General features: G+C 36.0%; 2 protein-coding genes across 3 annotated transcripts; one reads left to right on the top strand and one right to left on the bottom strand.

The window, feature by feature from the left end:
• Positions 1–6,338: 6,338 nt before the first annotated feature.
• Positions 6,339–9,983, bottom strand: LOC142984790 (uncharacterized). Its single transcript, XM_076132607.1, has 4 exons — positions 9,654–9,983; positions 8,772–8,908; positions 7,928–8,027; positions 6,339–7,298 (listed from the first exon to the last, which is right to left on the bottom strand). Exons 1-4 carry the CDS (start codon positions 9,862–9,864, stop codon positions 6,904–6,906), a joined length of 843 nt encoding a protein of 280 aa, XP_075988722.1. The 5' UTR covers positions 9,865–9,983; the 3' UTR covers positions 6,339–6,903.
• A 653-nt stretch (positions 9,984–10,636) lies between these two features.
• On the top strand, positions 10,637–54,451 carry LOC142984813 (uncharacterized). Of its 2 annotated transcripts, none has more exons than XM_076132648.1 (9): positions 10,637–11,111; positions 43,481–43,613; positions 43,876–43,975; positions 44,834–45,401; positions 46,093–46,188; positions 46,649–46,717; positions 47,307–47,393; positions 48,082–48,161; positions 48,883–54,451. In XM_076132648.1, exons 1-9 carry the CDS (start codon positions 10,913–10,915, stop codon positions 48,904–48,906), a joined length of 1,356 nt encoding a protein of 451 aa, XP_075988763.1. In that variant the 5' UTR covers positions 10,637–10,912; the 3' UTR covers positions 48,907–54,451. The 2 variants fall into 2 exon arrangements, with proteins under 2 accessions (XP_075988763.1, XP_075988762.1); XM_076132647.1 differs by having other exon boundaries at positions 10,637–11,123.
• Positions 54,452–56,947: the final 2,496 nt, after the last annotated feature.

Raw genomic sequence — 56,947 nt, 5'->3', positions numbered from 1 at the left:
GGATAGTCTATCTAGGAGATAAAGAAGAGCTTTGTTGTAAATGTATCTATATAAGTATGTATTTAGAAGTATATAAGTATGTTTATCAGTTATTTGGTTATAGTACAAGCTCTGCTTAGTTTGGAATCAAATGAACGTGTGTGAGTTGTACAATGATATTTATTTATTTATTTTTTTGTAGTTAACAATTCTTTATGGAATATAAAGTACTAACTTTTTCCCGCGACTTCGTCCGCCACCTGAATTTTCCCGGGAAATGCGTCATTTTCCCGGGGTAAAAAGTAGCCTATGTCTTTTCTCGGGTATCAAAATATATCCATACCAAATTTCATGCAAATTGGTTCAGTAGTTTAGGCGTGAGTGAGTAGCAGACACACAGACAGACAGAGTTACTTTCGCATTTATAATATTAGTATGGATTATTTGGCCAGCGTGGTGGACTCAAGACCTCTCTCTCGTTACGAGAGGAGACCTTTGCCCAGCAGTGGGAAAATAATGGGTAAATTTATTTATAACTTTATCTCCCAGATAACTTATTTGTAAGTCGCGAAAAGTCTTTTTATACAAAACGTGTTTTTAATTATTAATTAATATCTAAGGCACTAATATTATATTCTAATTCTTGTATAAACCATCCCCTAAATTTAGGGTTTAAGAAGTCTTATAGAATAGTAATTTAAAGGACACATTACTTTTGTTGCTAGTAAAAAAAAATATCCAAATTTACTTTCGTCCTCTAAATCGTTACATAGTAAGGGGGCCCCTAAGAGACAAAATTTAACTTTATACAAAGTTGTTTTGTAAAATACACCTTATTGGTGATATAAAAACCATCCACTAAGTAAAAAAACAGTCCCCTAACTTAGGGGTCGATGGTTAAATTGGATATTTGACACGGGAATGGAACTTATGACACTTCAGACACAATGGTTATAGAAAAAATATATGATCAAGTAAAGTTGTCATATTTTTTGGTTACTAAAAGAAAATATTAATTTCACAGTTATAGATAAGTCTTAGATAACCTACCTGCTGGATAAAGTAACATTAATTTTCTGTTATTTTAGCAATCAGCAATTTACTGTGAACAAATGTATGAAAAACCACTTTATTTGATAAGTGATCTGGTAGTTATCCAGATGTTGTAAAATCTTTTGTCAATTTTACAAACATACAAATAATTGACAAAAATCTTTTGATAAATCTATCTGAGAGTTATTTAGGACATTAAGGCTCATTTCTAAAGTTTTAATTTCATCAGATAATTCTGATAGTAAATTAGAGATTTCCTAGTTATACTCGGGTTATTACAATCCTGCTCACTACGTCATAATCAAAAGAATCATAGTAATGTGTCTATCTATCGTATGGTTAGTGGTCAACCTAGTGTCAAAGTTGTTCAAGCCCGAAAGGCCTTTGACGTGGCTTAACGACTATTATTTTAATTGACAACAACCGGGACCGACTTTTTACGTGCCCTCCGAAGCACGGAGACGCTCAGTTCAGATACCACTATGCGGTCACCCATCTATTAAATGACCGCGGCAAGGTTTGCTTAACCCACTGTTTACCGACCGGTGAGCGCAATTGGTTAAAATTGTCAATGTGTAGTGAGTGAGAGACACAGATATAATGACATCACGTAGTGAACACGTTTGTTATCACACGAGTATATTTTTTAATTAATATTGTTTTCTGTATAAAGCTTATCTAAAAAGAGTAATACAAAAGTCTAGAATTAAATTCAGTCTATAAAAATTAGGCAGATTTTTTTCTAAATACTAAGATGTCCTATATGCTATGCAATGCAATACGCTGATTAACTCTGTATATAATATCACGCCTGTTACACTCTAAAGTGTGAGCAGAGGTTTGTTCGTCGTATGGTTAGTGGTCAACTTAGTGTCAAAGTTGTGCAAGCCCGAAGGCCTTTGTCGTGGCTTAACGACTGTTATCTTAGTTGACAACAGCCGGGACCGACTTTTTACGCGCCCTCCAAAGCACAGAGAAGCTCAGTTCAGATACCACTATGCGATCACCCATCTATAAAATGACCGCGCCAAGGGTTGCTTAACCCACAGAATGTTTACCGACCGCTGAGCGTGTCCGTGCTGCGGAGGGCAGGTAAAAAGTCGATCCCGGTAGTTGTCAATTAAGGTAACAGTCGTTAAGCCATGTCAAAGGCTCTCCGGCGGCTTGAACAACTTTGACACTAGGTTGATCACAAACCATACGATGAGCGAGAGATTGAAAAACATTCTCTCATTAATTAGACAAAAACACTTTTTTTCGTATTCTGAAGCTTGCAACACACATATTCGGTTGGGCAATATTGATCGAACAACAAAACCGACTCGACTCACTTGTTCGGCTTGTGCCGATCGGGTCAACACATATTCGGTTTTGCCCGGCTAGGCCGATTAATGCCGAACCAAATGTATATAGCAAGCATCGCGTAGCATTGCATAGCATATAAGAAACGATTTAGGACGTAACAGAAATAACTGTTTTTATTCTAAGGCACACAGCGAAGCGAAGGCGAAATTATTTCGCTTAATTTATCGTATTGGTCTTACCCCCGGTTTCTGAGGTACATTTAGCGGTAGTTTATCTATTCAATAGTGTTTAAACTCATATAAAAAAACGCTATTGAATATATAAACTACCGATAAATGTACTCCGAAACCGGGGGTTAATCATAGTAGTTGGTACGTTTGACGTGAACTGTAGTTATGTTAAACAACAAGCGTGACTTGTATCACGGAGACGCTCAGCTCAAATACTGCACCTACATCTATGTAATGTACAAGTTACTTAACTCACTGATCGTTTACCGACCGGAGAGCGATACTTGAAAATCATTTAAAACTGGTCGAATAAAATACATAGTAGTAATTATTCTTCGCTTTCGCCTCGCCTTCGCTTCGCTAAAGTCTTTTAAATGGCCATTTCGGAGGGTTTAGGCAAAGGCCTTATTCATAATTTAGTTTTTTTGAGAATCATTGAAAATAGGAACTTATTAGTAAAAAAATGTGTCTTTTTCGTTAAGAGATAAGTCTATTTTTGGAGATTTTAGGCTAATTTGACTTTTTGGGGTATTCTGACAATACGGTATTTAACGATTTTAAACTTTCGCGATTATTACACATAATATTATAATGCATTCTAACCTTAAATTTTCAATCGCGTTTAAGACCCGTTGCATTATAATAATACGGTATTTGACCCTTAGTTAAATCAGGTACTCTTTATAAAATGTATTAATGCTAATTGTATGAAAAGACTTGAATAAAAAAAGCTAGTGTAATCGATATGTTATTTCTGTCTGTAATCAATTCAAAATTGAATAGATAAACTACCGCTAAATGTACCTCAGAAACCGGGCATTAGACTTTTACAAACAACAGTTGCAAAAATGTATGAAATACCCCCACGTTTCGCCATTAACAATGTTAGTCTCATGTAATAGGGGGCGAGTCTGTCATATACCGGACACGTTACCAAACTCCGGACTACTACAGTCATTATTTTGTCAGAATACCCTCAAATAAGTCAAATTAACCCTCTACGAAAATCCTTAGTTAAGTTAAATCCGGTTTTTATCATATTCTACTTAATAGTAAGAAAAAAAACCTAAATATTTCGGAAATATTCTTACAAAAAAATATACAATCCTTAGTTACTAACTAAATAAACACATTACCCTCCTTTGCGTAAAGTCGGGTAATAAGGTGGGTTTAGCTTAATTATTATCTACATATAAATAGACAGACGGACAACATATTATGATTAGTCAACCTAGTGTCAAAGTAGTTGGTACGTTTGTCGTGAACTGTTGTTATGTTAAACAACAAGCGTGACTTGTATCACGGAGACGCTCAGCTCAAACACTGCACCTACATCTATGTAATGTACAAGTTACTTAACTCACTGATCGTTTACCGGTGAACGAAATTAAGTATCATAGTAGATTTCTGTTTAATATTTTTAATTAGTATATTGGGCTAGGTAGATGTTATAAACAGTCTAGCCTTTCTTCCAACTATGTTGGAGTCGGCTTCTAGTCTCACCGGATGCACCTGAATACCAGTATTTTACATGGAGCGACTGCCTATCGGACCTCCACAACACAGTTACCTGGGTTATAACACGATACTAAGTAAGACTGGTTGTCAGACTTTCAAGCTTCTGACTACTGTTAACGACTGTCAAAGATCTTTGAAAATGACAGCCGGGACCCACAATTAAACGTGCCGAAACACGGAGGAACTCGGTATATATAATATGGTCACCCATCCACAGAACAACCTCCGAAATCCATCCAAGAACTGTTCTAAACAACTCTCAGGCATGCAAGGTTGCATCACGATGTTTTCCTTCAACGTTGGAACAAGTGATAATTATTTCTAATACACACATAACTTGGAAAAGTCATTGGTGTGTTGCCTCGGGTTCAAACTATCGACCACTTGCGTGGGAGGTACTAACTTATACCACTCGGCTATCACTATATACTTTTTATTAATCTACTAACCAACTTATACAAGTACTTAATTAATAATACTAAACAGAAAACTACTAGTTTTTAAGTATGTTTTACTATACCAGAGTAAGCGCCGAAACGTCCAGAAAAGGTAAAATGTTTGCGTTAATTCCTGTATTCTATTATATAATGAACATGCCAAGCGAAAGTTTAAAGTTATTTTGTAAAAGTTCACTTTAATTTATAAATATATGTTTGTCTGTCTGTCTATAGATAGAAATGTGATTTTCAGTACATATTACAGTCTTATTTGTATTCTGCTGAAATATATAAAAAGTTCTATGCTAATATTTTGACTAAATAAATAAAACATAAGTTCGAAAAATAGTTATTAAGAATGAACAACCTATGAGAGTGATAATCACCACAGATATATGAAAAATTACAAATGTGTTAAATCGGAAATCGAATTCGAGAATTCATGATCAGCAGTCATATACACTACTGCTTAGACCATAAGAGCATGTGGCAGAGATTTTAATAATAATTTTGGTGGTTGAAATCGTTAGTACCATTATTTTTTATTTATTTAGTAAAATATTAGGTATTATTTTGAACTAAACATTTGATAGTAAATAAATATCATGTAAGGTCTAATAAATCATCATATTCGTTATAGCAAGATCGTTTCATTCAAACATTTAAAAGTCTATGTAAAGAATTTTACTCGATCGAAACGCCACTTCGAGTAAAACTCGCCACTCGATCGAGTTAAACTATGTGTAAGTAAAATTGAATATGTGTACATAAGACACAATTAAAGTCTATGCCATCAAAAACATCCTGTAAAAAACCTCAAGTCTCGCAGCGTAAAAAGTGGTGAGATCTATGTAATACCAAGTCGATTAATCTGTTTAGTCTCTACTGAAAGGACCTTCTGTCTTAAGTTATTACATAAGTTATTATCATGCCAATATTAAAAATATTTCACGTTTAAAACAAATAAATCGACCTGGCCATCGCATGATTTGATTATTAGTATGTACCACACTGCACAGCACGACGGGCCAGCAACCGAAATCCTCACTAGGGTCCTTCCGAATATAATGAGTGAGATGAGTATCTTAAAGAAATTAATGCTCCTGAAATTTTAATGGCGAATTTGTGTTTTCATGCGATGACCAAGTCGATTTATTTGTTTTAAACGTGAAATATTTTTAATATTGGCATTATAATAACTTATGTAATAACTTAAGACAGAAGGTCCTTTCAGTAGAGACTAAACAGATTAATCGACTTGGTATTACATAGATCTCACCACTTTTTACGCTGCGAGACTTGAGGTTTTTTACAGGATGTTTTTGATGGCATCTCACTTCTTTTTGTAAAGCGAACTTAAGTCCAATTTGTATGGAAAGACGGTTATTTTTTTCATAATTCAACATATTTTCCTATTGAAATGTTGTTCAGTTTTATGGGCTAAACACCTTTAAGTTATGCCTCATACAGTAGGTACCTATGTACACCTATTATTTTCTATTATACTACAGTAATAATTAATTCATTAACTGCAAATGTAACCTTGTAATCCTATATAAATGTATAAGATTACAAAGTTATTCTTGCAGTTAATGTATTTAGAAAACTGGACTGAAATTAGAAAATATTGAAATTTTCCCATGATTAAAATACTAAATTCTATTTGTATTCTAAATTTGAAGCTTCTAAGTCTGCTAGAAATGCCTTAGACTTTTGATGATCGGTGAGTCAGTGAGTCAGTGAATCAGTGAGTGACAAAATTCAAAACTTTAACAAGTTGTCATTCTTAAAGTACTGGTTCAAATTGACTGAAATTTTCAATATACCGTGTTCATACAATGACTGATAAGTCGCTAAAAATTCAGGCTTCTTGTTTTATCCACAACGAAATTATAGGGGGTCGAAAATGGCCTGAATTGCTTCGAGAAAAGATGGTACGGCCGTGCCGCTTTTTTTTGCTCGACTTGCGGGGGCACTGCCGTGCCCCCAGACATAAAGATTTTAACTTGAGTCATCATTTCTAGTAAAACTCGTGACTCGATCGAGTAAAATACGAGTAAAACTCTATATGTGTGGAAAAACCACAATTTAAAAGTCTAAACAAAGAATTTTAAATGTCACGACTCAATCGAGTAAAACTGTGTGCGTAACCTAACGTGTACCACAATTACGACTTTAACTACGTAAATACTACGTAAAGAATTTTACTCAATCGAGTCATCACTTCGAGTAAAACTGAATTTTTAACCCACTACACGAAAAAACAAAATATTACACCAAAACCTCAAAAATATCTACCACCTTCACATTTAAATCCAAAATATAGTTACAAAAAATTTTCAGCAGAATATTAACTTAAAAAATTACTTCTAATTTCTATTCTACGCTACATTTTCATCAATAACCAGACTTTCATCTATATCACTTAAACTACTATCACAAATTTCACTCGTACCTCTCAGAAAGCTCTCCATTTTTGAAAAACTCACCATAAGTTGTTTTTCAAACAAATTCGTATGAAATATATTCTTTTCCACTGTATCTTTTAGTAAATTTGCTAGTATCGGGTTAGATTTCAGCATTTCTTGTTTTATATTCAGATCGTAGTTTTCTTTACCATTTTTGTGAGTTCGCTTGTGTAAGATGAAGACGTCAGGGTCTTTGAAACATTTTGAACAGTCGTCGCATTTGTATGATGACTGTGTTTCGTTGTCTGCTTGGGTCTCTTGCTCTGAGCTTGATGATGTTTGCGGCTCTTCTACAGGTGGGGGTAGTCCTGAAAATGTGAAAAAATAATTAAGTAATTTCTATAATAATAATTTCAGGTAGTAATAGCCGAGTGTTATAGGCAGCTCCTACGCAATTGGTCGACTGTTCAAACTTGAGGCAAAACCAATGACTTTTCCAAGTTGTGTGTATTAGATGTAATAATCACTTGTTCCAACGGTGAAGGAAAACTTTGTGATGCAACTTTACATGCCTGAGAGTTTTTAGAACGGTTCTTGATGGAATGTGAAGTCCCCAACCTCCAATTCGCCAGCGTGGTGGCCTATCCCTTCCTTCATTAAGGGAGAAGACCCTTGCCCAGTAGTGAGGCATATAACGGGTTAAATTTATTTTATTACCATTACATTACATTCGTGGCATCCATAGCCAGTTGCACTCACCGGTCAGTAAAAGATCTGTGGGTTATGCAACCCTTCGCGCGGTCATTCCATAGATGGGTGACCGCATAGTGGTATCTGAACTGGGCGCCTCCGTGATTCGGAGGGCACGTAAAAAGTCGGTCCCGGCTGTTGTCAATTAAGATAACAGTCGTTAAGTCACGTCAAAGGCCTTTTGGGCTTGAACAACTTTGACACTAGGTTGACCACTAACCATACGATAAGAAGATAAGAACATTACCATTACAAATAGCGCTAAGGTTGAGCGGGTCGGTCACGCCAGCTGCCTGCATCGCCAACATCGTCTGCATGTAGATAGCTTGGGCTAACTGCTGCTGAATCTGAAATACATACATTTTGCATCAATACACATTTTCAAACAATCTGTTAACAATAAACTGAAGACATACCGATTGAATTATTTATACATAGAGTGATTATCGCCATTGACCAATATTAGAAAATGGTAACCACTTGTTTATGGTGTGAAATAGGATTAAATGCGGATCATAGGTTAAGAAACACTGCTTTATTATATAAATTACGACAACAAAGCAGAGCCTTCGCACGCACAATAATTAATCTAGATTATAATTAACAATTCTATACATCTTCAATATAAAGAAACTGTTTCGAACAGACCACTGTCAGCTATGTAAGTCTGTGTAATACATAAATTCTAAACTCTAAGTCTCTTATACCACCACCAGCCGTAAACTTTGCATACAACAATATCTGTTGTTGGTCTGCTCAATCAATCAGCCTAATCTTACTTCCAACTATGTAATAGTTGACTTCCAGTCTTACCCGGCTGAATACCAGTATTTTAAACTGCACGTTTGGCGCATTAGTTTAAGCGTAGTGGCGTAGCGCCGCGTGTGGTGGGTTCGAATCCCACCCGGAACAAATCTTTGTGTGATCAGCAAGAGTATTTGTTCTGAGCCTGGCTGTTAATTTATCTATATAAGTATACATTTAAAAGTACATATTCATAAGTATGTTTAACAGTTATCTGGTTGCAGTACAAGCTTTACTTAGTTTGGATTCTGATGACCAGTTGTGTTGTACAAATATTTTATTATTACCTGTGGATCTATAGCAGGTACATTGTTAGGTATATTACTCATCCAGGCGCCAGATTGCCTTCTCTGATACGGAGCTGGTGCATCTGTGGGCAGATTCTGTGAAGGTATCGCATCTTTACGTAGTGTTCGCCATTGACCTGCAAGTTTAAAATATGATAAATTAGTTAATTAATAAAATATAGTTTATGTTCAAGATCTTTTATCAGCAATGTTGTATTACAAAGGATAGGTTAAAATTATTAATTTTATTGATACTTTGGCCAAATTGGCTTCTCTTTAAACAATAAAGAATTAGATAAATTTAATTTTGATAAACAGATCACTAGGTATGGAATAAAACCTTTAAAAAAAAACAGAAATTAAATGATCATTGTACCCATTTTAGTATTTAGCGCCTTATTTACATATATACAAAATATCACATCTATTACTGACAGTGTAGGCGAAGGTGTATGTTTGTGTCATATCATTTAGAAGTAAATCACTGTGCTTATTCACTTATGTCGCTCTAAAGGCATAAACTCAAAAGTGGGTAGACATAAATAAAAAACCAAATTGTCTACATGTATGGAACACATTATGTACTAAAATAGATAGTAAACTAACTATATAACGTGTTTATAAAGTAGGTATGTAAGCGTTAATTACCAAAACACTATAGAAATCCATATACTACACAAAGTTTTACCAAATACCCAACAATAGAAAAATAACTTTTAAATAAATTCTAGAAATAGGCCATTATAAGCGGTAAAGCGTGTGTTTACTCACAGATTACAATGAAACAAAGTAAAGCGGACGAGAAAAGGCCACGATACCTAGCGTTTCCGTTATAATTAGAAGTTAATTACAGTGAAAAAACAACATGCTAAAACTACGTACCCTTATTTTTCCCCGCGCTTGTTATTGTGTAATCTTCCGGCTTGAAGTGTAAACTGCATACTTTAGAATACTTCGTATAAGGTTTCCCTCGTTTTAGTATATTATTCCACAGTTTTGCAAGCTCCTCATCTCTAGGAAATTGATGAAATGAAACGTTCTTCGCTTTGCCCGCCATTGACGTACATCTCGGCACAGTACAGTAATAAGGCATCTTGTTAACACAAAACTTGATGAAACACACAAATTAACATATCTAAATGATTATACTGTTAGCGATACAGTTGTATTTTTTTATAAAAACAAACAAAACTTCGCGCATAAACACCAAGCTCCGACATTTATCAAATTTGTGAAAAAGTTATAGTGCTGCCAGAGGTGAATTAAAAATAATGTTGTCTTTGATCGACTAAAGCCTTTAATTACTTTTTGTTTTACAATAAATTGTAAGCGTAACCTATTTTGCAATACTTATGTAAAAACTATAAATTACGGACAGTTATTGATATATTTCTTACTCGGGTCTCTTAAAATGGTAAGTAGCTCATATTTGAAAGTGTGAAACTACATTCGAATTGAATCACACAAGATCATTAAATAAAAATAATATTAATATATAAACTATATAATAAATAACTATATTTATATTGATTTCTAACGCAATGAAAGCTTTAGTCTTCTACGTAAGCGTTTGACAATAATTACTGATTAACTACTTTACCGTAGTTGGGTTAAGAAAAAATTAATAATATGCACTTAACTGGATATCACGACTAGAAACAATTTATAGCAGAATTGGCTAATAGATATACTTTACTATTTAATTACTAAAATAGCAACGACAATTACTAATAGTGATAAAAGCCATCGCATCGCTATTGTTTTATCTTTTTCCTGTTCCTTACTTGACACATCTTGTCATAACATTAAATTCGGTTAGTCGATTATCAAGAGGAAGAATGCTCAGTCTGCTACTGTGCGTGTAATAAAACGAACGATGTCAAAAATTCGTCTATGGTGATCAAAAGTGGCCATTTTTTTTTCGAAAAAAAAAGTGGGAAGGGAAAAATAGATGTCAAATATTTCAAGGCTACAGTGTGATGATTCCATTTTTTTCCAAACCAACGTGATAACGTTTTCAACAAATAAAATAAATAACAAATTAGTGTCCGGGACTAGCGCTTACATTATTATTTGATGTGTTGTGTTTGTTTCGCCGACTGTAAACACAGTTAACGCCGAAAGATAGCTCCAAAACTAAGATGGGCTATTATTGTACGGTTCCGCAGTGCACATCGTTAGCCGGCAAGACGAAAAACGTGAAGTTCCACAGGTTTCCCCGCGATGTGACTATGGCAGACAAGTGGAATTTGATATTGAAACGGGGCAAACCTTATACGAAGTACTCTAAAGTGTGCAGTTTGCATTTCACTCAGGCCGACTATAACGTCACAACTATGGGTAAGAATAAAGGTATTTCGGGTTTTTCCACGTCTGGTTAAAACATTAATAATATTTCCTTCGCGATGACTCACTGGCGGGTCTCGTATCTTATTTATTTTGCTTCCAATAAGAATCTTAGATGTTTTTATTTTGCTAACCATACTTTCGCTTTATTTAGCGGCTGTTTGTAGCATGACCATTGTCATTTTTGTTTTTTTTTGCACGTATATCGGAAACAATGAAAAAAATAATGTTTTGTAATTTTTTGCATAAAAAGTTTGTGTTACGATTTTATGATGAAATTTATGAAAATTTTAAGTTATAACTCTTCTGGTTCTGTTGCTAAGGCAAGTATTTAACTTATTTAGTTATGTTTAACCTTCAAATACAGACAAATTTGCTGTTTTGCTACACAACAGACAGTTAAATGTGGAAAAAATTAATTTGCATTTTAAATTTACGAGTTGAACTTGCAGTTTCAGTTTGTATTTTTATTAGTTTCAGTTGAGATTTAACCAAATATAGGAACAGTCTCTATTGGTAAAAATTCATTGATAGTGAATTTTTACCAATAGGGAGGTAAAAATTCATGGTTAGGTGTGCATGGTCCTTAACATGTTACTAACAAAACTAACTTTTAAAACTGCTTACACATGTGTTTCTTGTACTTTACAACAAAACCTTTTAAAAATAAGCAAATTTTGTCACAAACAACTTGCATAATACTTAAATAGCAGTAGTAGCGGAATAGTTCAACCATTGGGCTTGAAATGCTTGTCTGTAGGGTAACAAATACATATCTTAGCACACACAAAATCTACCCAAATATCAATCTTAGCTATCAACTATTATATCAACCACATTGTAAATAGTCTAGCGATTGAAAAGAGTGTTTGAGTGTGTCGCTCTTCTCATAAGACTGTCTTTCTAAGCAAGTGATAGATTCAGTAATTGTAGCGACTATCATAAATCACAAAATTTGAGATTATAGATGAGATTTTCAATTTGATAAAACAATACACAGGATTACTCGTGCTATATGTTTAATTAATATTTGTGGGTCCTGGCTATCATTTACATATCTTTGACAGCAGCTATTACCAGTAGTTAAAACCTTAAAAGTCTGATGACCAGTCTTACCAAAGGGTATCATGTTATAACCCAGGTAACTGGGTTGTAAAGGCTGATAGGTAGTTGCTCCATGTAAAACACTGGTATTCAGCTGCATCCGGTGAGACTGGAAGCCGACTCCAACATAGTATGTAAAAAAGGCTAAGATTGATTGAAAAACAGGATTGCTAATATTGTGTAACTCAGTACGTGTAATCTTAAACGTGTATTTCGAAGATTATGATCTCCATTTGCTTTGAGATTAAATCAATACAATAATAAAGTTTTGAATATTCAATTTTATGTTATTTTTAGCATAGTTTCTTTATTTTGCTAAAATGGTAAGAACTTTTATATTAATAATAATGTATAACAAAGTTTTAAGGACTTAAAGACATGGCTAAACTTTACACAGTAACCCAATTATGTTCAAAGAGTTTGTAAGTTCAGGCAAGGAAAGAAAAAAAACGAATTATTCTATTCTTCTATATAAAGAAGGAAAGTAATTGCTTTTTTTCTTAAGTTACAGACCTACAGATCAGTACATAGCTTTATTTAAATCTAGCACTACACCCCTTGGTATAACATTGTCATATTTTCAAAGTTCTGACTACTGTTAACGACTGTCAAAGATCTTTGTAATGACAGCCGGGACCTACGAATTAACGTGTCTTCCGAAATATGGAGGATCTCGGCATGTATAAAATGGTCACCCATCCACAAAACAACCTCGGCAAGCTTAACATCAGAGATCGATCCGCGCGGCTGTTGTTAACTAAGCCACGTGCTCCTCACTAAGCCATGTAAAGGTTCATGATATACCTAAAAAATTCAAGTTCTGGATCTGCCATTTTATAATATACACAGTCCCTATTTACTGTATAAGCAAATACATCTAAGCAGATAGATCTTTTAAGGGAATCCCCTCTGTATAAAGGAAGTGATAAAGTGCCATATTCTTTCTGACTGAAACTATGCGGATTTTTTAGAAATTCGTACTACATGTTTGTAAGCTTACAGCAGCAGCCAGTGCAACCAGTGAAATGTCAAACATTTTTTGTCAGGTTCTTATCGTATGGTTAGTGGTCAACCTAGTGTCAAAGTTGTTCAAGCCAATAGCCCTTTGACGTGGGTTAACGACTGCTATCTTAATTGACAACAACCAGGACCGACTTGCTACTTCCCTTCCGAAGCACAGAAACCCCCAGTTCAAATACCACTAAGCGGTCACCCATCTATGGAATGACCGCGCCAAGGGTTGCTTACAGATCGTTTACCGACCGGTGAGCGCAACTGGCTAAGAACGCGTATTTTTTTCAGTTCAGGTTTTTTACTTTATTGCGCGTATTTTTCCTAATCTTTCTTAAACGTATTGATACAAGTCAAAGGTACTTACCCTAGATAATATTTCAATTAAATTGAATTTATTTCTACAAATGTGGGCACATTTAATACGTGAAAAATCTCTTATAATCTCTTTTTTGTGTAGAGAAAAGATTTTATTACAAGTTCATACATACTATAATGCGACAAGACTTTTTCCCCGACCATATAGAATTATAGATGCTTAAGTCGCTTTTGCCATATTTTACCTGTAGGTGTGCAAAATTGATGATGCAGTCCATTATAATGGTAAAGATTTACATACGTCATTATACGTCATTTGGTACGATCCTTACAAACTTCCCTTGCTTCATTCACATACATACATGTTGTCATACAGGACCGTTACGAGTACTACGCACTAAGAGAAAAATATTCACTGTGATAACCGAATTTTGTTAATTAATGTTAGCTTGTATTGTCCCACTGATGGGCAAAGACCTAATTTATATTAAAATATTTCTCGATAGTAGCCCGAAGCTTGGTAAAGTGCCCGGTATATGGTAGTAGACTCGCCCCCTATTAGATTGTTAATAACGAAATGTGAAAGTATTTCATACACCTTTTTTATACCTTCGGATATAATATCTTATAAAATATAAGTGTTATATTATTATTATGTACTAGCTGACCCGCGCAATTTCGTTTGCGTCACTTAAGAGAGAATGGGTCATAATTTTCCTACTCGTACCTTGCTCCTATTGGTCGTAGCGTGATGATATATAGCCTATAGCCTTCCTCGATAAATGATCTGTTCGACACAAAAATATTTTTTCAATTCGAACCAGTAGTTCCTGAGATTAGCGCGTTCAAACAACAAACTCTTCAGCTTTATAATATTAGTATAGATGTATGAATAATGACCCCACCATTCTAATTCCACATGGCTTAATAGGTACTTCCCCTAGATAAAACTAAGACCAGAAATTGTCTTTTTAAATGCATAATATCACGCCTGTTATACCCAAAGGTGTAGGCAGAGGTGTATAAAATATACCCACGTTTCGTCATTAACAATGTTAGTCCCATGTAATAGGGGGCGAGTCTGCTATATACTATATGCTAAATATATATTGAACCTTTTAAATTAAATTACTATAACCTTTAGTTAAAATTTGCGTAAATTGTTTTGCAGTTTTAGAGATAGCCTCTTAAAGATAAACTAAGTTTTATAATTCCCACGGAAGCTAGTTAAAATTAATAGCAATTATTATGCAGTTAAATTAACTATTTAGTTAAATTTAACTGTCTTTTTTCACGAGTAGTAAGGCTACTGGAGTTCACACGGTCTTAAGTGCGATTATTTTTCTTTTTTCTTCGCTTCTATGAGACATAGCGTGATGTTATAGCCTAGAACCTTCCTCAACAAATGGACTATTTACACAAAAATATTTATTCAATTCCAAGTAGTAGTTTTTGAGATAAGCGCGTTCAAATAAACAAACTCTGAAACTTCCCCGAAAAGATTCCCCGGGATAAAAAGTATTCTACTAAACTTTTTGTGTCCTACATTTTGTCCAAATGAAATCTAGTTCGTTAAAAAGTAACAAAGATACATCCATATAAACTTTAGCATCCTACTAATATTATAAAAGCGAAAGTTTGTGAGAATGTATGTATGTATGTTACTCTTTCACCCAAATACTACTGAACCTATTACGATGAAATTTGGTATATAGGTAGCTGAAGACCCAGAATAACACATAGGCTACATTTTATCCCGGAGTTCCCGAGGGATCGGGATTTACACGGGAAGGGTTTACACGCGGACGAAGTCGCGGGCGGCGTCTAGTTTATAATATTTATAGGATTTTTCATTTAACATTCAAATAGTAATATAACAATACGTAGTTTATTATTAAATTAATTATACAATATATTTTGGTTAAACTTTTAGTTAGTTTTTGTTTCAGTCTAGGATTTAACTGAGCGTAATAAATAGCATTTATTTCTAGAAAGACATTATTTAATTATTCGGTATGACGTCTAAATGTTATCTAGTTCTATTCATAGTAACAAACAATGTAGCCTTTCTTCCAACTATGTTGGAGTCGGCTTCCAGTCTCACCGGATGCAGCTGAATACCAGTATTTTACATGGAGCGACTGGCTATCTGACCTCCACAACATAGTTACCTGGGTTACAACTTACAACACGGTACCTCTCGGTTGTCAGACTTTCATGCTTCTGACTACTGGTAACGACTATCAACGATCTGTGATTTTAATTCAAATTCGCATCCCACGCAAGTAATCGAGGGCTCAAATCTAATACACCAATGGCTTTTAGAAGTGATGTGTGTATTAGAAATAAGTATCACTTGTTCCAACGGTGAAGGAAAACATCGTGATGCAACCTTGCATGCCTGAGAGTTCTTTAGAAAAGTTCTTGAAGGTATGCAAAGTCCCCAACCCGCACTTGGTCAGCGTGGTGGACTCTAGGCCTAGCTCCTCCCTCATTACGGGAGGAGACTCTTACGCAGCAGGTCAGTGGGTCAGTTATGTTAGTCCCTGCGACACAACAGCAATTCTTAGTGCGGGAGTAGTCTTTTTGAAGGATAAGAATCATAAAATTTTGTTTAAATCTGTTTAGCAGTTTTTGAGATTATCGCATAAAGACAGATGGATAGCGGGGATTTATAAATGTATTAATAAAATAATGGTAATTTCCCATATCCATTGGTTTCATGATGTCATATGTTTTATGAACCAGTTATAAACAATAATTGTTTAGATGACACTAATTGAAAAGGTTTTCCTTGAAATTATAGAAAAAAATATTTATTAAATCCAAGAGTCCCTCTGCTGGGCAATGGTCTCCTCCCGATTGAGGGAAGGGTTAGGCCAGTCGATTCTGACTTTTCACAAGTATTGAGACAAAAGGATAAATTAAAACGACTGAATTGAATGAAGCTAGGGAATTTTGTACGTTTGGCGCAGTGGTTTAAGCGGTCACCTCGCCGTAACAACCGAAGCGCCGCGTGTGGTGGGTTCGAATCCCATCCGGGACAAATCTTTGTGTGATGAGCACGAGTATTTGTTCTGAGCCTGGATGTCAATTTATCTATATAAGTATGTATTTAGAAATATATAAGTATGTTTATCAGTTATTTGGTTACCATAGTACAAGCTCTGCTTAGTTTGGAATCAAATGACCGTGTGTGAGTTGTCCAATGATATTTATTTATTTATTTATTTGTAAGGATCGTACCAAGTGGCGTTCTCCGGTCTCTGTCCACCGTTACGGAAAAAAGGCGTGATTTTATTAATGTATGTAAAACTACTGTTGCTCATGGGATTCCGAGTTCGATTCTCAGGTCGTACAAAGTGCTGCAGTAATAGAAGTGTAGAATTTGGTAACGTGCCCGGTATATGGCAATAGACTCGCCCACTAATACATGGGACTAACATTATTAATGGCGAAACGTGGGTGTGTTTCATATACCTTTTCCTACACTTTAAGCTATATCAGGCGTGATTTTTATGTATGTATGTTTGTATAAATTAAAAATATTGTCCTTTTAATAGCTTATGGTGTATTAATATGAACACCATGCGTCTGCTATTACTTTCGAAGTTCTAAGTTCGTGTCTTACTTGATACATATGTATATTTTCATATGTGCGTAGTACTCGTAACCGGCAGTCCTGTATGACAACATGTATGTATGTGAATGAAGCAAGGGAAGTTTGTAAGGATCGTACCAAGTGGCGTTCTTAGCCTACCCCTATAGCAAGACGGCGTAACTTTATGTATGTATCCATATATTAGGTCGGGTAAAAAGTCTTTTCGCATTATAGTATGTATGGACTTGTAATAAAATCTTTTCTCTACACAAAAAAGCTCGATATTTGGGTACCTCACGAGCTCACTGAAAGAAACCTAATGAACCGTGTACTCATTTGTGATTCTTGAAGCCAAAGAGATGTTATTACAAGTTCATACATACTATAATGCGTAAAGACTTTTTCCCCGACCTAATATGTATGTATTTGTATGATTCATTATGACTTGATTCTTTTTGTTATTTATGTCCATTCATTGTGTATGTAAAGTCCCTTGTGTTATGCTTAGTACGGAAGTCTGTCTTAAAAATGTTCTTTGTATATAAAAGAGGAAATTCGTTTCTTTGTCCGTGGCTATCTTGGAAACTACTGAACCGATTTTAAAGGAATTTTACTAATAGAAAGATATATTATCCCTTTTATTACTATGGTACCTATATCTTATTAGTGGTCAACCTAGTGACAATGTTGTTCAAGCCGTCTAAAGGCCTTTGACATGGCTTAACGACTGTTATATTTAATTGACATCAACCGGAACCGACTTTCTAACCTCCTAGACACGAAGACTCACTTAAAATATCACTAAGCGGCTAATCCATGTAATGTCCGCGCCAAGGTTTGCTTAACCCACAGATCGTTTACCGACCAGTGAATGCAATTGACTATGAGCACCTTAATTAGATATAAGGTCTTTTTTAAACAAAGTCAGATAAAGGGATATATTGGTTTTGAATTAAATTTTTCAAATTTGTTTCCTAAAATGTCAATAACTTTGTATGTCCTTCTAAAAGGTCATGTTTCTCGTGAATCAACAAATGCATGTATGACGGCATGCATTTTTATACGTCAAATTATTCTCCATGATACAGTTCTATACGCTTTCTCTACCTTAAAATTATTGTAGACTAGTTCATGTTTGTGGCTTTGTCTGCGGAAAAAGAAAACTATGTCGTTCTTAGGGAAGTTATTCTCCATGAGACGGATTTACACAGTCGCAGACTAGTTTATTCCTCGCGGCTCGGTCCTCAGAAAAAGGATGATCTCGTTCATAGAAATATTATTTCTCGTCTTGCAAAATTATATCAAAATCGGTTCAGCCGATTCGTAGTATGTGTTGGAATAATTCAAAAGTCTAAGTCACTTTTTTGACCCGTTTCTGTCCCACTGCTGGGCAATGTTCTTTTCTCATAATGAGTAAGGCCTTAATTAAACGCGATAAGTGCAGATTATGGATTGCACAACTTCAAGCACTCAACAGCAACCCTCAGGCATCAAAGGTTTCTTCACAATGTTTTGCTTCACCGTAAGAACAAGGGATTTTGCCCGCTACTAAAATATAGTCCGACAACACGACTTAGTAGAGCTTTGGCATGATAATAAGTATATGAATCGCCAAATGTGTTTCTAAGCGCAAAACTCAAGAACGGCTCAACCAAATTCCTTTCTTGTTTTTGTAAAAATATCTTTAAAACAACGGTTTTAAGGAGAGAATAAAATAAAAAGTGAGCGAGCTGCGCATGTCAGCTACGAATTAGGTAATTATTATGTATATTTCCAAAATAAAGTATGTGTATGAAACAGTTGACCGTCAGCTGTATAAGTCTGCGGGTCACTGATGTTCTACATTCTGTATGTTGTATACCTCCAGCCGCGAAACTTGCTTACAAGACTCTTCGAAATTTTATTATTATTATATTATAAGTTCTTCTCAGTCATAAAGTGTCGTCTTTACCTATCTGTCTTATAAATTATCTATGTGACAATTTTTTATCCAAATCCATCCGGTCGCTTTCCTTGAAATAGGTATAAACATCCATCCAATATAACAATCTTTGTGATTATGATATTATTAGGTTAGTAAAGCCTAATTCACACGAGCAGAGGCAACGACGATCATTTTATCTTAAATTAATATTAAATAAGTCTATAAATATCATTGGACAACTCACACGCGGTCATTTGATTCCAAACTAAGCAGAGCTTGTACTATGGTAACCAAATAACTGATAAACATACTTATACACTTGTAAATATATACTTATATAGATAAATTGAGAACCAGGCAAAAAATAAACTAACTATTCTTTATTTTATCAACGTTACTTACCCCCGGTTTCCGAGGCACATTTAGCGGTAGTTTATCTATTCAAGCTGTTTTTTTATATGAGTTTAAACTACCCCTAATTGTACCTCAGAAACCGAGGGTTATTCATTCATCGTATGGTTAGTGGTCAACCTAGTGTCAATGTTGTTGAAGCCGCCCGAAGGCCTTTGACATGGCTTAACTCTCTGTGCTCTCCGAAGCACGGAGACGCTCAGTTCAAATACCACTATGCGGTCACCCATAGGGGTAGGCAGATACCAAAGAACTCGACTTAGTACGATTCTTACAAACTTCCCTTGCCTCATTCACATACATACATGTTGTCATACAGGACCGCCGATTACGAGTAGCACCTGACCTTTTTAATGAAATTTTACATATAAATAATTGAAGACATGAAATTAATCCTTAATTTTTACAAAAATCAACCCCTAAGCTGTAATAGGGGATGAAATACGTTCTAAGTAAGTGCAGACGTGATGTTTTAATATAGTTTCTTGTTTTACTGTTATTTATCAGAATGGCTTTACCCAGCGACGAATGGGTTTAACCAATAATGACGAATATTATAATTAAATACTTATTAGTATCATACTTACATATTTCATTCAATTTCTTAGTATCCTTTAAATACTTTGCGGTTGAAATTACTTTGAAAATTTGTACAATAATGAAAGGTTCATTTGTTTTGTACTAAAAATTTGTTTAAAACATTTATTGAGGGCATGCAAAGTCCCCAACCCGCACTTGGTCAGCGTGGTGGACTCAAGGCCTAACCCCTCCCTCATTACGGGAGGAGACCCTTGCCCAGCAGTGGGACATTAATGGGTTAAATTTTATTTGTTTTGTAGGTAGGGTTTATTCCCTCCCAGTTGTCCCTCTACGCTGTCACCCCGGGGTGACAACTGGGAATTTTCTTCCTACTTTTATTCACAGTTGTCATCCCTAGAGACAGTGTTAAAGGTGACAACTGGGAATGTACCGTAGGAAGTGTCTTGAAAGCTGACATTTAGCTATGGCAAGTTTCATTGAAACTACAACTGTGTTGTAATTTGTTCATAGTGTCGTGTGTACAATACACAGATACACTCTCTATTACATTACTCACATAGCCCGAAAGAATGGTACTCTAACCAGTGAGTCAGGCGTAGGAACTTTTGCTTTACGTCCTCTTTAAAGCACGAAAGTTTGCAACTGCATTTTACATGGGTACATCCATGATCAGAAAGTAGGATTTTTTAAAAACAATATTGAGTTTCTTTTACTCAAATTTTTGGTGACCCTTTTGGTCAACTCCGGAATTTGAACCATTCGACACAGCAGTCGTATACACTACCGATACGCCTAACGCAAGATAGTTTATTAGCACCTAGAAATTATCTTACAAAAAGGATCTTATGTGTTAATCCAGGTTATAAACTACCCAAGTACAACATTTTATCAAAATCCATTCAGTATACTTGCGTGAAAGACTAACAAACATACAAACTTTCGTATGTATAACAAAAGGACTTTCCCTATATTGTTATCCTTATATCAAACCGTAGAAGGAAGGAAATGAATATAACAAGCATTTTCCTTATGGAGTAAGGCAGAGAAACATACAATTGAATTTAACCCATGATTTAAACTAAATTCCTGCATCAACTTTCCTAAAAACTTGAGTCCCCCTAAAGACTAACCCCCGGTTTCTGAGGTACCTACATTTAGCGGTAGTTTGTCAAAAATACAGTTTTAATAGAAAAACTATCGCTAAATGTACTTCAGAAACCGGGCATAAATAATGTTTTTTTATTAATAAATGCAATTTATCACGCTCAGTTAAGTCCTAAACTGAAATAAGTAACTGAAACTTTAAAAATATTTTAATATGATCGGAATAAGATGACGAATGATTTATATTATTTATTTATTAAAAATACTGACCAACGGTTCGCTCGACCGATGTCTTATCAACCACATTGTAAATCTTTTGGCGATTGAAAAGAGTGGCCGTTAGTTTGTTGCTAGCTCTTCTCATAAGGCTGTACACTTTCCGAGCTAGTGGTAGATTCAGTAATTGTAACGACTATCATAAGTGTCAATAATTGAATGAATGATTTGATTTCGATTTTCACGTTATCTTGGAAGGAAAGTATGCCTTAGTCATGTCGACTGTCTGACAACCTAATGAAATGTGCACATGACTTTGTTTCAAGGGTAGTCAGTCATTCATGATTTTTGTGTTATGAAAAGTTGGCGACATAATATAAATAAATATCGTTGGACAACTCACACACGGTCATTCGATTTCAAACTAAGCAGAGCTTGTACTATGGTAACCAAATAACTGATAAACATACTTATATACTTTTAAATACATACTTATATAAATTGACAACCAGGCTCAGAACAAATACTCGTGCTCATCACACAAAGATTTGTCCCGCGACAAACCGACTCGAAGCAACTACACTTGTTCGGCTTGTGCCGATCGGGTAGTTCCTTCGGGTCGTCACAATAGGGCACTTGACTATCAGTCAAATCAGCTACCTTTTTTTTACGTTCTACAAATGACCGTGTGTGAGTTGTCCAATGATATTTATTACTCGCTAGCGTCACATAAGAGAGAATGGGTCATAATTTCTCCCGTTTATCTAACATTTTTTACTGGTATTCTGCTCCTATCGGTCGTAGCGTGATGATATAACCTAAGGCTATAGGTTCTGCCTCAATAAATGGGCTATCTAACACTGAAATATTTTTTCAAATCGGACCAGTAGTTCCTGAGATTAGCGGGTTCAAACAAACAAACAAACTCTTCAGCTTTATAATAATATATTAGTGTAGATTTGTTCGATAAATACTGCCGGCAAGCCGACTAGAATGTGTATAGCAATCAGAATCACGCGTATGTACGCACCGTTATATCATTGTCATACGATTTCAACTATTGTGCAATATTAAAGTTTTTATCCCGCTAATCTTAGTGCAATGAGTGGCTAAATCACTGATAAATTAACTGCTATCAAATAATTACGAGTTGTATATGATTAGTCATGCTATATAAACAGAAGTTTATTTTGGAATATATTTCGGCAATTGGATGTTGCTGGAATGTTGCTTGTCAGACTTTATGAAAGGACAGAGCTACATATATGCATTGTGACGTCACGTACATAGCTGACGGTCTACTATACTACGATAGACGGCCATACAAATACATTATGGTTTATACAAGAGTCGCGTCGCTGACATCCGTCCCGGGACTGTATTTCTATGGCGGTAGTCGTTTGAAAACGAAAATCGTTAAGCATAGCATTTTTTCCGAAGCCTTACGAAAGACCTAAGGCTTAATTTTAAGGCAGATGGCCTTAAATCAGAGATTCATATTTAAATTGTAAACCCAATTACTAACCAATACCTAAACAGGGCCCTATTACTGTGACTTTGCTGTTTTCTGTCTGCCTGTCTGTTTTTTTGCTGTTTTTAACATAGTCAAGTGGTTTTAGTTGCGCCTCCCACGCCAGTGGTCGAGGGTTCGGAAAAGTGGCAACACACCAATGACTTTTCGAGTGTGTATTAGAAATAACTATCTCATGTTCTAACGGTGGAGGAAACCATCGTGATGCAACCTTGCATGCCTGAGAATTCTTTAGAACAGTTCTTGAAGGTATGCAAAGTCCCTAACCCTCATTCACCAGCGTGGTGGACTCAATAACCCCTCTCTCATTCCAGAAGACCCTTGCCTGGGACATTATCGTCTTTTTTGTACATAGGCACGTGTAGGTAGAGTTTGCGTAGTCATAGTAGATATACATATTTATGAATGAAAACAATAAACGTAATGTTTACTTTGAATTATCTAATCGATGTTATCACGATAAGTTAATATCCGGCTATTTGAATAGTATATTATGATTCATAGATTTTTATTTTAGATTTCTAAATACCTAAATCTGTGACTGAAAGATTCGGTCCATTCATTAAGTATTCTGAAAGTAAGTGTTCTCGCAAGCTGCGTATCTAGAGTGCAAATAGCGGAATGAAATTGGATGTTTCAGATACCTTTATCTTTTTAACATTTATTTTTTTTAAGTCTGACAACCAGTCTTACCGATGGATATCGTGTTATATCTCAGGTGACTGGGTTGTAGAGGTCAGATAGGCAGTCGCTCCATGTAAAATACTGGTATTCAGCTGCAACCGGTGAGACTGGAAGCCGACTCCAACATAGCTTGGAAGAAAGGCTAAGCATAATATACATTTATCTTTTATTTTTATCCAAAATCGCCTCCTAAAATCCAGACACTCGTCACCTTTTAGACTCCTAAAATGGCCAATTTAAGGTTTAAGCAGTTCACCTACCACTCTTCAAAAAATCGTTAAAGAAAAAAATATTTTCTCTGCGATTTCTTACGAGAAATATTCAATTAAGTTATAAAAAAACAAATAGCACTTTACCTGACTCGTTAATCAAACCCAATATCTCATAATCAGCCGTCGGATATACTACTCAAGGCGTCAGAGAGGCAGCTTCAAAAATATTATGCAATAGGAAGTTACCTTATCACGAAGAAACAAAAGCAGCGATAGCCGAATGATATCATTAGTCACCCAAGGCTACAATGACTTTTCCAAGTGATGTGTGTATTAGAAATAATGATCACTTGTTATAACGGTGAAGGAAAAAATTGTGATGAAAAATATGTTTGAGATTTGTTTAACACAGCTCTTGAAGGATGAAAAGTTTCACTTGATCAGCGTAGTGGACTTAAGGCATATACCCCTTTTTCAATCCGGGAGAAGACCCTTGGCCAGCAGTGGGACATTAATGAGTTCAATTTATTTATTACTAGCTGACTGTTTTTCTCTGTCCATAAAAGCCCCCTTATCATAAAGACAATTTTACAAAAACTTTTTGAGTTTAGCGCTTAGCGACATATTTGGTGAATCATTTTTATATATAAGACTATTTTTTAACGGTGATGGAGAGCTCGTGATAAATAATGCCTGTAAGATGTTTTTTGATTTCTTTAACAAGACACATCCCGCACTAAGAATTGCTCTTGTGTCGCGGGGACTTTTACAAACATACACACAACGGACACAAAGTACAACCAGACGCGAAACAATTATTTGTGGATCGCACAAATAAAGTGAAATCCCTATCTTTTATTCCGGGCGATTGAAAAGAGTGTGTGAGTTTGTTGCTAGCTCTTCTTATAAGGCTCTACCCCCTTTCCGAGCTAGTGGTAGATTCAGTAATTGTAACGACTATCATAAGTGTCAATATTTGACCTAAATGAATAAATGATTAGATTTAGATTTTGGAGGAGGCCCTTGCCCAGCAGTGGGGCAGTTATTGCCACTTTTTATTGTTCAAAGACCACGGGAAATCCTTGAATTTGTTTGTTATTTGTTCTATAGTTATTTTATATATAATAAATAATAATGATTGTACATAACAATACCTATTCTTTAACATGAATACCATATTCTTGGTCTATGACCATAAACAACAACAATAGTGTTATTGGTAGTGCGGTTATAGTGGTCACGTCCGGGTTTCGTTCCCGAGTCGGGGAAAAAGTAACTGGGTTATTTTTTTTTATTTATGAATGTTCTCTGTTTTATACAATTTTATCAAAATATATAGATGACCCGTGTAACTTCGCTTGCGTATAATAGAGAATGGGTCATAAATTTCCCCGTTTTTGTAACACTTTAAGTTGCTACTCCGCTTCTAGTGGTCGTAGCCTAGTGTTATATCTAGCCTATAGCCTTCCTAAGAAATAGGCTATCCAACAGTAAAATATTTTTCAATCCAACAGCCACAGTGGCGTATTATTTTTTTAGATAATGTACATATAAAAAAGAGTTTAAAATATAATTCCATTTCCGTTCTCTCAGGCGCCCCCATCGATAACACGTCCGCGCTAAAGTAGGCTTAACTTACTGATAGTTTATCTATTGGCGCAAATGGCTATGATTTAGATACTAATCCTATCAATATTCTTAATCTATAAAGATTGTGGATTTAGGTATGTATGTTTGTTTGTCACTCTTTTACGCTAAAACTACTGAATAGATTTTAATAAATTCAAATACACAGATAGTTTATTACCTGGAATAATACAAAGGATACTCTATATACCGGGAAATCACACTTTTTTCGCGGGCGAAGTCATAAGCAGAAAATTAAGTTTAAGAAATTAGTAGAGAGTGTTGTATACAAGGTTCGTGGCTGGAGGTATACAACATACAGAATGTAGAACATCAGTGATCCGCAGACTTATACAGCTGACGTCACCTGTTTCATACACATACTTTGTTTGGAAATAAACATAGTAAATAATTATTATTTTGATAAGTCGTGCATGCTACCGCTCTCTACTATGTTGTCCAACAATATTTATTTATTTATACATACATAAGTTACGCCTTCTTTTCACATAGGGGTAGTTCCCAGGGTTTGAGGCGCCCATAGGCAGTTGCGCTCACCGGTCGGTAAACGATCTGTGGGTTAAGCAACCTTTGGCGCGGTCATTCCATAGATGGGTGACCGCATAGTGGTATTTGAGCTGGGCGTCTCCGTGCTTCGGAGGGCACGTACAGTCGGTCCCGGTTGTTGTCAATAAAGATAACAGTCGTTAAGCCATGTCAAAGGCCTTCGGGCGGCTTGAACAACTTTGACACTAGGTTGACCACTAACCATACGATAAGAAGAAGAAGAAGACATCCTGTCATATATTATCGCCTAATATCAAAGGCCTAAATCAACCTATCTAACATCACGCTACTCGAAAGGGTAATCAGTAAAGACAATTGATAATAATCATGAAACTGAAATCTTCATTTTCGTACTGATAAGGTTATAAACACAAGTCATCATCATATGATAAGAAGACAACTGATAATTATCTATTTGTGTAATCTTTTAGTTCGTGTGAACTTGCAAATCATTAGATAGTAAAAAAATATTTTTTTTGGTATGTTTGTTTGTGAAATACTCGAAAACTATTGAACCGATTGTGAGATTATATCAGTGATGTCTTGTAAAAAGGTCAATGCTACTCGTAACCGGCGGTCCTGTATGACAACATGTATGTATGTGAATGAAGCAAGGGAAGTTTGTAAGGATCGTACCAAGTGACGTTCTCTGATCTCTGCCTACTCGATCTCTGGGAAAATGGCTTGATTTTATGTATGTATGTACGATTGTTATGGAGCTTTCACCAATAGCCAGATTGATTATAAAGAAGGTTAAGTTCCATTAAGGTTTTGTGTAAATTGACTGAAGTATCAAAAATTGCGCACTTGGATATAACATTATTAAAAGTTAAATCCATGTGACTTCGTTCGAATTTCATTTGATTTGACATAAGTCCCCAACCCGCACTTGGCCAGCGTGGTGGACTCAAAGCCTAACCCCTCCCTTATTACGGGAGGAGACCCTTGCCCAGCAGTGAGACGTTAATGGGTTAAATTTATTCGACATAAATTTCACGCAAGTAGACCCGCGGGGCTCAGCTAGTGTTAGTACAATTATTTTGATTGTGTTAAAAGCCAAGAATCAAAGTCCAATATTTTTATAATCTATCAGATATACATAAACATTATAAACAAATTAAAAATTAGTCATCATTTCATACAAACATACTTTGCTAAACAGAAAACCCATTTTATTTGCTTTATTTTGACCCGATTGAACTGTGGACCTTAATTCTTTAAATATAAAAGACTAGCTGACCCGCGCAACTTCGCTTGCGTCACATAAGAGAGAATGGGTGAAATTTTTCCCCGTTTTTGTAACATTTGTTACTGGTACTCTGCTCCCTTTGGTCGTAGCGTGATGATATATAGCCTATAGCCTTCCTCAATAAATGGGCTATCTAACACTAAAAGAATTTTTCAAATCGGACCAGTACCTAGTTCCCTAGATTAGCGCGTTCAAACAAACAAACAAACAATCAAACAAACAAACTCTTCAGCTTTATAATATTAGTATAGATTAGTCTTTTTTATATGAGTATTAAGTCTCAGAAGAGAAAGATTTTTCTTAGTAATCGTATTTATATGTTTAGCATGCCTTAATTATAAGTTAGGGATGTCTTAAATAACCCACGTTTCGCCATTAACAATGTTAGTTCCATGTAATAGGGGGCGAGCATATTATTATATACCAGTCACGTAATCGAATTCCGTGCTAATATTGACAATCTAATATATACAATTCTGGCGTCACAGTGTTCGTTGCCATACTCTTCCGAAACGGCTTGACCGATTCTCATGAAATTTTGTGAGCTTATTGACTAGGTCTGAGAATCGGCCAACATCTATTTTTCATACACCTAAGGGACAAATTTTTTTTATATGGCAAAGCAACGTTTGCCGGGTCAGCTAGTATTCCCATAAATATAAAAAAGTAAACCTTTTCCTAGGTATCTAATTCGAAGTCTCTAAATTAGTAGTTACATACGTCATCACACGGGCTACAGAAGCGAAAATTTTATTGAAAAAAAAACCTTTTCATTGCTTTCCATTCGAAAGTTTCAATTAAATGTTACTGTCCCACTGCTGGGCATAATTCTGGGACTCTGAACAAAATTTTATAAAATTTCGATTGAAAACTATATAATTTGTTGTATTAAATACAATAATAATACGTACTTCATTGTTTAATATTATTATATAATATAGTAATTATATCTATACATATAATACGATGTAACTGTTATCACTAACTAGCTTACAATCGCGGCGCCACTCGCGTTAATTAATAACTGTTGATATATTATTATCTATCCCGCTACTAATTTTTATCCAATTCGGTTCAGCCGTTTTGGAGTAAGAACGGAACATACATACATTCTTCGGATTTTTTTATATAAGTACATGAACATTCCTTCTATTATTGAAAGTAGCTTGAAAATCGATCTCTCAGGTTAAGCTACGCTTGCCGAGGTTGGTCTGTAGACCATACACTTACTGTTATTTTCAAAGATCTTTGGCGGTCGTTACCAGCATCCGGTGAGACTGGAAGCCGATTCCAACAAAGTTGAAAGAAAGGCTAGACTGATTGAGTTTTTGAGTTTCTCAGAAGCATTCATGCAAATGTGACGAGGTGGTATTTTATAATAATTTAGTAAGTAGGGACTTGGTATCATATTAGGTATGTACAGTCTTGCGCTGTTTCGGCATAAATAAGGATAAACATACATACATTCACATTTATATTAATTTTAAGTAAAAACAATGGTAGGAAAAGATCTAGGAAAAATTACGATTGTTAAATTTAAAACAAAATGTAGGAAACCAAATTAATTAACAATTGGTGGGTTCAATTTCTATGTGTTGAGGGCCACTGACTTGCGCGGTTGACCCATAGCCAGTTGCGCTCACCGGTGGGTAAACGATCTCTGGGTTAAGCAAACCTTGGCGCGGTAATTCCATAGATGGGTGACCGCATAGTGGTATTTGAACTGGACTTCTCTGTAGTTCGGAAGGCACGTAAAAATATCGGTCCCGGTGGTTGTCGATTAAGATAACAGTCGTTAAGCCACTAGGTTGACCACTAACCATAAGACGAGGAGAAGATTGCCTAGGGCAATGAAAGTATTAATGGGTGGAGGACGCCGTAGAAAGACATACACAGATCATATCGGTGATGTCTTGCAAAAAGGTCAGGTCCTACTCGTAACTGGCGGTCCTGTATGACAACATGTATGTATGTGAATGAAGCAAGGGAAGTTTGTAAGGATCGTACCAAGTGACGTTCTTTGGTCTCTGCCTTTCCCTGCGAGGAAAAGTGATTTTATGTCATTATTATCACGCCTGTTATACGCAGAAATGCAGGCAGAGGTGTATGAAATACTCATTTCGCCATTAACAATGTTAGTCCCATGTAATAGGGGGCGATTCTGTGATATACAGGGCACGTTACCAAACTCTACTATTGAAAAATAATACACTTTTGTGTGTATAAAGTACACATTTTATATTTGACATTGCATATACCGCGACTATCAGAGTTTGTGGTTTTGATACTTTATGATACAATTCCTGCACGCGCCTTCGTCCGCGTGGTTTGTGACTTAGGACAGAATTTTTATACAAAGTTTGGTCCACTTTTATCACTTTGGAGGTAGAATTGATCAAAATCCTTTCTTAGCGGATGTCTACGTCATAACATCTATCTGCATGCCAAATTTCAGTCCGATCCGTCCAGTGGTTTGTGCTGTGCGTTGATAGATCACTACGTCAGTCAGTCTTCTTGCATATATAGTCTATTACTATAGAAAATTAATCTGTTTAATAGTTTAGCTGTAAACGAACATCAAATGTCATAATAACTTCCGCAATTAATAATTTATTATTATAAAATTATAAATTATTAATTATAATAAAGCGCGAATTAAATTTATATCAAAAACTACACAATAATATCGAAAATTCGCTATCGGTACAGCAGTTTTCGAGTTGACAGCACACAAACAAGTTAAAATATATAATTTTATAATATAATGTATTGTTTCAAGTGGTCTTATCGTCAAAGAGTCCAAACCACAAGCTGCGCATGTTTTAATTGTAATTATTTTTATTATATTACTCCTATTGTGAAGAATGGATAATCTAATATAATAAAATACTAATAAATTAATTAATAGTATTTCTGTCGGTTTGAACGTACATCCGGAATGATTAAGCGGATATGAAAATAAATATCGGATATATTGGAATCGGCTTCCAGTCTCACCGGATGCAGCTGAATACCAGTATTTTACATGAAGCGACTGCCTATCTGACTTCCACAAAACAGTTACTTGGGTTATAACACGGTAGCCGTCGGTAAGACTTTCAAGCTTCTGACTACTGTTAAAGATTGTCAAAGCTTGCAAGCTTCTGACTACTGTTAAAGATTGTCAATGATCTTTGAAAATGACAGTCGTTTGTTCATTTAAGGGCAGTTTTTAAAAAAACACAATGTTAGGCCTTACCCCTCCCTCATTACGGGAGGAGACCCCTGCCCAGCAGTGAGACATTAATGTGTTAAAATTATATTTATTATATTTTTTTTTGGTCTCTGCCTACCCCTATGGGGAAAAAGCGTTATTTTATGTATGTATTTTTTTCTTTGTCATGTCGGCACCCATATTTTACCCCCTTTTTTACCTAATTAAAAAATTACACCGACATACTGAGTTGAAAAGTCCCATGACGTCATAAGTTGGTGCATTATTAAATACCAGATTGTGACGTCATTAGATCCTACTTCGTAACTCTAAGTATTTAAACTTCGCCACACATAAAAATATATATATATAAAATCACAGCGTAGGCAGAGACTAGAGAAACAAACTTAATTTATTTTGAAAATGTGAAAAGAATCTGCTGACAATTTTGTTATCTAGTGCTTTCTTTCACACAGAGTTTTACTCGATCCAATCGTCAGTTTTACTCTTAATAATGACTCGATCGAGTCTAATTATACTATGAATAAATATTATAAAATGAATTTGTTCCAAGTGGCGTCCTTGGGTCTCTACTTACTATTACGGGAAAAAGGCAAGATTTTATATACGTAAAAAAGACCAGTGAGCATGTTGCCAGACGCGGACGTCAAACCCAAAACCTAGTGACTATATTCTAATTAAAAATCTTGACTTTGACTTTGACCAAGCATTTTAGTAGAACGTACCAAACAAACAGACATACAATTATGTAACATATATCTTTTTGTCCGCGTTATCGAGTGGCCCCGTTTTACATAAAAACAATCGTATATTGATAACATTCAGAGTAAAAATTATATACTTAAATATGATTTTTTTATATATTTTATAATCGTCAATACATGGCATGACTACTGAATATATATGTATATACATATATTAATGTGCTTCATTTGCCTTTTTTTTTAAACTGCCGTTTTTCGGTAGTAAATGGGACTTTTCCCAAAGAACAATTGTACGTAGCTTGGAAAAGTCATTGGTATTGCCAAATTTTGATTTAGGCTTTAATTGGCTATTATCAGCAACATTGTGTGTAATTTTATATCGTATGGTTAGTCAGCCTGGTGTCAAAGTTGTTCAAGCCGCCCGAAGGCCTATAACATGGCCTAACGACTGTTATCTTATTTACAACAACCAGGACCGACTTCTTACGTGCCCTCCAAAGTACGGAAACTCTCAAGTTTGAATATCACTACCACACCGTTTTTTGGGTTCCGTACCCAAAGGGTAAAAACGGAACCCTATTACTAAGCCTCCGCTGTCTATCCGTCTGTCTCCAGCCTGTATCTCATAAATCGTAATAGCTAGGAAGCTGACATTTTCACAAATTATGTATTTCCGTTGCCGCTATAATAATAAATTAACAATAAACGTTATTAATGTATAATAGAATACGGGAATTAACGCGAACACGCATTTTACCTTAAAATGCCTAACGTTTCGGCGCAGGTTGCACTCGCCGTGGTCCCAGGCTGACTGGAGCAGCGATGACAGGACTTCGTGTATATGAGGCGGACGAATGTCCATCCACCCTCATATTTTGATTTTTCCAACCGCCAACACACACTACACTAACCGTGTCCCTATTCTGTGAGCTAACCGATTGCGAAACATAGCGAGGTTTTGTAACAGTAATCACTGGATTCCACGTCGCGGATAATTTGAAGCCGTCTTCCCGATTGAAATTTGGATGTTTCTTGATTTCGATCGCTTCACGAACAATCCTCGAGTAGAAATGTCGTTCAGTGGAGAGGACTTGAGGGCGATGGATTCGTCCGCCTCATATACACGAAGTCCTGTCATCGCTGCTCCAGTCAGCCTGGGACCACGGCGAGTGCAACCTGCGCCGAAACGTTAGGCATTTTAAGGTAAAATGCGTGTTCGCGTTAATTCCCGTATTCTATTATACATTAAACATGCAACGCGAGAGTTTAAAAGTTATAATAAACGTTATTTTTCGTATTTTTTTGATACGGAACCCTTAATGCGCGAGTCAGACTCTTGCACTTGGCCGATTTTCCCTTTGTCCCCTTAGGATCTGCGACTGCATAATTTACGTCAAAATTCGTTACTAAAAGATAATTTTCGTAGTAATATAAAAATTATACAACTGTGATGTCAATGTATCGTTTATGCATCATACAAATAATCTAATTGATAACCTTTACTTATGTTATTGTTTCTGATAGTACCTATTTTTATTCGAGTGCTGGTAGACGGGCTCGGCGACTTTTCGCGTATTTCTGCACACGAACTTATATTAGGTCGGGTAAAAAGTCTTTTCGCATTATAGTATGTACGAACTTGTAATAAAATCTCTTTGGCTTCAAGAAACAAATAAGTACACGGTTCATTAGGTTTCTTTCAGTGAGCTCGTGAGTTACCCAAGTATCGAGCTTTTTTGTGTAGAGAAAAGATTTTATTAGTTCATACATAGTATAATGCGAAGACTTTTTCCCCGACCTAATATTTTGCCGTCCACAACTTCGCGTGGTTTGTGACATAGGACGGTACTTTTAAACATTTTGATCCCATATTTCATTCCCTTGGGGTTAGAATTGATAGAAACTCGATGTGTCTAAAATGGTCACCCATCCACAGAACAACCTCGGCAAGGGTGGCTTAACCTCAAAGATGGACCCGCGCGGCTTATTTAAACTAGTCTCTTCAAATTACATAAACGTCATGCCGTTATCAGATATGATAAGAATATTGACCCGTGAAGTAAAAACCCGTGACGGGAGATAATTTATGAGTAGAGTTTAAAAATTCGTTGTCTGGGTTACAACTGTCACGTTCACGGTCACGAGGTTCGATTCCCGATTTCGTTATCTAGTTTTGTGACGGGAAATTGTTAGTCATTAGTTCGTTGGAATTTATTCAGTTAATTTTTCGGGTCAATCCCGTAACAAAAATACAAACTTTCGCATTTATTCGTTCATTGGTTCATTCATTCATTCGTTCGTTCGTTCGTTCGTTCATTCATTCATTCATTTATTAATCATATTATGGTAACACACTCAGTTCATATACAACCACGCGTTCACCTATCCGTATAATATCTGCGTTGCTCAACCCTATTAAAGAGTTAAGCAATATAAGCGGGAACATTCTATAGATCGGTGGCCGCACATAGATAAAAAATCAGAGACCCAATTGGTACGCTCCTTACAAACTTCCCTTGCCTCATTCACATCCATACATGTTGTCATACAGGACCGTTACGAGTAGTACTTAGGCAACGTGGTTTAAATCGTTTATTTCACCATCTCACGTAGACTATAGTCAGCGTATAACAAAACAATAAATACTATGTATATGTAATTTCTTCACAGTTTTCCTTGAAGCTTGCAAACGGTGAAAACCCATGCAGTTAATTGTACAAGATACTAGTCATGTACGACAAAGCATAACTGTTTATTACTGATTGAATTAAACCAGAAATTTCTCCCTTCCTTCTTTTAAAAAGACGACTAAGAGTTACTCTTGTTTTGTTTGTTTGTCGTATGGTTAGTGGTCAAACTGAAAGTCGTTCAAGCCGCCCGAGAGGCCTTTGACGTGGCTTAACGACTGTTATCTTAGTAGACAACAGCCGGGACCGACTTTTAACGTGCCACTAAGCACGGAGACGCCCAGTTCAAATATCACTATGCGATCACCCATCTATGGAATGACCGCGCCAATGGTTGCTTAACCCACAGTTCGTTTACCGACCGGTGAGCGCAACTGGCTATGGGCGCCTAGAATTACTCTTGTGTCGCGGGAAACATACAAACAACGGACACAATGTACAACCAGACACGAAACAACCATTTGTGGATCGCACAAATAATTGATACATCTGGGATACAACCCACGAACTCCCGACGCAATGGTAGTGGCGTGGCTACTAACTTAAAATATTCCTGATCCTCTGTGAGGAAATTCATACCGATTCTCCAGAGAAGTGGTTCTGAAAACGTTCGTTCCTTTTTCAGTCCGATGTTAAAACACATATTATACATACTGAGTTAATCCGTGTTTCGGAAAGCACGTTAAATGGTGGGTCCCGGCTGTCGTGTTTAAAGATCTTTGACAGTCGTTAACAGTAGTCAGAAGCTTGAAAGTCTGACAACCAGTCTTACCTAGTATCGTGTTATAACCCAGGTAACTGTGTTATGGAGGTCCGAGAGGCAGTCGCTCCATGTAAGATACTGGTATTCAGCTGCATCCAGTGAGACTGGAAGCCGACTCCAACATAGTTGGAAGAAAGGCTGATGATGACTGCCTTTTCTAGGACCTCAGGCCAATGATGCTGATGAACTATATTCAATGAATATGGTGATCGTTATCGCTGCTTATTGTTATCATTAAAGTAATTGTTTATTTTTAAAAACCACGAACAAGTCCTCTCATGTCATGATGACGAATGACGAAATTTTGAAGAGTCAGTAACCTCGATCCTGGTAATCTAATCTTGTATTTGTGATCGTAACAAAATACTTGTAAAAAGAATAATTATTATTTAATAATTATTGCTGAGTGCAATGACGTAGGCTTCCGATGGCAGCGTTGCCGCGTCGGAAGTAAGGGAGCAGACTGCCTGTTCATGGACGCAGAGCGACGTTGTGGTCCGAACAAATCTATACTTTACTATAGTAATATTATAAAACTGAAGAGTTTGTTTGTTTGTTTAAACGCGCTAATCTCATGACCTACTGGTCCGATTTCAAAAATTATTTCAGTGTTAGATAGCCCATTTGTCGAGGAAGGCTATAGGCTATATATCATCACGCTACGACTAATAAAAGCAGAGTACCAGTAAAAAATGTTACAAAAATGGGGAAAATTATGACCCATTCTCTCTTATGTGACGCAAGCGATGTTGCGCGAGCTAGTAGAGAAATATTTACCAATAGGAGGTGCACATAATCTCCTCTCTTATTCTGTGGTTGGTTGATTGGTTAATATTTCTCAGTTTCTCTGTCAGCTTCGCGTCAATAGACAGACCTTATGGTTACTTTTGACGTCGGTAACATACGTCGGCCGAACAATGTTGTATATGTATACTGATGTGGTTTACGTGACCTATTCAGCGTAAGAGGATAATAAGCCTTATGCCTCTTTTGCTTCGTACTTTTTATAGATCTTGCTTCAAAAGTAGCTGATCATACTCAATCTTTTGAAACCCTATAATACTGTAGTGTGCACATTATTCCATGGAAAAAAACATTTACCATTGATTGAAATGTATAATTCTAACATATTCTACCTGATTTTGATCAGTTATTTATTAAAGTTACGTAACACAGAGGTTTTGAAAATATGAAGTTGTTAAGCGACTTTTAGAGCTGACTGTACCAACCAGTTTTCGCGTTCATTCGTTCGGGGGAAACATTCGGTACTGTACGGCAGTACCGAATGTTTCCCCCACCTCTCCGGCTCTAGTCACCGGACTTTCTGTCAGGAATTTGCACTACCCATAGTGATAGAGGATATCAATTGGCTTACTCCTTACGATACTTAAATTTTCATTCTTTATCGTATGGTTACTGGTCAACCTAGTGTCAAAGTTGTTCAAGCCGTCCGAAGGCCTATGAAAGAAGCAACCTAATTTTCATTTAAAATACCCTCGTTTACGTATGTTAAAATTTGGAATAAGGTAGTATGATTTGTCATAAGCTCAGATTTAACAAGAATGGGGAATTCTTCTGTCGGGGTAAGTTAGTAGGATAGGATTCTACCTGGAATTCTAAATCTGTCAGGTGTTTGCCCAGCTCCTTATTTATATATTTAAATGCAATACCTGTATCTTGCCTCGTAATAATTTCTGTTAATAAGTGTAGTCACATTGGGGAAAAGGATTCGTAAATTCAATATTTTCCTTGTAGAAATATTCATGCGTTACAGTCCGAAATACCTGGGGTTTTGTTTAAAATGTCTGTTACTAGTGTCAACCCGCGACTTTGTCCGCATAAGGTTTTACCGGAATAAAATATCCTATGTGTTAATACAGGTTATCTATCTGTATACAAAATTTTATTAAAATATCTGAAGTAGTTTCGACATGAGTGGGGAATAAACTTGCATTAATAATATTAGTATAGGTAAACTGACCCGTGCGACTCTGCACGTTGTCAAAGTTTCATCCCCTAATTCAGCCACCTAAGGGTTAATTGTTGAAAGAAAAAATAGCCTATGTTTTATACTGGGTCTTTAACTATCTTCATACAAATTTTCGGTTTGGGCGAAATCGATTAAACAACAAAACATGCCTTATTTCCATGAGGTAGGCTGAGGCAACCTTGCAAGCCTGGGAGTTATTTAGAACAGTTCTTGAAGGTATGCAAAGTCCCCAACTTGCAATTGGCCATGGTGGACTCAAGGCCTAACGCTTATAATTACGAGAAGAGGCACTTACCCAGCAGTGGAATATTAATGGCTTAAACTACAATGTATCTGACTACTGTTTATGTCAATGTAACTGATAAAAAACCCCCTATTCCACGTTGACGTGGCATTTAGATTCATAATTTATTTATAGTACTGCGCCTTGATGCATTTTAATGGCAATCGATTTTAACCTTTGAAAAGTATATACAAAGTTACATGAAGTAACTGAAGCGCCCATAGTCAGTATCGCTGACGGGTCGGTAAACGATCAGTGAGTTAAGTAACTTGTACATTACATAGATGTAGGTGCAGTGTTTGAGCTGAGCGTCTCCGTGATACAAGTCACGCTTGTTGTTTAACATAGTTTTCAAGCCATGTCAAAGGTTTTCGGACGGCTTGAATAACTTTAACACTAGGATGACCACTAACCATAGGATACATAGAAAGAGGAATTAAAAACAATCATGTTTATCACCAATTTGACTGCTTTAATTAGGTAGATAATATTTTTTTTATCTAGCTTATTTCTGTGTCCCCCTAGGTTATAGGTTTATTAAAACAATGAATCTTTTATACCCGAAAAGATGCAGGCAAAAGTATAAAACACACCCACGTATCGCCATTTATAATGCTAGTCACATGTAATAGGGGGCGAGTCTGTCATATACCGGGCACGTTACCAAACTCCGGACTACTATTGAGAAATATTCTAATATAAGTTAGAAAAGACCAACCCAGGAACAAGAGATCTTACTATCAGCAGTCGCATACACTACCGACTGAGCCACGGAGGCAGTCATTCAAGTCGTTAAAACTATCCAAGGTCATCCACAAAAGATACAATCCTTTGAGGAAACTTGCTGTTTTACTAGAAACGATTTCAATCAATTAATTGTATCTCAGAATTTTGTTATTCATCGCTTTTTTATTCCATTTCGGGTAATTTTGAACAACTTTGTCAAACGTTCTTAATTTGTCAAAGTTCTAAGTATAATACATGGTTGTTTAGATTCTTATTGAAGAGCTCGTGGATTAGTTAACAACAGCCGCGCAGATCGATCTCTGAGGTAAAGCTACGCTTGCCGAGGTTGTTCTGTGCATGGGTGACCATCGTATACATATCGAGTTCCGTCGTATTTTGGAAAGCACTTTAAATTTTGGGACCCAGCTGGCTTTTTAATGATCTTCGACAGTCGTTAACAGTAGTCAGAAGGTTGAAAGTCTGACAACCAGTCTTACCGAAGGGTATCATGTTATAACCCAGGTAACTGGATTGTAGAGGTCTGATAGACAGTCGCTCTATGTAAAATACTGGTATTCAGCTGCATCCGGTGAGACTGGAAGCCGACTCCAACATAGTTGGAAGAAAGGCTAGACTGGTGTACTTTTAAGTCTCAACTTTTAACCGGTAGACAGCATAACTATCTATCAAGAATGTACTAGATATTTAGATTTAAACCATAGCCCTATTTACCTAAACATTTGCTTCATAAATTCCTTTGGCCCACTGACGTCAATGAACGAAAATAAATAATGATTTCCTCTCTTTTATCAATCACGTGATGTTTCGGGTTTCCCCAAATGGTTATTCATTAATGGTTGGATATATTTTGTTTGTGCATTTCTTATTTTAGGTGAACAATAGGCATTTATTTGATCAGCGTGGACTCGAGGCTTAAAGCTCTCCCCTATTTTTTTTTATTTTAAAAGACAACTCACGCACTAAGAGCTTGTGTCGCGGGGACTTTTACAAACATACAAACAACGGACACAAAGCACAACCAGACCCGAAACAATTATTTGTGGATCGCACAAATAATTGCTCCGTGTGGGAATCGAACGTACGACCTCCCTATGCAATGGTATCGGCGTGGTGGCCTAAACCACTGCGCCACGGAGTTGGAGGGAACTTTGCCTGGTATTGGGACTAAAAAATGAGGGACAAGCCTATCTGTCGTTGAAATGGATATGAATTAAATTGAACTGTTATCTTACCAGCTTAGGCTTCCACCATGTCGCTATTTTCTCGGGTTCAAGAGAAAAAGTTGCTACTAAGGTTCTCTCTCAAGATACCTACATTAATTGCCTGTAATTGGAAGTTGATGTCGCAGACTTCCATTCCCTGAAAATAATGTAAAGCCGTAAGTCCTGCGCTTGACCTCTCTCCAGTCGTGTCTAAAGTCTCACCGGGTTATGTATGTAAAAGAGAGTATATTGTTCTTCTTTAAAAGACAACTCCCGCACTAAGATTTGCTCTTGTGTCGGATTTTACAAACAACGGATACAAAGAAACCAGACCTGAAGCAATTATTTGTGGATCGCATAAATAATTGTCCCGTGTAGGAATCAAACCCACCATAAAGCAATGGTAGCGGCGTGGCGACTTAGACCACTGCGCCACGGAGACAGTCAAGCCATGTCAAAGGCCTACGGCTTGAACAACTTTGACACTAGGTTGACCACTAACCATACGATAGATAGATGTATACGATAGTCGCTTGAAGACAAACCGTTGACTATTGGAGACTCGTAACTTGTAGACTTTGGCTTGAAGATAAATTTCGACAAAAACATGTAAAGGAAAATGTAATTTAATTAACTTTTCTAAATAAGGCGAGTGCGGTTCCTGCGGTGATGGGAAAGACCCCTACGTCATGTGCTGATAACGGTCCGCGGCTGACCTCTGTTGTGCATTCTGATTGGATGGTGACGCAAATGGGCGTGGTGTAGGCGTGACTAAGTTTGGTACTGCCCATTGTTCTCGAAGGTTGAACAGACAGCGTAGAACAGCATATGCCTTCGTGGTGCAGTGGTTTAGGCGTTACCATTGCGTCGGGAAGGTTCGATTCCCACACGAAACAATTTTGTGCGATCCACAAACAATTGTTTCGGGTCTGGTTGAGCTTTGTGTCTGCTGTTTGTATGTTTGTAAAAGTCCCCGCGACACAAGAGCAATTCTTACTGTGGGAGTTGTCTTTAAAATAAAGAAAAGAGAGTTGTTTTCTAAAAAAAGAAAAGGGAGTTAGTTGTCTTTAAAAAAAAATGTCTAAGCCAGAATGTAACAAGTCGGTCCTAGTGGTTGTCAATTAAGATAACAGTCGTAGAACCACGTTAAAGGCTTTCGGGCTTGAACAACTTTGACACTAGGTTGACCACTAACCATACGATAAGAAGACTTATCTGTGTCCTGACTCGAACTTTCTCGCGAACTGTTTCCTATGCCTTACCTTAAATCAAGTCATCGCAGTCTCGTGGCTCTGGTCTTTCGCAGTCGGCACCAACCACCGATTTAATAGTGGCTTCAAGTTGTCATTTCTGCAAACAAACGAGAGTCTGCTTAAGACTAAAGCCAATAGTCCCCTTTACACACACACTCTATCGCGCATGAAACAATCGAAGAAAGAGTGCGCGTGTAAGGAGAAAGGAAAGAGCACGCGCCGCGCTCATCTGTCGCCCGCGAAGAAAATCGCGAGCGAAGAGCGCGCTACTTTCCCGCGCGTAATCCTGTACGCCGTTTACATTATTATGCCACTCCTATAGGTCATAGCGTGATGGTACATAGCAGTGGCGAAGGGTCATTTTTTACAAAAGGTAAGCCGGAGCTATAACTCATTGTCTAGCAGTGTTGGGTCAATCAACTAATTTTTTCAATCAATTGATTAGTCATGACTAATTTAGTCATGAATTATTTAGTCATGATTGAATTAATCATGAGTAAAAATAATAATCATAATCATGATTAAATAAATTAGTCATCAATCATTTAATGATTAAATGACTGATGACTAATTTATTGTATTTTTGTATGATGATTAAACTAAAAAAAATAATTCAGGTGACATAATTTTAGTTTAATTGAACACATCTATAAAACTATAACTGATCACCACCTTAAGTTGACTGAAAGAAGATAATTCCATTATTTATAAAATTAGATTTTCAAAACGCATAGTTTTAAAAAGCAATTTAAATTATTTTAAACTAAATTAGCCCGAACTTATTTTTGCAAATGTGTACCTGTGTAAATTAAAAAAAAAATTAACTGATTCTGTTGTAAAACTAGCTTTAATTAAAAAGCTGTGATTAACAAATCAACAGTCATGGAACATAGACTTGAAAAGCTTAGTTTTATTTAACTATTATTTTTAGTCATTAAAATTTTAGTCATGATTGAATAACTAACACTAACACTAATTAATCATCAATCACGACTCATGATTGAATTTTTTTAGTCATTATTCATTAGTCATGAATAAATAATTTAATCTTAATCATCAATCATCAATCAAACTAAATTTTGCCCAACACTGTTGTCTAGGTATAGTACCTACCTACATATTATGTCCATCGTAAGAATGCCGACGTAAAAGTAGCGTATTACAGCATAATAACAATATGAGAGTATTATCTACATTCGACTACAGTAGGTATCTTATTTCTCTCTCTACAGACTAATAATACATAGGTACTTACCATGTGCTACCTAATCATGCTTGTTTTGTATTAAGTTACTCTGTCTTCAGTAGTAACACGTAGGTAACACAACAGCACATATTTAAGATAACGTATATCGAACGATTGATGATTGTCTCGCACTGGTTGTTTAATAACTTATTATACAAGCAATTTAGAATGTATTCATCAACAATAAAATATCAAACACATTATGGATAAACGCAACGCAAGAACACTTTTATTGTTATGAGTTTAACCTATAAATCTGACAAAATGAAAATTTACTCTAATAGAAACATGCAAAACAATTACTGTTTAATATACTGATACATTCACAATTATGCACAAACACAATTATTAAGGAATAATGTTGTGATAAACACAAATATTCTAATTTGTTATAGAGCGCGCGAAAGATGTAAACAGTAAACAAACATAACCTAATGTCAAACTGGATAAAAACGTATACTTATGCAGGATGTTTAGCTTATATTTTCCATCTCGCTCTTGCACGCGGCTCGCACCGCGACAGAAACATGCGTAAGATCATGTGTCCGCCGCGGCGCGAGCGCTGTAGCGCGAGGCAACCCGCTCTTCCTCCGGCTTGCTCGCCACTATGCAGCGCGGTGCGAAGCGCGATCCAAAAGGTCGTAAGCGACATCGCCGCCATAGTTTTTATTGTACGCGATTCTCGATCAGCGCCTCCGGCTTATTTCATTATTATTACCTCACGTTGCGTTTTAAGCGAAGCGCAATTTTTGAAGTGTAGGCGTTTTCGTACTGTTTCGATTAGATTAATGATTCTAGTTAAAGATTTCGGTTTAAATATTGGTGATTATTAATTAATTGTGTTTTATTTGGCAATCGTAAACAATTAATTTAACACTAATATTAAGTCTGTCCAGAAAGGGAAGCCGATAGGAATCGAGTTGTATGGAGCCTTCGCCACTGGTACATAGCCTATAGCCTTCCTAATATATTAGGCTATCATACTGTAAAATATTTTTCAAATCTGACGAGTAGTTTTAGAGATAGATGCGGTCAAACAAAGAACGGATTGTCTAGTTTTTTTAAAAGATTGGACAGGGAAAATACAAAATTTTATGATATACAGGAAAATAAAGTAGAGAATCACAAAAGTAACTGGTGGCCGCTCGCGACTTTACTCGCGTGGACTTAAGTTTTTACAACAATTTTTATTGGTGCTCCTTTTCTTTTAGTCATAGCGTGATGTTATATAGCCTATAACCTTCTTCAATGGACTATTTAGCACAAAAATCATCGTTTAATTCGAACCAGTAGTTCCTGAGATTCGCTAATCTTAGGAACTACAACTTTCAAACAGACAAACTATTCATCTTTATATTATTAGTATAGATATGCTTTTTTAGAATAGAATTACTTCCTTATTTTTTAATAAGCCGTCTGGCCTTTCCAACATCTTTTTAGGGTTAATTTCGACTGACTAGGGTTTCCCATCTTCGTATGTGGTTTTCACCAAAATATAGTGATTCATAAGGAAGGTTTCTGATATTATATGGTGATAAGTAGATAGTCTCTTTGTACGAGTTATATAACGCACATGGTTCCCGCGGCTTTTTTACTAGAGAATAGACGAATCTTGATCTTGCGAGATCCCGTTTAATTTTTCGGGATCAATCAATATTGTTCCTTGTAGGAATCGTACCCACGACCTTCTGACCCAATGGTCGTGGCGACTTAAACCACTGCGCCGCGGGGGCAGTCGATTAAAAGACCCAAATACCCCTAGTCGGATATGTAGCGCATGGTAGTAAACCATTTTTCAAAATCATTAACCCCTGGTTTCTGAGGTACATTTAGCGTTTAAAGTCATATAAAAAACGCTATTGATTAGATCAGGTGGTCCGCGGAAGTCAAAATATGGTCCGCGAATGATTTTAAAATTGAAAATTTTCAGGATGATTGTTACACTTTATTTTTAATATACTGACATAGTGGTCCCTGCTAACAAGAATAATATAGAAGTGATTCGGACTAAGAAAAGATTGGGAACCCCTGGATTAGATAAACTACCGCTAAGTGGACTCAGAAACCGGGTCTAAGTCAGTTTACAGCCAAATCCCGTATTTGATTAATGTTACAGTAGCCATTTTTATAAATATTTTATTAAACTATTGTCTAACCAGTATATTGTTGGTTCCAGGTCAATGGAAGACGTTAAGCAAAGACGCGGTGCCTTCCCAGAACCTGCCCAAGCTGAACCCAGATGGCACAGTCATGGTGATCAGGAAGAGTCGCACTGTCAAGTACAGGGAGGGAAAGAAGGAAGATATCAGGTAAAAACAACTTTTATACTATTACTAGCTGACCCGGCAAACGTTTTGCCATATATTATAGGTCGGGGAAAAAGTCTTTTCGCATTATAGTATGTATGAACTTGTAATAAAATCTCTTTGGCTTCAAGAATCACAAATGAGTAAACGGTTCATTAGGTTTCTTTCAGTGAGCTCGTGAGGTACCCAAATATCGAGCTTTTTGTGTAGAGAAAAGATTTATTATTGTTGTATTAATAATATATTTATTCTGTTTCTATTACAGTGACAAACAAGACAAATGGCCGATGTCGGTATCGTCTCACACGCACAGCATCATGACTCCAGCTACAGACTCGCACATGAATTGTGACCCACAGGATAGTGTGAGTATATTTTAAATACTAAAACTAGACCATAGGGTTGTAGCGGATCGCTACATACAGCGACATCTACTGGGACCAGCGCACAACCAACCACCACGCGCAGTGTGACTGACGTCACAAGTCCTGAATCGCGCTATCAGAGTTTGCACTGCAATTGACTATATATACAAGTTCCCGACTACAACAGTCGGTCAGCCTAGGCCCACCAGGCATGATCACCTCGCCTGGTCGGAGGATCCTCCATTTTTGTTGAAGGAACATGATCACCTCGTTTCTCCACAGGTTCCTAACGTTATATACTATTTGCTTTTGGACTCTCTACCACTTCCTACGAACAGCCGCACGGATAGATCTTTGAGGATAAGCTACGCTTGCCAAGGTTGTTCTGTGGATGGGTGACCATCAGTGTTCGCATGTTGAATTGTCATTTTCAAAGATCTTTGACAGTCGTTAACAGTAGTCAGAAGCTTGAAAGTCCGACAACCAGCTTCATTTAGTATCGTTTTATAACCCAGGTAACTGTGTTGTGGAGGTCAGATAGACAGTCGCTACATGTAAAATACTGGTACTCAGCTGCATCCGGTGAGACTGGAAGCCGACTCCAACAAAGTTTAGAAGAAAGATTGATAATACCTGACAATATTTCTTTGGCAACACTACCTAAGTAGAGCATCCATATAGAACATAAATATCTTTTTTTTTAACCCATTAGTCCCACTTCAGGCCAAGGGTCCCCTCCCAAACGAGGAGGGGTTAGGCTTTGAGTCCACCACGCTGGCCAAGTGCCGCGGGTTGGGGACTTAATAAATGTATTAAACATAATATCTTAACTAATCTGTCTTTTATTTATTTCCACAGCTAGCCTACCGCTACCCAATATCAAACATGAACATTTCCCCACAACTACCATTACTGAAGCCTAAAAAACAAGACGCGTTCATGCAAACAGACCCAGTCCAGTCTGAAGAAGACGACTCCCAACCAAACAACAGTTACAATGAAATACAAGACATGGAATACTTCCAGAAAGAAGACTTCGACAAGAAATATGAAGCGAAAGATTATACGAATAAAAACGAAGATTATTTACCACAAACCAATGAGGAATACAACAAAGAAGCAGAAAGATACGCTTTGGAGAGGAAAACGTTAGTCGATTTTCAAAAACCTGTTGATAATTATCAAAAAATACCCGATATTTATGCGTTTAATGATAAAAATTATCAGAGGAATGATTTCATGGCTTATTCGTACCATGACAGCGTTGAGCACTTGAGGAATCAGCAGCAGAATTTACAAATTTTGCAAGAACAACACCGGATAACGGAGAACCAAAATTTCTTTAATGAAAATCATATTAAGCAAGAAATCGATATCAATAATGATGAGGAAAAGTTTCTGTATGACAGGAATAAAGAACAATTAGGTATGTGTGAATTAATTATTAGTATTATTAATATTTAATAGAGATTTGCGGCTTCATGGCGCAGCGGTTTAGGTCACCACGCTGCTACCATTGCGTCGAGAGATCGTGGGTTCGATTCCCACACGGAACAATTAATTTAAGAATTGCGCATTAAGAATTGCGATCCACAATAATTGTTTCGGGTCTGATTGTACTTTGTGTCCGTTGTTTGTATGTTTGTAAAAGTCACCGCGACACAAGAGTAATTTTTAATGCTGGAGTTGTCTAAGAAAAAGAAGCATGTTTAATATTTAATATAGGTTATTAAAGGAGCTCGTGGCTAAGTAAAAACAGCCGCGCGGATCGATCTTAGAAGTTAAGGTACGCTTGCCGTAGTTGAGCTGACGATGGGTGACCATTTCATACATGTCGAGTTCCTCTGTGCTTCGGAAGGCACGTTCAATAGTTGGTTCCGGCTGTCATTTTCAAAGATCTTTGGCAGTCGTTAACAGTAGTTAGAAGCTTAAAATTGTAACAGCCAATCTTAGTATCGTGTTGTAACCCAGGTAATGTGGAGGTCAGATAGACAGTCGCTCCATGTAAACCACTGGTATTCAGCTGCATCCAGTGAGACTGGAAGTCGACTCCAACATAGTTGAAATAAAGGCTAGACTAATGATTATATAATATTATCCATTTATTATAATTTCAGACGCAGAAATGTACAATAACAGAAGGCTGATAGAACAGCAACGTTTATTAGACACACTACAACACCCTGTCAAACAGGAGCCAGACACTGCTGCCGGTGAGTACTGTGTATTATACACCAACTGCAAACAACTGCAGCCAACTGCAATCGACTGCAGACTGTAACCGACTGCAGACTGTAACCGACTGCAAACCGCAGGCAGTATCCAACTATAGACTGCAGGCGCAATACGGGTTGCAGCGATGTGTAGTCAATTAGGTACTTGACTACACTATCGAAAAATTATTAAACTTGTACTCGTTAAAGGTTTATCTTTTACTAGCTGACCCGCGCAGCTTCGCTTGCGTCACATAAGAGAGAATGGGTCATAATTTTTCCCGTTTTTGTAACATTTTTTTGTTCCTAGTCTGCTCCTAATGGCCGTAGCGTGATGTTATATAGCCTATAGCCTTCCTCGATAAATGGGCTATCTAACACTGTGTTGAGTTATATAACGCCAATGCGAAGTCAAAGTTTCTGATGAAGACTAAATAAAATTATATATTTTTGTTTGCAGGTTGTGAGAATGTGATGCAGCCACAAGGCAGTCCTTACTACCCGTCAAATAACCACAATAATGTTACAAGTTAGTATATTAACTTATTATTTAATTAATTAATATCATTTAATATGAATTGAGGAGCTCGTGGTTTAGTTAACAGCAGCCGCACGGATCGATCTCTGAGGTAAAGCTACGCTAGCCGAGGTTGTTCTGTGGATGGGTGATCTTAGGCATATCGAGTTCCCCATGTTTCGCAACGCACTAAACTTTAGGTCCCGGCTATCATTCTAAAAGCACTTTGACAGTCGTTAACAGTAGTCAGAAGCTTGAAAGTCTGACAACCAGTATTACGAATGTTATAACCCAGGTAACTGGATTGTGGAGGCCCGATAGACAGTCGCTCCATGTAAAATACTGCCAACTGCATCCGATGAGGCTGGAAGTAGAGTCCAACATAAAGTTGGAAGAATAACTAGGCTGATAAATTTAATTTATAAAATTTAACACTAATTAGAATTATCAAGTAGAAGAAAATTATCCTTAAAACTACATTGTGTTGCCGTGACTTACACAGACATACGGAAAACTGACACAAAGTACAGTACTAGTTGATTAATAGTAAGTATATAAAATAGTACCTAATACTAAGTTATATGTATGTATGTATGTGCAGGCGGGTACTACGAGTCTCTGCCGCGCGCGCCGGGCCCCGAGCTGCTCATCGCCAAGCAGAACGCGCTCGCCGCACACACGCAGTTATGTGAGTACTATATCATCTATACTAATATAATAAAGCTGAAGAGTTTGTTTGTTTGTTTGTTTGAACGCGCTAATCTCAGGAACTACTGGTCCGATTTGAAAAATTCTTTCAGTGTTAGATAGCCCATTTATCGAGGAAGGCTATAGGCTATATAACATCACGCTACGGTCATAAGGAGCGGAGAAGCAACGAAAAATGTTACAAAAACGGGGAAAATTTTGACCCTTCTCTTAGGTGACGCAAGCGAAGTTGCGCGGGTCAGCTAGTTTACTATATAACTCGTTAAGACAACTCCCGCAAGACTTTTACAAACATAAAAACAAGGGACACAAAGCACTACCAGACCCGAAATTATTATTTGTGGATCGCACAAATAATTGCTCCGTGTGGGAAGAGAAGCAGGCAGTCAAAGGAAAGAACGTGGTCCAGCGGGATAAAAAGTATCCTATGTGTAAACTGCCACTAGACCAATTTTCAGCGAAATCGGTTCTTGACTTATAAATAGTGTTACTAACCCTACTTTCTTTTTTGCCCTTTTCTACACACAGTAGCACACAGTATCCAACTACTGATCATGAGATCTGGAGTTCGATTCTCCGGCCGGATAAAGTACCTTTCATACACCGTCGGGTATAACAGGCGTCATACAATGTATGTATGTAATAAATAGTTATTTTATGTTTTACAGGGCAAAACACAATGAAGCGGCCATTTTTCTATAGTGAGAGTCCACACTATAACACAGCGCCTTTACTGCATAGATATGAGGTAAATATGTACTATTATATATTATATACCAACCCTCTTATTCATAAAAATATATGAAGTTATAAAAGGCTTATAGAGTTTTGTTTCTTTCACTCCTTAGCGAAATGAAAGAGAAAAAACATATTATACTAGTTTTTTTAACTGAAATAGGTTTATAGTGTGTTTATGAATAAGAGGGCAATTGCTTCACTAATAAACGTGATATGAGCTCTGATTTTGACCATTTTATACATAATCAAGTTCCTCCGTGTTTCGGAAGACACGTTAAATTGTGGGTCTCGGCTGTCATTGACAAAGATCTTTGACAGTCGTTAACAGTAGTCAGAAGCCTGAAAGTCTGGCAACTAGTCTTACCGAAGGGTACTAACTTTTACTATATCTCTTTTCTTTTACTCATAAGTCATAATACAGTTTCTAAATGGATTGTAAGTGACAAAACACTGTATAACTAATCAGAGGTTACACGAAAATTATTAGTTATTCACTCTACTCGGGCCATTTCAAACGTGCGAATTAAGTCATGTCATTATATCTGAGTCTCTCACTCACTACACATTGTCACATTCACATGATTCTTTTGACTATGACGTAGTGAGCACGATTGTAACGGCCTAATTATAGTCTGTAGACATCAAAGTCTTGGGTTCAAATCCCAGACAAAAAAGTTGTTCCTTGCTTTCGCGAAAATAATTATTAATTCTATATTGTTTTCTTTTTTCAGGACGTTACAAGAATCATACAGTGATGAACAAAGGTCATTCCAAAGTTACGCAAAAAATAAAATAAAACAATAAAAAAAATACATTTCTCTACACGACGATAATCTCTCGACGTTATAATTTTATATAATAATTATTTTTAATAATAATAAAACGATAATAATATATTTTTTATTAAATAATAGTCAAACGCGCGGCCCCTGTAGCGGGAGATGGAAAAAATTATATTTTTGTGAAATAGATTTTTTTATTTAAGTATTTATTTTTTTAATTGTTATTGTTTTTTGATGTATATGTCAGGGGCTGCGTGTTATTTTATTACTATGCCATTTGTGATAAAACTTTATTTAGTAAAGGTATCTTAAAATAATTTTTTAGGTGTACTGCTTACCTCTGTATTAAATAATCTTGATTATATACATACATACATAAAATCACGCCTGCTTGTCATAGGGGTAAGCAGAAACCAAAGAACACCATTTGGTACGATCCTTACAAACTTCCCTTGCTTCATTCACATACTTATATGTTGTCATACTATGATTATAAACTTACTTAAATTCTATAATCAACTCCAAATTTAAATCTATTACTTTACTGTAAACCATCAAAATTGATTCAGCATTTGTCGAAAAAATGTTTCAAAAATAAAAACTACCCTATGTAATGTAGATATGATGTAGCTATTTCAATATAGGGGTAAGCAGTATTAAACGATTGTAAAGCAAACATCCTTTACTAAATACAAAAATCATAGTAATATTAAACAAAATATGTATATTAATAAAATTGATAATAAAAAATTGTACAAATAATTAAAGGATTGGAACAAGAAATTAATATTTGTATCGTACTATTCTAAAAAAATATATTTCAGTCTATATGGTGTATTTTTGAACCTCAAAAATAGTAATTTTTAATCAAAAATGTTCAGTTTTGAAAACAAAAAGTTATTTCAAATATATTTTTTGTCTATGGTAAATTTCTTTGAAAAAAAAAATTACGCGAAATTTTATTTTTGTCTATGGTCAGTTTAAAAAATCTTATTGAAATAAAACTTAGTTTTACGGCTCTACGGATCTAGATATTCCGCTTTTTGCTTTTAATTAATTAAATAACGGTTTAAAGATACATCATATAGATTGAAATTGAAATTCATGATTCACCCGAGACAATATACTTTTATTTACATCGCAGTTCTTTATTGTAAACCTATATTATCTATTATATTCGACCCTTCGCGTTCCATGTTTATTAGGTCATGAGTCTAATATTGTTATTGGCAAAACGTGGGTGTCTTCATCTCTGCCTGCACCTTTAAGTATAACAGGCGTGATATTATGATAAAATTGCTAACAAATAACTGCGGTCATGGTTTATAACATCTAGAAAATAAATATGATATTATTTTGAATCTACATACAGATGTGATTTTAAAAAAAATAGTATTATAATCTAACGGGTCTAAAACGCGATTGATAATTTAAGGTTAGGATACCTTATTTGTTTACCCGAAGAAAAAATACGTGTATAATATTTTATAATCTATCAGATGGACAAAAAAATAAAAATTGTCGTCATTCTAATTTATGATTGTACTTTGTGTCCGTTGTTTAATTCCCCACGACACAAGAGCAATTCTTAGTGCGGGAGTTGTAAAAAACATACCTATTGGCTGTACTTCGAATAAATTATCGTAACCTTTCATTTGAAATAGCGTTTAAGACCGATTGTATTATAATATTATGTGTACAAGTCGCGAAAGTTTAAGAGCCCTACCTCACTAGGACGCCATGGCGGCGTCGCTGGCTACGTATCCAAGCAGTTAGTATTGTAATGTATGTCACCTACCTCACGTGGCGACAGTGTGGCAACGTGACATTTCAATATTAACTGCTTCGATACGTAGCCAGCGACGCCGCCATGGCGTCCTAGTGAGGCAGGGCTGTAAAATCGTAAAAAATCAGTCGTCGGGTGATTTTTGAAAAATGTATGTTGTTGCCATTCTCTTTTTAAGGTATTTCTTATAAGTCAAATACAAAAAACAGAAATGTTTTTTTTTTTGAAAAATATTTTATTTTTATTCAATATTTTTTTGAAAATATCATAAATCTGATTATTTTTCCAATGTTGTTTTTAGTATTTACTATTGTTTTTATATAAAATATATATCTATATTGCATTTTTTGTCACTTTTTATCGTGTCGAATTTTTTTTTCAAATAAACATTTTCGATGTTCAAGCCCCCTGAAGTTAGGCTTATGTGAGTGTAGTAGGTTTGATTCCCATACGGTGTAATTTGTCTGTAATCTGTGCCAGTGATTATGCATGTTTGTAAATGAACATTTGTGGTCGTTGTTTTCTAAAAAATGTTTTTTTGAGAAATTTTCGACACGACAAACGGATTTTATTTTGTAAAATAATAGTTTTTAATTAATGACATATAGTTACCAGATCGTACGTTACTTTTTGCCATTAAATGCTCGTTTTTTTATATTTTTTATTATTGTGTTCTTTAAGCGATTATTTGACTGATTGTGACTAATGTTTCTTGTTTGTTAAATAAAGAAATCGACTAACCCCCGGTTGCTGAGGTACATTTAGCGGTAGTTTATCTATTCAATAGCGTTTAAACTCATATAAACATGACAGTTTGAATAGATAAACTACCGCTAAATGTACCTGAGAAACCGGGTACATGTAACTCGGGTTTAGTGATAGTTATTATCAGTACATTATTAAAGGGTTAACTTCAAAAGTTGTTGTCATAAGTTAACTGTATTAAGTCAAGTTTGGGTGTTGACTAATTAGTCAAAGTGAGGTAAAACATAATATATGACCAATATTAGTAGGAAATTTAGTTCAAAATGTTTTCGTTATAGTATCAAATACGAGAAAGTTTTTAGAATATTGACTTTATAACCTTTAGTCAGTGCTGGTCTTAAGAAAAGTTACCATTGCTTAGTCATTTAATTAGGTCAATATCGACTAAGCTCTTTAATGTAGTTTTCGTAAATAAAAATCTTAAAAAACTGTTTTAAAAGTTAGTCAATTATAATTTCTTTGTAGATTTTATATCACTACTATAGTTCGAAACGTTTACTAGTCCAAAATATTTTAGTAATAACTAATAATTTGACTAAAACTTGCTAGTTAGTCGTGATTTAGTTACAAACTAATTTATAAGACTATATTTTAGTCCCAATTTTAACTGATTAGTCAATTCCTCAACCAATATAACTTAAATCCGAGTTCTCAACACTAATAGTCGACTAAACTAATTAGTCAATAACAGTCAAATTAGTCAAATAATCGCCTAATGACTAATACAGCTTTGGGTTAATCAGAATGTTAAGGTGGGCAATGTATTCCATTTGGTACCGTCTTTTGTAATTAACTTGAAAATAATTATATGTATGAATGTTAATACGAATTTTTGATACAAAAAAAACTGTATTTTACAGGAATTCCTTCTTGCGAGGCATAATTGGTTAGTTGCCTAAGTTAACGAGAAATTATTAAACTCGTACTCGTAAAAGGTTCATCTAAAATGCTCAGACTATGTAGCTTTTTTCGTAAATAATGTTGAAATTGTAATTATTACACTGAAATATTTTATTAGACACTCATTTGATACCAACGAGAATATGACATAATGACGTCACTTCGTCGTATTTCAATACTAAAATGTGTTTTTGACATTTCATAAAGAGTAGCTGATTTGACTGATTGTCGAGTACCTATGTCTTAAAATTTTTGTGATTTGGTTGTCATAGCAACGGAAAAACATGTATATAAGGCCTCTATTTCGTCTACGCTGACGTAAGGCGTGTGTCTAAGGCACTATCAGTGTCTTATCAATTGCATATTACATAGAATATAAGTTATATTTTGATCGCTCCTTAAAAATGCGTGCGCAGTTTCAATGTGAGCTGCCCCTTATGATTTATGACAAAAAAATGTGTCTAAAATCCGACTTTTTTGCATAAATTTTGTAATAACATTCATACATACAATTTAGTTTCAAGTTATTGCATTATTATTTCCATATTATTGCGATTATTAGACAATTGTGCTTACAAATATATAAAACAGTAAAAAAAACGGAGAAATATTTTTAAAAGTGATATTTTATCGAATTTAGGTGGCAATTAAAAAAAGGGGGGAAGTTGAAAATTTTAAAATTAAAGGTAGTCTAAGAAAAATTTTTTGGTCACAATATTTTTTTTTTGAAAGAAAAATTTTCATGTTGATGAATAAATCTTGCCAAAGTTTATTTTTTTTTTTGATTTTTTATTGTTATTTGAGACGGGGTGAACAATAGTCATTGTTTGTAAGAAATTTTTTATGTTAAGTTTTTTTAAGTCATGAGGGTTCGGGTTAAACATGACTTTTTTAACTCTTGGGTTAATTTTTTTGGAAATTTGACCGATTTAAAATAAAAAATTTCTAATCTTTGCGTTGATTTTTAAAATGTAATGTTTTGTTTTGATTTTCCTAATACTATTATATTATTATTATATTCTTGATTATGTTTCATATCGAGTAATTTTTAAGTTATCAAAAATCATTAATATTGTTTATTTTTTGAAGAATGTACTAAAATTCATAGTTTTATTTACGAAAGCTTTTTATTTAGGTCAAAATATTAGGCTTTCGTAAGATATTATTTAAATTTAATGCAAGTCCAAGTATATCGGTCAAATTTCCAAAAAAAATTACCACAAATAGACTATTAATTTTTGGTGCTCTATTTTTATTGAAATAACAAAAGTAAAACTCCGAATTTTTGCATTTTTTCCATTAAAATGAGTACAATTATTATTTTCTACGCACATTAGAGGAATCGCTAGACGTTTTTGTAGTTAACTTTGAAAAAAAATATAGCTGTAAGAATAAGGACTGGTTTGACAAACTAATGGATAAGTGCCGGGTAGGCTATCTTGTACATACAACAGCCGCTAAAGTCTTAAAAATCTGTTTAAGTGGCCGTAAAAAGTCAAACTCCCGGTTTCTGAGGTACATTTAGCGGTAGTTTAACTATTCAATAGCGTTTAACCGATTCATTGCCACCTTCATTTTCGTGAACATTTCAGCCAGGCCCCATTCATTGGTCGGTGGCTCACCATTTGAGCCATCGGCCTCCCTGAAGGATGACTCAACTGATGAGTCATTGGCTCCTTGTAATGATTTAATGCTTTTCGCCATCATTCGAGGTTAAAGGTTTTTTAATGACTCTACTGTTGAGTCATTGGCCATGAATCGGTTAAACTCATATAAACCTGACAGTTTGAATAGATAAACTACCGCTAAATGTGCCTCAGAAACCGGGAGTAAGTCCTGCTGATAGGCTAACCGGGACTTATCCGGGAGTTGCAAAAACATGTCGTAAGGATTGGGAAGGTAGGTTAAGAGTGAAAGAGCGCGATATTTTTTTGTGTTTTCAATAATTTTATTAAATTCGGTATATATTTAAAGTCTGGATTAATATTTGAGTGCGCTCTTTATAGACCAAAGCTGTGAGATAGTGTAAAAAACTTTGAGTAAGAATAAGAATAAAGTATGCTTTTACACAAATGTGATGTTTGATTTTTTAGCTTACCCTCCTTTTTGCAATGACAGCCGGCTAGTTGGGACCTTTAACGCAAATGCCTAAATGGTTAACGGTTCGAATCCGAGGCAACACACATATGACTTTTCGAAGTTATGTATGTATTAGAAATAATTATTATCAGTTGCTCTAACGGCAAAGGAAAATATCGTGATGAAGCCTTTAATTTCTTAAGGGCATGCGTCCCCAACCCGTAGGTATATGGCTAGCGTGGTGGACTTGACGCTGACGGCCCGGTATCCATATAAAGAAGAGAGGAGATGTGTTTAAATAAACCAATTCGATCAAGTTTCTTTATGTTCACCTCTCTTCTCCTCCCTCTCTTGATGGAAATAGCCAGTTTTACACACTCACTGTATCGCACGTTCTTAGGAGCGTACAGGATTAAGCCGCGGGTGCGCAGCGCGCTCTTCGAGAGCGATTTTCTTCGCGGGCGCGGACAGATGAGCGCGACGCGTGCTCTTTCTTTTCCTCTTGCAAACCTTTTAAATGCACGCTCTTTCACGTGCGATCGTAGTTTCATGCGCGATAGAGTTCATGTAATGGTTGCTTATGGACCAAGATGAGAGGAAAGGATATTTCTCATTTTTCTATAGAATTTTGTGCGCCAAGCGACCTAGCTGTAGAGCGTTGAACATAACACTAAGTTAGGTAGTCTAGTAGGTACCTAAGTATATGTTGACCGCCCCAGGCAATACAGTAGTCACAACGAATTAATTATCAGTATGTATCTAATGTCATTTGTATCCGGGGCCGATGTACTCTACAAGACTTGCGATATATTTAAAAAATACTGACCGGTAAGAATCTGCTTCTATAGTCTGTGTGTATGTGTGTTAGCTGCTCAAGAATGAGGGTATGGTTCGATTCCCTGTTTGGGAAAGTCTTAAGGGTTAAGTATGTCGTGTATGCATAGTCCAACAACTTAGTTTCTAGATAAATGATTAAATAAATATCATTGGACAACTCACACACGGTCATTTGATTACAAACTAAGCAGAGCTTGTACTATGGTAGCCAAATAACTGATAAACATACTTATATACTTGTAAATACATACTTATATAGATACATTAGCATCCAGGCTCAGAACAAATACTCGAGCTCATCACACAAAGATTTGTCCCGGGTGGGATTCGAACCCACCACATGCGGCGCTTTGGTTATTGCGGCGAGTTGACCACTTTAACCACTTTAATCCTATGGGGAAAGGCTTGATATTTTGTACATACTTATGTAAATACCTCAAAAACTTTACGCCATAACCTTTAGTTAGAAAGAAAACAGGAAGACCTTTTAAACCCCGGATTCGGACCCACTACCTACACTCTAATAGTTACACGTAACACATACTAAGAATGCGTATAAAACGCATACTAAAATGAATTAACTAGAAATTGACGAGGTTAATAGGAATGACGGAAAAGAATTACTGGCGAGTGTTTTTGCAGTACTTAAGTCCTTATAAAGAATTAATTTGCGTAGCGAAACGATATGTAGGCGTGCTGTGAAAACAAGTAAGGAGAAATCCTAGCAAGTTTTTTACTTACAACTTAACTTTAATTGAAAAGGTTTAGTTAACAGTCGCGGATCGAAAGAAAGAAAGAAGAAAGTTTATTTAGTTGTTTGTTTGTTTGTCGTATGGTTAGTGGTCAACCTAGTGTCAAAGTTGTTCAAGCTCAAGAGGCCTTTGACGTGGCTTAACGAACGTTATCTTAGTAGGCAACAGCTGGGACCGACTTTTTACGTGCCCTCCGAAGCACGGAGACGCCCAGCTCAAATACCACTATGCGGTCACCCATCTATGGAATGACCGCGCCAACGGTTGCTTAGCCCACAGATCGTTTACCGACCGGTGAGCATAACTGGCTGTATGGATGCCTCGGTTTATTTGTTTATTTAGTAAAATCAGCACAGAGACACACAAGAAAGATACATAGTTCAACAGGATATAAAATGGGTGAGGATGTGTCTCACGGCTGTACCAAATAGGTACCCAGATCAGCTTAATGTCTAGTGCAATAAGTGGATCGCAGGTTAACCTACGCTTGCCGAGGTTGTTCTGTGGATGGGTCATTAAATGAGTGCCTTATATAATGTTTCAGTCTATTCTATATAATACTTTTTACGAGTAAAAGTTCGTAATTTTCTGTCGACCCAGTCCGTATTGCGTCAAAAATCTTCAATTAAGTATTTGCAAGATACACTAAGATGATCATAGTCAAGTTATTTTATGCAACTACAAATTCAAATATAATCCAAACGTAACTTAAATAAGAAAACTACGTACCAATATACCGCAAAACAATGTCAAGAAAAATCCCATTTCCCCAAATTCCAGACAAAAAAAAAGGGAAAATTAAATTAATTACCATCCATTACTGAACGAATTAAAGTCCAATTTATCCAAACGAAATGTACAGTAGCCGTAATAACTTAAAATGATATGTTGCCAA

Source organism: Anticarsia gemmatalis, chromosome 28, assembly GCF_050436995.1.
Source record: "Anticarsia gemmatalis isolate Benzon Research Colony breed Stoneville strain chromosome 28, ilAntGemm2 primary, whole genome shotgun sequence".
Lineage (NCBI taxonomy): Eukaryota > Metazoa > Arthropoda > Insecta > Lepidoptera > Erebidae > Anticarsia > Anticarsia gemmatalis.
Note: the sequence above shows the minus strand (reverse complement) of the source record. Positions and strands in the feature narration are given on the sequence as shown.

What these genes read in the sequence shown, in the direction of transcription:
- LOC142984790 (XM_076132607.1), bottom strand. Translation starts at nt 9,864, where the DNA reads ATGCCTTATTACTGTACTGTGCCGAGATGTACGTCAATGGCGGGCAAA. An exon ending in TACCTGCTATAGATCCACAG is followed by an intron (nt 8,028 to 8,771) that starts GTAATAATAAAA and finishes TATGTATTTCAG; the next exon opens with ATTCAGCAGCAGTTAGCCCA. An exon ending in CCTTAGCGCTATTTGTAATG is followed by an intron (nt 7,299 to 7,927) that starts GTAATGTTCTTA and finishes TCACATTTTCAG; the next exon opens with GACTACCCCCACCTGTAGAA.
- LOC142984813 (XM_076132647.1), top strand. Translation starts at nt 10,913, where the DNA reads ATGGGCTATTATTGTACGGTTCCGCAGTGCACATCGTTAGCCGGCAAG. An exon ending in GGAAAGAAGGAAGATATCAG is followed by an intron (nt 43,614 to 43,875) that starts GTAAAAACAACT and finishes TTTCTATTACAG; the next exon opens with TGACAAACAAGACAAATGGC. An exon ending in CGCCGCACACACGCAGTTAT is followed by an intron (nt 47,394 to 48,081) that starts GTGAGTACTATA and finishes TATGTTTTACAG; the next exon opens with GGCAAAACACAATGAAGCGG.